The sequence below is a fragment of the Henckelia pumila genome, chromosome 2, assembly GCF_033568475.1.
Source record: "Henckelia pumila isolate YLH828 chromosome 2, ASM3356847v2, whole genome shotgun sequence".
Taxonomy (NCBI): Eukaryota; Viridiplantae; Streptophyta; class Magnoliopsida; order Lamiales; family Gesneriaceae; genus Henckelia; species Henckelia pumila.
The window spans coordinates 102,661,213-102,733,301 of record NC_133121.1 but is presented as its reverse complement, the minus strand read 5'-3'; the positions used below and the strand labels follow the sequence as shown (position 1 = coordinate 102,733,301).

The following is a 72,089-nucleotide window of genomic DNA, read 5'->3' as shown; positions in this document are numbered from 1 at the left end:
TTTGAATTTTACACACACAATAATTTAATCGTTGAATGGTTGATACCCACACCATGGAATTGTTCCATGATAAAATTTTTAAACTTCCGCTGCACCGGGTGTCAATCGTGATTGATCTGAACGCCAGTTATCCAACAAATATCTAGTAGCTGTACGAGATATGTTATTCCTTGTTATTAAAGATCACCAAAGGAGTTGGATTCTGGAATTGATATGACTCGATGATATGATAGAGAGGTTGCGATTTATTGTGTCAGGTTACTATTTTGAGTTTTATTTTACTGTTGTGACACTGATCGTTTTGAGTTTGTGATTTGCTTGAAGTAGATTTTACCAAATGCAAGAATATGCTGTGTTGGTTATGCTATAGATAGGACAAGATAACTGTAAAAGAAGTTAATGACATGATGAGATGACAGGAATTACTAAAATCTATTGTCGAGTTTAAGACTTTAGATTTATTTGATAGATTGTGGCATCGATTGTCAGATATTTTTGAGTAATTGGTTGTATATGATTCCATTCTACCATCCTCTTATCGATGGATTGTATGAATTGACTATCCAAAAATTGAGGAGATGCTCAGAATTATAATACCTGATTCGGTATTAGCTGACTTATATGGCCACTTGAATATTGTATGTTCGGTTAGCTATCTGACGAACATAGTGCTACTATTCTGAAATTTGAAATGATAAGAAAATCAGAAATTCTCTGAATTGAGATAGTATTTCAAAAGTATCAGATATTAGATCGTAGAGGTTTTTAAATGATGACAAAGAAAGAGAAGCTTATTCAGAATAGAATAAAGATAGTGAATGATCGAGAAGCAAAACATACACAGATCAGACACCGACCTTTGTGTTGTGAACAGGGAGACCGAGTATGTTTGCAGATTCTTTTATTTCAGAAGCATTGTTTGATTTTGCAAGCGAAGAAATTACCTCCGTGAAGAGTTGAATTTTATGAAACTTCTGAAGAATAGGCAACCTTGCCTCAATTGTATTGTCTCCATTTCTTTCTGATATTGACAAGTATTCAAATGAGACTTCTTATGTACTTTAGTCAGATGAGATTAAGTTTGATGAGACATTGATCTATGTCGAACAGCTGAGGCAGATATTTGATGAGGAAAGCAGATGATACGAATATTTGATGAGGAAGAAAAGCAACGCAGAATTGAATCAGTGGAGTCGTCGTAGAACTGAAGAAATTATTGAAAAGATGAATCGGATATGAGACAGTGTTATTCTGAGTTATTCTACTGATATGAGTTTTTATTCAGTAATTCTCTTATTCTTATCTTCTGTGCGTACAGATTGTATGAGATTTCGAGGACGAAATCCGATCTTAGTGGGGGAGAATTGTAACACTCGGAATTATTTAATTTTAATCCGAGTATATTTAATTTGAGAATTTTGGAATTTTGATTTAAATTCTAATGTTCTTAAATTATTTAGGATTGAAATTGAGTTAAAAATATTTGCCGAGGACCGATTTGCAAATAATGAAGAGTTGAGGGGCCAAAGTGAAAATATGGGAAAATTGACATGGGACACTTGTCTTGTTTTGTCTTAAACGTGTATTCACCATATTTTCTTCAGAATTTGAGCTGCAACTTCAGAAAAGAATCGAGAACCCTTGTCCCAAGTTCAAATCTTGATCTTCAAAAATTCAATATCTTTTGCGCCGTTTGTCCGAATTCAATTTCAAAAAGAGTTTCGGAATCCTTGCGAGAAGGGCTATCTATTGATGTAAGTATTGATGAGATTTATTGGATTTCAAAATTTTCATAGACTCATATGGGGCAGCAAGCAGATTTGAGTATGCATTGATGTTGTAGAGATTCTATGCATTGATATATTGACGTTAGATCGAAGAACGGAGGTCGTATCAATTTCTTATGAATTTCCAGAAAGTATTTCGAAATTTCTAACTTATGTTTATGCTTGTATTGATGATATATTGCTGATATGGTATGGTGATGAAGTTGATATGAATATTAGATTTGATAGAAGTTAATTTCGGTTACCGATTTTGTACTGTTACTCCGTCGGTTTTGGATTTGAAACTGTTTTGATCTCGTATACTTGAGCTGCCATTGACATGAGTAAATTTGATGTTTCCTTGATAAATATGCTGTGATTTCAGTTTACAATCAAGAGACGTCAAATCGAGAATCCCGACTTTGAAACCGGTAGAAGAAAGAACAAGATTTGGGAGCAGATTTTGATAGCCTTGAAGAGCTTGATACCACGACGAGAAAGGTTTAAACAATATCAAACCACGGGATACACAACTCGAGTTAGATTGGACTTGATTTTTTTCCCTAAACCACATACTTATTTGTTCCTTGTTGGAAGTGATTTATTCTCCAGTCCATAGATATATGTTCTTGATTGTTTATCGGATAGATGAATTTGTATGAGATAGATGATGACATAGATAGATAATTCTATTGCCTTTCCTTGCTAGATTAGTTTGTCTCTTGTAGGTGGCTTAGATTAATGCTTCTAGAATTGGTTGCATCTTGATAAGCCACTAGATCTTAAAGAGTTGAAGGTGGATGTGACATGTCTTAGAAAGGCTGATGTGCCAAATTACCGAATGTTTGGACTTGTATCGATGTGCTTAGGAGTAGATCGACTCCTATTGCCGAAGCTCGATATAGTGGACTGAAGTTCGGGAATAAGAACGTACCGCCACCTCGAATGGGAGAGTAGGTGGGAGATTTGTTGCGTTCTTATTCAAACCGGGATCCCTAGATGAGAGTTGAGAAAAGAGTCAAGTCTTGGTCTAGATTTAAGACTAGGAGTCAAGATCAAGATGTCAATACAAAGAAGGTAGAGTCAAGACTAAGACACTACTTAGATTTGATAGATGACTTTGTGTTGATGCATGTGTTATGCTTTGATTATAGCCATGCTTTTGTGCTATGCTTTGATATATAACATGCTTTTGTTTTATGTTTTGAATTATAGCATGTAATGTTGTTCATGTTGTTCATGAATACTTTTATGAACTAATTATGATAGTAATTACACTTGAACTTGATAGCATGCTATATGTTGCTTATACTGGGAAATGTATTTCTCACCGGAGTTATCCGGCTGTTGTCGTGTTTGTATGTGTGAATGACAACAGGTGGTGCGGGAACAGGGCAAAGGCGGGCTTGACGAATCGAGATTGAGAGAAATAGCGTGATGATCCGGGGTAGATGTGTAGTTTGCTGTCAACTTATGATAGTTTCAAGAACAATGTTTGTATAGAACTTAGACTTGAACTTTGGTCTAGAGTGTTGCTACTTGAACATGTAAATCCACTTGATCTTGTTGTATTTTCTTTTGCAATAACATGTTGTATATTATGTTGTTGCCTTGCTAATGCTTCTTGGAACTTGCATGATGCTTGTTGCACTTGTTAGAGCTGATAAGATGGATCAAGGACAGCTTTTGACAGCAGCTGGGCATTCTTTTTAAATTTTCTGGCCACTTGGCCTGCGCACGGGCGAGCTCCTGCCCGCGCGCGCGCAGGCCAAGCCAAGGGCTACTGGCCCTTTGAACTGCGCACGCGCGAGGGGTGATCCCCGCGCGCGCGCAGGTCAACTTTATAAAAAAAAAAAATTGTGGCTTTTGTTCTTAGCCTTAATCCATGAACCTTGGATTATTCGTATGATTTGAGAGATTACGAACCGGGTCGTCACACTCTGCATCACAATAACTCTAACTAGTAAAAGAAAAATCACCTTCACCGAAAACAAGCCTAATAAACTGACTTGTGATTTGCTCATTCAACCTAGGCCCGCTTGTGACTTCTTCCTTCTTCTGATTAGCCTTAAATACATAACCAGGAAACGAACATACAAACATTAATGTGTGATCGTTCAGTGACACAGCCATAAATATGAGCGAGGTGAAAGATTACCTAAGCAGGCGCCGCAAAGAATCTGACACTATAGAAAAGCTCCAATTGACTATTCCAGAAAATGAAATCGGGGCTATTCAACCCCGGAATTAAGGTTCTCCGAGAAATGCGTTGGTTGACGACGCCTGATGGAGCTTGATTTAAGGTATAACATCTCTTTAACTCTTTCTAGAGAAATATGAAATTTTTGTTTTGATTGCTTCGCGGTTGTCCAAAACGCCATGCTCATCCGTAAGAATGAAGCAGTAGAACCCTAATTATAGAAATTAGGAATGGGATTGGGATTTAGGGAAGATGGTGAGCAGAGACTGACTCCATTGATCTTGGTATGTCCTATATTTCAAAGTTACTTTCACCCAATTTTCCCAATAGCAAAGCCCACCCAGTGGTGTTGCTTTTTTTAGTTGTATAAATTGAAGAGCAAAAAAAGTAATCATTCTTAATATATATCAGTACTCGGGAGCACGCTTTGTATGCTTATGCAATACGTTTTTTTTTTAAAATAAAAACAAAAAAAATAGAGAACAATTTTGAAAAGTGTTTTTTCGTAAATAAATAAATAAAGATTATAAACGTGGTATTTTCATAAATAAGTAGTTATCAATGGACAAAATAAAATGACATTTTGGTAATTTTGTTAGAATCATAATTTTGGTAATTAAATATATACTAAAGGATAAAATAAAAGAAGTTGGTCATACCGACATACCACCTCAACTTTAATAAAATAAGAATAGATAGAATATATATATATTTGATATGTTGTCCACCTTCGTATCTATCATTGAGGTATCACACACCTATTGGATGTACAATTTATCACATCCAATTAAAGTATTTCGTTTTAAAATAATATGAATATTTGATAACTTGCACTCAATAATTTAAAGTTTGAAAGGCATTACATCTTAAAATTGTTTTTTTAGCATGATGTACCCTCAAAAATCAAATTAAACTCATAAATTATTTTTTGCATTTTTTAAAATTATTTTCAATTAAAATATTTCCCCAAGTATTAAAACTAAAGGGCAATTTTGTCAACGGGAAAAAACGATTTATTTAACATAAATAATTAATTTTTGTATATATCAACTTTAGATTTCTACAATTGAATATTTATCACTTGCAACTTGTTTGAAAGCTTATTTTTAGGAGGAGAAACTGAGATTGAAAGAAGATATTTGGTACCACTTGGATAATTTTAAAATGGAACTAAAAACATATTGATTGTTGTAAAATGTAATTTATTTGTGATTTTTTTTCGAGAAAAACTAAATATATTAAACCAAATCACTTAGAATTACATCATAAACAACAAAGGCAGAGGAACCACTCTGTCCTAAGGGTGTGCAATCGGTTAAAACCGAACCGATCGAACCAAAATTATGAAAACCAAACCGGCCGATTTATTTTTCGAACAAACCGAACCGACCGAAATTTTATAAACCAACAGATAAAAAAATATGGGTCGGTAGTACTTAATAGTACTTGGAATGAAATTCAAAAAATACCAAATATTTGATACAATTAATTAAACAATTAAATTTCAAGATGAACCCATAAAAGAAAACAAAAAAATCATAATCGTTCTTAAAGCACTTATGATTTATGAAATTTAATTTACCACAATCGTTCTTCAATGGCCTCTTTTTAAGAAATCAAGGAACTGGTATAAGAAAGACTTACCAATGTGTGTGTGTTCCTTCAGAGTTCAGACTTGTTTTACTACGAATCTTTAAATATTTGGTCACGAAAATCGATCAGGAATTGAATAGGATGTGAAGTGAAGAGGAATGAGACGTTGGGAATTAGGGCGCGGCCGACGCAAAATTGAAAGTGAAAAATGAAATGAGATAAATGAATCCCGCAGTCAGTAGATAACTTTTCTTGTTGGGCTAGGCTTAAATAAAATTAGGTACATAAGAGTTTAAAGCCCAACAGAAATTTGGAAATCAAATATAAGGCCTATAATGTATTTTTTAAATATATAAATACATAATCGGTTTCCTCGGTTTAACCGAGTTATTTTTCAAAAAACTAGCACCGAACCGATTAAACCGAGATAACCGATATTTTTTAAAAAAATAACCGAGTTACCAAATAAACCGAGCGAATTTTTGATTTTTTTCGGTTTGGTCGGTTTTCTCGGTTTGACCGATATTTTGATCACCCCTACAGTCTGCCCTCTAGAACAAACAAAGAACCAGCTTTTTTTAATTATATTTATGATTAATTATGTTAAAGAAATTTAAAAAATAAATATTTAATTTGGATAAAATATAAAACAATGTATATATATATTTTATTTAAAAATAGAAAAAGGTTCAAACTGATGATTTTAATTTCATATTCTCTTCTAATATATATCCAAGTGGTTCATAATATCATCTCTCAATTTCAAATTCTGTTTTAAAAGACAAAATCATTTAAAAAAATGTTATGTAAAAAATTTAATTAGGTTAAATAAATATTTTTTTTTTCATTTCACAAAATTGTCCCTTTAGTTTTAATATTTAGAGAAATATTTTAATTAATTAAAAAAGAATACAAAATGATGGTTTTAATTTAATTTGACAGTGCATTATACCAAAAATACATTTTAATTGTGAAGTGTGCTTAGAAGCCATGCAAGTTTCCAAATAACCCAAATATATTTTAATGAATAGATTTAAAATGACTTACTAATTGAGAACTGGTTTGGTTAAAAGAATACCTTACATTGGGACCATAAAATTTTAAATACATGGATATAAAAATTACGTAAATGAGTGGCGTATTCAAAAGTTTTTTGTTTGTGCATTTAGTCTTTTATAGATCATTGTTTTTGGAGATTAGTCGATTTTCATGTAAAAATATGATCGATCATATTGAAAATCTAATTTGCACGTCTCATCATCATCAAATTTTGACCTTGAATCTTGATAAAAGAACACAACATAAATATTTAAATTTTACACGTATTAAACATTCTCAACCAAGAGAAAAAAAATCATTTACCACCTTTTCACTCCTACTTTTGACCAATCTGCATCATCCTGTGTTGCTGAAAAGACGATCAAACAACATTACGACTCAAATTTAGAAACATCTAAGGGTAAAAATTTATCAATATATGTGAAGTACACTAAAAATATATATGTATTGATAAATATCCACCTTTAGATTTTTTTTGGATAGTGCCCATACATGTATGATCTAATTTACCACAAAAATAACTTTACCATAATTATCACCAACTCAAGTTTAACTTCCTTATTCACAAAAAAGAGGGGGAAAAATCAATCAATATTTCCGCACCATGGCCAGTAAAGAAATTAAAGTAGGGATAAGAAGACGATAGCATACATTTTCTCCTCGAACTACTTACTCACACTCAAACTAGAAAAAAATGCTTAAGTAGAAGAGTTTCAAAGAATCACGTCTCAACTGCCGATGACAAAATCGAATAGAGAGACAGAAGAACATAAATCCGGGAAAATTTCGCATGAATATACATTTGAAAAACCCACGAATAAAACAATGAAGAGAAATTTCTTACCTATATATTTGAGGTTTGGCGACAAGAAGCGAGGAGGACTCCACGAGGGTTTAACCAAGAACTGCCGATGGTTTCAGCAAACTATGCTTGAGTGAGACCGTCTCTCAGTGGGCTTAAAAAATAGAATTTGGATTTGGAATTGGAATTGAAATTGGAATTGGAATTGAATTGGATTTGGATTTTAAAATCATGGAATTCAAATTCCATTTTGGTATTTGGAAAAAAGTTAAAATACATATTGTAATTTAATAGCATAAATTTTAGGAAAGTTATATTTTGAAAAAAAAATTAAGAAAACTTAAAGTTATAACTAAAATTTATAAATTTATTATTAGAAATAATTATTTATTTTTATAAACTCAAATCCCGTGAAATCACATGAAATCCGACCAATTTTGTAAGGATTTCATTTAGTTAAATGAAATCCCACGAAATGCCATCAAATACCAATCCTATTTTAGATTTCCATTTTGTCAAACACTAAAACAGTATTTGCAAATCCAAATCCCACCAAATCCTATCCAAATCCCGTGCACCAAACACAGTGTTACTGGCCGTGGTGCGGAAATTTTGATTGATTCCCCTCCCCCCCCCCCCCCCCCCCCCCCCCCCCCCCCTCTTCTTTTTTGTGAATAAGGAAGTTAAACTTGAGTTGGTGATAATTATGGTAAAGTCATTTTTGTGGTAAATTAGATCTTACATGTATGGGCACTATCCAAGAAAAATCTAAAGGTAGATATTTATCAATACATGTATTTTTTAGTGGACTTCACATATATTGATAAATTTTCACCCTTAGATGTTTCTAAATTTGAGTCGTAATGTTGTTTGATCGTCTTTTCAGCAACACGGGATGATGCAGATTGGTCAAAAGTAGGAGTTAAAAGGTGGTAAATGATTTTTTTTTTCTCTTGGTTGAGAAAGTTTAATACGTGTAGAATTTAAATATTTATTTTGTGTTCTTTTATCAAGATTCAAGGTCAAAATTTGATGATGATGTGAAGTGCAAATTAGATTTTCAATATGATCGATCATATTTTTACATGAAAATCGACTAATCTCCAAAAACAATGATCTATAAAAGACTAATTGCACAAACAAACAACTTTTGAGTACGCCACTCATTTGCGTAATTTTTATATCCATGTATTTAAAATTTTATGGTCCTCAATGTAAGGTATTCTTTTAACCAAATCAGTTTTCAATTAGTAAGTCATTTTAAATCTATTCATTAAAATATATTTGGGTTATTTGGCAACTTGCATGGCTTCTAAGCACACTTCACAATTAAAATGTATTTTTGGTATAATGTACTGTCAAATTAAATTAAATCCAGTATTTTGTATTATTTTTTAATTAATTAAAATATTTCTCTAAATATTAAAACTAAAGGGACAATTTTGTGAAATGAAAAAAAATATTTATTTAACCTAATTAAATTTTTTACATAACATTTTTTTAAATGATTTGGTCTTTTAAAACAGAATTTGAAATTGAGAGATGATATTATGAACCACTTGGATATATATTAGAAGAGAATATGAAATTAAAATCATCAGTTTGAACCTTTTTATATTTTTAAATAAAATATATATATATATATACATTTTTTTATATTTTATCCAAATTAAATATTTATTTTTTAAATTTCTTTAACATAATTATTCACAAATATAATTAAAAAAAAGCTTGTTTTTTGTTTGTTCTAGAGGGCAGACTGTAGGAGTGAGCAAAATATCGGTCAAACCGAGAAAACCGATCAAACCGAAAAAAATCGGAAATTCGCTTGGTTTATTCGGTAAATCGGTTATTTTTTTAAAAAAATATCGGTTATTTCGGTTTAGTCGGTTTGGTGCCGATTTTTTGAAAAATAACTCGCTTAAACCGGGGAAACTGATTATGTATTTATATATTTAAAAAATACATTATAGGCCTTATATTTGATTTTCAAATTTCTGTTGGGCTTTAAACTCTTATGTACCTAATTTTATTTAAGCCTAGCCCAACAAGAAAAGTTATCTGAAAAGTTATCTACTGACTGCTAGGACTGCTAGGGGTGTGCAATCGGTTAAAACCAAATCGACCGAACCGAAATTATGAAAACCGAACCGACCGAAATTTTATAAATAAACCGATTAAACCGAACCGATTAAAAATGGGTACCCATTTTTTATGAGAAAAAAAAACCTTTTAAAAGGCATTTTTTATTTGTTCCTTAAATATTACATTAGGCCGTATATTCCAATTTTCATTCCTTCTTCATGTAAATCTTGCTTCGAGAGTGTTGCATCATTCAACCACTATTTGAACTAATTTTCACAAGCTGTTCCCACTTAATAATATAACCCAACTTTTAACAATAATTAAGAAAAACCAACAGATAAAAAAAATATGGGTCGGTAGTACTTAATAGTACTTAGAATGAAATTCAAAAAATACCAAATATTTGATAAAATTAATTAAAAAATTAAATTTCAAGATGAACCCATAAAAGAAAACAAAAAAATCATAATCGTTCTTAAAGCACTTATGATTTATGAAATCTAATTTACCAAAATCGTTCTTCAATGGCCTCTTTTTAAGAAATCAAGGAACTGGTATAAGAAAGACCTACCAATGTGTGTGCGTTCCTTCAAAGTTCAGACTTCATGTTTTACTACGAATCTTTAAAGATTTGGCCAAACATTTCTACGAAAATCGATCAGGAATTGATGAGGATGTGAAGTGAAGAGGACTGAGACGTTGGGAATTAGGGCGCGGCCGACGCAAAAATGGAAGTGAAAAATGAAATGAGATAAATGAATCGCACAGCCAGTAGATAACTTTTCTTGTTGGGCTAGGCTTAAATAAAATTAGGTACATAAGAGTTTAAAGCCCAACAGAAATTTGGAAATCAAATATAAGGCCTATAATGTATTTTTTAAATATATAAATACATAATCGGTTTCCTCGATTTAACCGAGTTACTTTTCAAAAAACCGGCACCGAACCGATTAAACCGAGATAACCGATATTTTTTTAAAAAATAACCGAGTTACCAAATAAACCGAGCGAATTTTCGATTTTTTTTGGTTTGGTCGGTTTTCTCGGTTTGACCGATATTTTGATCACCCCTACAGTCTGCCGTCTAGAACAAACAAAGAACCAGTTTTTTTAATTATATTTGTGATTAATTATGTTAAAGAAATTTAAAAAATAAATATTTAATTTGGATAAAATATAAAACAATGTATATATATATTTTATTTAAAAATAGAAAAAGGTTCAAACTGATGATTTTAATTTCATATTCTCTTCTAATATATATCCAAGTGGTTCATAATATCATCTCTCAATTTCAAATTCTGTTTTAAAAGACCAAATCATTTAAAAAAAATTTATGTAAAAAATTTAATTAGGTTAAATAAATATTTTTTTTTCATTTCACAAAATTGTCCCTTTAGTTTTAATATTTAGAGAAATATTTTAATTAATTAAAAAAGAATACAAAATGATGGTTTTAATTTAATTTGACAGTGCATTATACCAAAAATACATTTTAATTGTGAAGTGTGCTTAGAAGCCATGCAAGTTGCCAAATAACCCAAATATATTTTAATGAATAGATTTAAAATGACTTACTAATTGAGAACTGGTTTGGTTAAAATAATACCTTACATTGGGACCATAAAATTTTAAATACATGGATATAAAAATTACGCAAATGAGTGGCATATTCAAAAGTTGTTTGTTTGTGCATTTAGTCTGTAACGCCCGGAATTATTTCATTTTAATCCGAAAATATTTAATTTGGGAATATTTAGAGTTTTGATTTAAATTTTAATATTCTTAAATTATTTAGGATTAAAATTGAATGAAATGAAAGGATGAGGACCAAATTGCAATTATTGAAGACTTGAGGGGCCAAAGTGCAAATACTTGAAATTTGGTTGGACACTTATTATTATTATTGGTATTCACGTGTAAGCAACCATTTTCATCAGAAAAATTGGAACAGAGGACCGAGTTCTTCCTTTTCCTTCCTTGTAATTAATTTTCAAAATCCCGTATCTTTTCATCCGGTTATCCGATTTCGATTTCGAAAAGTGTTTTGGAATCCTCGTGAAGAGGCCTTAGATTTGATGTAAGCTTTATTTTGATTCATCATGTTTTGAGAATTCGAAAATGGCAGAGATCAGTATGTTTGATTTTGTATGAAGTTTTGAAGTGTTGTATCTTGTATTTTCAAAACCGAATCGACGAACGGCTATCGATGGTGTTTTTATGCATTCCAGTGGATAATTCAAGATATATGTTTGCTGATATGCTGAGTTTTGATTGAGATATAGCTGATAGAAGATGTATATGATTGTTAGAATTGTTGTAGTTGAGTTTCGGATTATCGAAGTTATGTCGTTACGCCGCCAAACTTGTGATTTAAAGATGTTTTTTTATCTGATATTGAGCTGTGATATTGGTGAGTCCTAGCTGATGTTTTCTTGGTAAATCTGCTGTGATTTCAGTTCATAAACAGGGGACGTAAACTCGAGAATCCCGATTTCGAAACCGGTAGAAGAAAGAACAAGGTTTGTAGCCTTTTGCCTTGAAGTTGGGCTGAAACTTGAGCAGATTTTGATACAAATCTTGTGGTTGTGTTGTCCAGATTGTGTTGTTCAGATTTGGATAGCTTGGAATCACCTTAAACATCACATTTGAAAGGTAAAAGTGGATTTTTACTTGAATGGGATTATAACTCGAGATGGTTTGTATCGAGTTCCCTAAATCACATACATATTTGATTATTTGCTTTTATGTGTATTTTTGAATGAATATATGATGTTAATGAATGCTATATTGATGTTATATATTGCATTCATCTTGTGAGACCTATCCTTTGATTTTGAAATGAACGGAATCGTTCGATTAGACGATTTGAGGAACTATATATATATGGCCTGGGTGGTTGAGTTAGCCTAGCATCTAATTTGCATGTATGGTGGCTTCAAAGTCTAAGGAAGCAAGATAAGTAACCCCACCTCGATCGGGAGTGTCGGTGGTTTAGTTACGATATCTTCTTCTCGGGATCCCAACCAATGAAATGAGAGAGTTCTTAAGAGAAGCCTGTTTTAAGACATGCATTGTAATTTATTTTATATCATGAGTTTGATGTTTATAATTTGATTTGCATGTTAGTTGCTTTTACTGGGAAATGTGTTTCTCACCGCAGTTATCCGGCTGTTGTCGTGTTTGTATGTATGCATGGCAACAGGTGGTTCAGGAACAGGTCAAAGACGGGCTTGATGAATCGAGACTTGAGAGTTTAGAGTGATGATCCGGTGTAGATGTATAGTTGCTGTCAACTTTTGTTAGTTCAAGAACATTGATCTTGTAGTTGATAGACTTGAACTTTGGTCTAGAGTGTTTGCTACTTGAACATGTAATCACACTTGATATTGTTGTGTTTTCTTTTACAATAACATGTTGGAGTTTATGTTATTGTTTTGTTGTTGGCTCTTATACCTTGTATGATGATTGTTGGACTTGGTAGAGCTGGTAAGATGGAACAAAGTAGCCTGGACAGCAGCTGAACATATCTTATTTCTTTTCTGCCCATTTGAGCGCACCCGCGCTGGCCCGGGCGCACCCGCGCTGGCCCGGGCGCACCCGCGCCCTGGCAGAACAAAAGTTCTGTCAGTTTGAGCGCGGGGGCGCCGGTCCAGGACGCACCCGCGCCCTGGCAGAACAAAAGTTCTGCCAGGTTGGGCGCGGGGGCGCTTGGTTATGGGCGCACCCGCGCTCATAATTAAAAAAAAATAAAATTTTGTGCTTTGGATGTTTAGCTTTAATTCATGAATCTTGGATTAATATTATGATTTGAGAGGTTAAGAACCGGGTCGTCACAACAGGTGGTATCAGAGCAAGAAAATTCTGGACTAAGATAGATAGTGAGTGGGGTAGATCGAGTCTTCTTCCTTGCTTACTTATTTTATCATGCTATGATTTAACTACATGATTGAATTACATGTTATAAATGCTAGCATGTTTTACTTTCACATATTTGATTACATGATTCTATAATTTTATTTGAAAGTATGTTTTACGATTGTTTAAGACGCATGCTTATTGGAATATCTGACATGATTAAAAGCATGTGATCTGTTGATTTATGACATGCTTACCCGAATATCTGAATTGATTGGAAGCATGTTTTGTATTTGTATCTTGATTATTTATTTAAGATTGAATCAGAACCGAGTCTTGATCAGAGGTAAGATGATCAGAGGAGGACTAAGATAGATTTTATGATTATGGTATCCTAACCATTTTGATAATCAGATATGTCTCGACGTCCCGGACGACCACCTCTTAGACCACAAGTTCCTACTCCTCTTCCAGAACAGACAGTTGTAGCACCGACAATGCCACCAGTTACAGAAATTCCGAGCAATGAACAAGAGAGTACCTCTTTAGATATGACAGATATGACCGCCACTCCGATGGAAACATTGCTGAAAAGATTCCAATCCTACAAGCCGCCAACACTAAAAGGTACTGAGAATGCGGTTGAATGTGAAGGATGGCTTGATGATATGGAAATGTTATTTGATTCCCTTGATTATGGTGATGAGCGGAGAGTCAGACTGATAGGGCACCAGTTGCATGAGGTTGCAAAGAGTTGGTGGTTCACAACCAAGAAAGCTTTGGAGCGTAGAGGGACTGTACTCACCTGGAACGTCTTCAAAACTGAGTTTTACCAATGCTTCTTTCCGGTGTCTTATCGCAAAGATAAGGGTGCTGAATTTGCTAATCTGAAGCAAGGGAACTTAAACATTGAAGATTATGCTGTAAAATTTTCTACCTTGCTACGTTTTGCTCCACATGTTGCTGATAGTGACGAGGCTATGGCTGATCAGTTCATTAATGGACTGAATCCAGAAGTATTTACTTTGGTGAACACAAAGCGACCGAATACTTTTGTTGATGCTCTGAACAGTGCCAAAGGAGCGGAAGATGGTTTGATTAAACAGCGAGGAGCTTCGTATGCCACTCAGCCTCAGAGACAGCCACAACCTCCAACTCATGTTCCACAAGAAGCACCTCGATTTGAAAGTGATGGTAGTAGAAGTGGTAAGAATGGATATTTGCAAGCACGAGGGAAACAATTTAAAAAGTCAGGGAGCAGTTCTTCGAGTTCCAGTGGCTCGAAACCGAATTCAGGAGTGTATTGTAGCAGTTGTGGTGGAAGTCATCCGACCGATCAGTGCCGAGGTGTATCTGGGATTTGCCACATATGCCATCAGCCTGGACATTTTGCGAGGGTGTGTCCTCAGAGAGGTTCTGGACGATTATGAGGTACAGAGTCATCACGATCAGTGACTCAGCCTGAGAGGTAAACCTCTTCTGTTCATTCCTTCCAACCATCACATCCACAGCAACAGACAAGGCCAGAAGGAAGTCAGACAGGTAGTCAACCCCAGAGACAACAGGCTCATGTCTTTGCACTGACAGAGGAACAGGCACAGGGAGCACCAGATGATGTGATTGTAGGTAACTGTTCTCTTTGTGGTTATCCTGCATATGTATTCATAGATACATGTGCATCTCATACGTTTATCTCTGAACGATTTGCATTATTACATGCTTTGCCTGTTGAATCATTACCTGTTGTAGTATCTGTCTCTTCACCTTTGGGGAGAGGTCTTATATCCATACAGATAGTTAAGAATTGTTTGCTACAGTATGAGGTAATGGGATAGAGATAGATTGTATTATGCTTGGTTTGTCTGATTTTGACTGCATTATCGGAATTGATATGCTAACCAAGTACAGAGCTACCGTAGATTGTTTTCAGAAGGTAGTGAGGTTCAGACCCAAGATGGCTAGAGAATGGAAATTATATGGTAAGGGTTATTGTGCTAAGATTCCTCTGATTTCAGTATTATCTATGACTCGAATTTTGCAGAAAGGAGCAGAGGGATATATTGTATATACAGTTGATGTTCTGAAAACTAGCCCGAACCTGGCTGATTTTCCAGTGGTTAGTGAATTTGCGGACGTTTTTCCTGATGAAATTCCTGGATTACCTCCGTATCGTGAGATTGATTTCAGCATAGAACTGATGTCAGGTACTGTACCGATTTCTAAAGCATCTTATTGAATGGCACCAGTGGAATTGAAAGAATTGAAAGAACAATTGGAAGATTTACTGGCCAAGGGATACATTCGACCCAGTGTTTCTCCTTGGGGTGCTCCAGTATTATTTGTTAGAAAGAAAGACGGTTCAATGAGATTGTGTATTGACTAACGGCAACTGAACAAGGCAACGGTAAAGAACAAATATCATTTGCCTCGCATTGATGATTTATTTGATCAGTTTCAGGGTTCTTCTGTGTATTCCAAGATCGATCTGAGATTTGGATACCATCAGCTGAGAGTTAGGGATTCTGATATTCCGAAAACTGCTTTCAGAACCAGGTATGGCCACTATGAGTTTATAGTTATGCCGTTTGGTCTGACAAATGCTCCAGCTGTGTTTATGGCTTTGATGAACCGTATTTTTCAAAAATATCTTGATGAATTCGTTATAATTTTTATTGATGATATTCTGATATACTCGAAGAATTTGATTGATCATTCAGAGCATTTGAGAACTGTGTTAAAGACTCTGAGAGCTGAGAAACTGTATGCTAAATTATCGAAATGTGAGTTTTGGTTAAAATAGGTAGTCTTTCTTGGACATATTATATCCGGAGATGGTATATCTATTGATCCAAGTAAAGTCGAGGCTGTGATTAACTGGTCTAGACCGGCATCTATTCCTGAGATACGTAGTTTTATGGGTTTGGCTAGGTATTATCGCCATTTCATTAAAGATTTTTCTAGTATTGCGAAGCCAATTACTCAGTAAATCAAAAGAATGCTCCATTTATCTGGTCTGAAGCTTGTGAATCCAGTTTTCTTGAATTGAAGAAACGATTGACCAGTGCACCAGTCTTGACGATTCCTTCAAGTACTGGTGGTTTCACTATTTATTGTGATGTATCTCATCGAGGCTTGGGATGTGTATTGATGCAGTGAGGGAATGTGATTGCTTATGCCTCGAGACAGCTGAAGCCTCACGAGACCAGATATCCGATTCATGATCTTGAATTGGCCGCCATTGTATTTTCTTTGAAGATTTGGCGACACTATTTGTATGGGGAACAGTTTGAGATTTATTCTGATCATAAGAGTCTGAAATATTTGTTTCATAGTCAAAACTGAATATGAGACAGCGTAGATGGCTTGATTTGCTTAAAGATTTCGATTGTGAGATTAAATACTATCCGGGAAAATCTAATGCAGCTGCTGATGCATTGAGTCGAAAGGTATGTTCTCTATATTTATTGAAGATTGGTGTATCTCATTTGATTGAAGAATGTTGTCTTTCTGGATTAGTATTTGACAATAATTGTCAGCCTCTTCGACTTTATCAAATTCAAGTTGAACCAGAATTATTGTTGCGAATTAAAGATGCTCAAAAACTTGATCAGAATGTGCAGACTTCGATTGAGAAAGTCCGGTCAGGTCATGTATCCGAATACCAGGTTCGAGATGATCTTTTATATGTAAACAATCACCTTGTAGTGCCTGATATTTCTGATGTGCGACAACAACTACTGAAAGAGGCGCATTGTAGTCGTTATAGCATTCATCCTGGTGGTAGGAAGATGTATAACGATTTGAAGACGCAATACTGGTGGAAACAAATGAAGTCAGATATTATTGATTTTGTTTCTCGATGTCTTAATTGCCAACAGGTGAAGGCTGAAAGAAAGAAACCGCCTGGTTTGTTGCATAGTTTATCCGTGCCTGAATGGAAATGGGATCATATTTCCATGGACTTTGTGACGAAGTTGCCTCGATCTTCCAGAGGTTGCGATGCTATCTGGGTGATTATCGACAGATTGACGAAATCAGCGTGTTTTATTCCTTATCGCATGACATATAGACACGACCAAATGGCAGAGATTTATATCTGAGAATTTGTCAGATTGCATGGAGTACCGAAGTCTATCGTATCAGATCGTGATCCTCGATTTACATCACACTTCTGGCATAGCCTACAGAGTGCTTTAGGTACTCAGCTACACTTGAGCACAACCTATCATCCATAGACAGACGGACAGTCTGAGCATACCATACAGACTTTGGAGGATATGTTGAGAGCTGTAGTGCTTGATTTTGGCACTAGTTGGCAAGATTCACTGGCACTTTGTGAATTCTCATACAACAATAGCTATCAATCGAGTATTGAAATGGCTTCGTTTGAAGCTTTATACGGTAAAAAGTGTCGATCTCCTCTGTACTGGGATGATATTTCAGAGGTACCTGACATTGGGCCTGATATGATTCGAGATATGACTGAAAAGGTGAAGATTATTCAGAAAAGGATGAAAACAGCTCAGGACAGACAAGCCAAGTATGCCAATGTTCGACGACGATCTTTGTCTTTTGAACAGGGGGATAGGGTGTTTCTGAAGATTTCTCCATTTAGAGGCACTGTATGATTTGGCAAGCGAGGGAAGTTGTCTCCACGCTATATTGGTCCGTATGAAGTTCTTGAGAAAATAGGCAATCTTGTCTATCGATTAGCTCTTCCTCCGTCTTTATCTGGAATACATGATGTCTTTCATGTATCGATGCTTCGAAAATATCTTGCTGATGAATCTCATGTGCTTCAATCTGATGAGGCTGAACTCGATGAAACCTAGAGTTATTTGAAAAGCCAATTCAGATTCTTGATCGTAAGGAGAAGCGACTTCGAACGAAGACTATTCCGCTTGTGAAAGTTCAGTGGAGTCGTCATGGTATTGAAGAAGCAACCTGGGAGACGGAATCGGACATGCGACAACGATTTCCAGAGATGTTTCAATGATGTGAGTATCTTCTTCAGTCTTTCTGTTATTCGTTTTATATTATGTGCTGATAGTACTTGAGATTTCGAGGACGAAATCGTGTCTTAGTGGGGGAGAATTGTAACGCCCGGAATTATTTTATTTTAATCCAAAAATATTTAATTTGGGAATATTTAGAGTTTTGATTTAAATTCTAATATTCTTAAATTATTTAGGATTAAAATTGAATGAAATGAAAGGCTGAGGACCAAATTGCAATTATTGAAGACTTGAGGGGCCAAAGTGCAAATACTTGAAATTTGGTTGGACACTTGTTATTATTATTGGTATTCACGTGTATGCAACCATTTTCATCAGAAAAATTGGAACAGATGACCGAGTTCTTCCTTTTCCTTCCTTGTAATTAATTTTCAAAATCCCGTATCTTTTGATCCGGTTATCCGATTTCGATTCCGAAAAGTGTTTTGAAATCCTCGTGACGAGGCCTTCGATTTGATGTAAGTTTTATTTTGATTCATCATGTTTTGAGAATTCAAAAATGGCAGAGATCAGTAAGTTTGATTTTGTATGAAGTTTTGAAGTGTTGTATCTTGTATTTTCAAAACCGAATCGACGAGCGGCTATTGATGGTGTTCTTATGCATTCCAGTGGATAATTCGAGATATATGTTTGCCGATATGCTGAGTTTTGATTGAGATATAGCTGATAGAAGATGTATATGATTGTTAGAATTGTTGTAGTTGAGTTTCGGATTATCGAAGTTATGCCGTTACGCCGCCAAACTTGTGATTTAAAGCAGTTTTGTTATCTGATATTGAGCTGTGATATTGGTGAGTCCTAGCTGATGTTTCCTTGGTAAATCTGTTGTGATTTCAGTTCATAAACAAGGGACGTCAACTCGAGAATCCCGATTTCGAAACCGGTAGAAGAAAGAACAAGGTTTGTAGCCTTTTGCCTTGAAGTTGGGCTGAAACTTGAGCAGATTTTGATACAAATCTTGTGGTTGTGTTGTCCAGATTGTGTTGTTCAGATTTGGATAGCTTGGAATCACCTTAAACATCACATTTGAAAGGTAAAAGTGGATTTTTACTTGAATGGGATTATAACTCGAGATGGTTTGTATCGAGTTCCCTAAATCACATACATATTTGATTATTTGCTTTTATGTGAATTGTTGAATGAATGTATGATGTTAATGAATGTCATATTGATGTTATATATTGCATTCATCTTGTGAGACCTATCCTTTGATTTTGAAATGAACGGAATCGTTCGATTAGACGATTTGAGGAACTATATATGTATGGCCTGGGTGGTTGAGTTGTCCTAGCGTCTGATTTGCATGTATGGTGGCTTCAAAGTCTAGGGAAGCAAGATAAGTAACCCCACCTCGATCGGGAGTGTCGGTGGTTTAGTTACGATATCTTCTTCTCGGGATCCCAACCGATGAAATGAGAGAGTTTTTAAGAGAAGCCTGTTTTAAGACATGCATTGTAATTTATTTTATATCATGAGTTTGATATTTATAATTTGATTTGCATGTTAGTTGCTTTTACTGGGAAATGTGTTTCTCACCGGAGTTATCCGGCTGTTGTCATGTTTGTATGTGTGCATGACAATAGGTGGTTCAGGAACAGGGCAAAGACGGGCTTGATGAATCGAGACTTGAGAGTTTAGAGTGATGATCCGGTGTAGATGTATAGTTGCTGTCAACTTTTGTTAGTTCAAGAACATTGATCTTGTAGTTGATAGACTTGAACTTTGGTCTAGAGTGTTTGCTACTTGAACATGTAATCACACTTGATATTGTTGTGTTTTCTTTTACAATAACATGTTGGAGTTTATGTTATTGTTTTGTTGTTGGCTCTTATACCTTGTATGATGATTGTTGGACTTGGTAGAGCTGGTAAGATGGAACAAAGTAGCCTGGACAGCAACTGAACATATCTTATTTCTTTTCTGCCCGTTTGAGCGCACCCGCGCTGGCCCGGGCGCACCCGCACCCTGGCAGAACAAAAGTTCTGCCAGTTTGAGCGCGGGGGCGCTTGGTTATGGGCGCACCCGCGCTCATAATTTAAAATAAAAAAAAAATTGTGCTTTGGATGTTTAGCTTTAATTCATGAATCTTGGATTAATATTATGATTTGAGAGATTAAGAATCGGGTCGTCACATAGTCTTTTATAGATCATTGTTTTTGGAGATTAGTCGATTTTCATGTAAAAATATGATCGATCATATTGAAAATCTAATTTGCACGTCTCATCATCATCAAATTTTGATCTTGAATCTTGATAAAAGAACACAACATAAATATTTAAATTCTACACGTATTAAACATTCTCAACCAAGAGAAAAAAAATCATTTACCACCTTTTAACTCCTACTTTTGACCAATCTGCATCATCCTGTGTTGCTGAAAAGACGATCAAACAACATTACGACTCAAATTTAGAAACATCTAAGGGTAAAAATTTATCAATATATGTGAAGTCCACTAAAAAAATATATGCATTGATAAATATCCACCTTTAGATTTTTCTTGGATAGTGCCCATACATGTAAGATCTAATTTACCACAAAAATGACTTTACCATAATTATCACCAACTCAAGTTTAACTTCCTTATTCACAAAAAAGAGGGGGGAAAATCAATCAATATTTTCGCACCATGGCCAGTAAAGAAATTAAAGTAGGGATAAGAAGACGATAGCATACATTTTCTCCTCGAACTACTTGCTCACACTCAAACTAGAAAAAATGCTTAAGTAGAAGAGTTTCAAAGAATCACGTCTCAACTGCCGATGACAAAATCGAATAGAGAGACAGAAGAACATAAATCCGGGAAAATTTCGCATGAATATACATTTGAAAAACCCACGAATAAAACAATGAATGGAAATTTTCTTACCTATATATTTGAGGTTTGGCGACAAGAAGCGAGGAGGACTCCACGAGGGTTTAACCAAGAACTGCCGATGGCTTCAGCAAACTATGCTTGAGTGAGACCGTCTCTCAGTGGGCTTAAAAAATAGAATTTGAATTTGGAATTGGAATTGGAATTGGAATTGGAATTGGAATTGAATTGGATTTGGATTTTAAAATCATGGAATTCAAATTCCATTTTGGTATTTGGAAAAAAGTTAAAATACATATTGTAATTTAATAGCATAAATTTTAGGAAAGTTATATTTTGAAAAAAAAATTAAGAAAACTTAAATTTATAACTAAAATTTATAAATTTATTATTAGAAATAATTATTTTATTTTTATAAACTCAAATCCCGTGAAATCACATGAAATCCGACCAATTTTGTAAGGATTTCATTTATTTAAATGAAATTCCATGAAATGCCATCAAATACCAATCCTATTTTAGATTTTTATTTTGCCAAACACTAAAATAGTTGCAAATCCAAATCCCACCAAATCCTATCCAAATCCCGTGCACCAAACACAGTGTTACTGGCCATTGTGCGGAAATTTTTTTTTTTTCCCCCCTCCCCCCCCCCCCCCCCTCCTCTTTTTTGTGAATAAGGAAGTTAAATTTGAGTTGGTGATAATTATGGTAAAGTCATTTTTGTGGTAAATTAGATCTTACATGTATGGGCACTATCCAAGAAAAATCTAAAGGTGGATATTTATTAATACATGTATTTTTTAGTGGACTTCATATATATTGATAAATTTTTACCCTTAGATGTTTCTAAATTTGAGTCGTAATGTTGTTTATTCGTCTTTTCAGCAACATAGGATGATGCAGATTGGTCAAAAGTAGGAGTTAAAAGGTGGTAAATGATTTTTTTTTCTCTTGGTTGAGAATGTTTAATACGTGTAGAATTTAAATATTTATTCTGTGTTCTTTTATCAAGATTCAAGGTCAAAATTTGATGATGATGGGAAGTGCAAATTAGATTTTCAATATGATCGATCATATTTTTACATGGAAATCGACTAATCTCCAAAAACAATGATCTATAAAAGACTAATTGCACAAACAAACAACTTTTGAATACGCCACTCATTTGCGTAATTTTTATATCCATGTATTTAAAATTTTATGGTCCTCAATGTAAGGTATTCTTTTAACCAAACCAGTTCTCAATTAGTAAGTCATTTTAAATCTATTCATTAAAATATATTTGGGTTATTTGGCAACTTGCATGGCTTCTAAGCACACTTAACAATTAAAATGTATTTTTGGTATAATCTACTGTCAAATTAAATTAAAACCAGCATTTTATATTCTTTTTTAATTAATTAAAATATTTCTCTAAATATTAAAACTAAAGGGACAATTTTGTGAAATGAAAAAAAAGATTTATTTAACCTAATTAAATTTTTTACATAACATTTTTTTAAATTATTTGGTCTTTTAAAACAGAATTTGAAATTGAGAGATGATATTATGAACCACTTGGATATATATTAGAAGAGAATATGAAATTAAAATCATCAGTTTGAACCTTTTTATATTTTTAAATAAAATATATATATATATACATTGTTTTATATTTTATCCAAATTAAATATTTATTTTTTAAATTTCTTTAACATAATTAATCACAAATATAATTAAAAAAAACTGATTTTTTGTTTGTTCTAGAGGGCAGACTGTAGGGGTGAGCAAAATATCGGTCAAACCGAGAAAACCGACCAAACCGAAATAAATCAGAAATTCGCACGGTTTATTCGGTAAATCGGTTATTTTTTAAAAAATATCGGTTATCTCGGTTTAGTCGGTTTGGTGCCGGTTTCTTGAAAAATAACTTGCTTAAACCGAGGAAACCGATTATGTATTTATATATTTAAAAAATACATTATAGGCCTTATATTTGATTTCCAAATTTCTGTTGGGCTTTAAACTCTTATGTACCTAATTTTATTTAAGCCTAGCCCAACAAGAAAAGTTATCTACTGACTGCTAGGACTGCTAGGGGTGTGCAATCGGTTAAAACCAAATCGACCGAACCGAAATTATGAAAACCGAACCGACCGAAATTTTATAAATAAACCGATTAAACCGAACCGATTAAAAATCGGTAACGATTTTTTATGAGAAAAAAAAACCTTTTAAAAGGCACTTTTTATTTGTTCCTTAAATATTACATTAGGCCGTATATTCCAATTTCCATTCCTTCATCATGTAAATCTTGCCTCGAGAGTGTTGCATCATTCAACCACTATTTGAACTAATTTTCACATGCTGTTCCCACTTAATAATATAACCCAACTTTTAACAATAATTAAGAAAAAGCAACAGATAAAAAAAATATGGGTCGGTAGTACTTAATAGTACTTAGAATGAAATTCAAAAAATACCAAATATTTGATACAATTAATTAAACAATTAAATTTCAAGATGAACCCATAAAAGAAAACAAAAAAATCATAATCGTTCTTAAAGCACTTATGATTTATGAAATCTAATTTACCAAAATCGTTCTTCAATGGCCTCTTTTTAAGAAATCAAGGAACTGGTATAAGAAAGACCTACCAATGTGTGTGCGTTCCTTCAAAGTTCAGACTTCATGTTTTACTACGAATCTTTAAAGATTTGGCCAAACATTTCTACGAAAATCGATCACGAATTGAAGAGGATGTGAAGTGAAGAGGAATGAGACGTTGGGAATTAGGGCGCGGCCGACGCAAAAATCGATCGGGAAGTGAAAAATGAAATGAGATAAATGAATCGCGCAGTCAGTAGATAACTTTTATTGTTGGGCTAGGCTTAAATAAAATTAGGTACATAATGAGTTTAAAGCCCAACAGAAATTTGGAAATCAAATATAAGGCCTATAATGTATTTTTTAAATATATAAATACATAATCGGTTTCCTCGGTTTAACCGAGTTATTTTTCAAAAAACCGGCACCGAACCGACTAAACCGAAATAACCGATATTTTAAAAAAAAAATAACCGAGCTACCGAATAAACCGAACCGAATTTTTGATTTTTTTCGGTTTGGTCGGTTTTCTCTGTTTGACAGATGTTTTGCTCCCCCTACTGACTGCGCAATTCTTTTATCTCATTTCATTTTTCACTTCTCGATCGACTTTTGCGTCGGCCGCGCCCTAATTCCCAACGTCTCATTCATCTTCACTTCACATCCTCTTCAATTTCTGATCGATTTTCGTGAAAATTTTTGGCAAAATCTTTAAAGATTCGTACTAAAACAAGTCTGAACTCTGAAGGAACGCATACTCATTGGTAGGTCTTTCTTATACCAGTTCCTTGATTTCTTAAAAAGTGGCCATTGAAGAACGATTGTGGTAAATTAGATTTCATAAATCATAAGTGCTTTAAGAACGATTATGATTTTTTTGTTTTCTTTTATGGGTTCATCTTGAAATTTAATTGTTTAATTAATTGTATCAAATATTTGGTATTTTTTGAATTTCATTCCAAGTACTATTAAGTACTACCGACCCATATTTTTTTATCTGTTGGTTTTTCTTAATTATTGTTAAAAGTTGGGTTATATTATTAAGTGGGAACATCATGTGAAAATTAGTTCAAATAGTGGTTGAATGATGCAACACTCTCGAAGCAAGATTTACATGATGAAGGAATGTAAATTGGAATATACGGCCTAATGTAATATTTAAGGAACAAATAAAAAATGCCTTTTAAAAGGTTTTGCCGAAATAACCGATTTTTTATTAGAAAAAAAACCTTTTAAAAGGCATTTTTTATTTGTTCCTTAAATAACCGAAATAATAGATTTTTAATCGGTTCGGTTTAATCGGTTTATTTATAAAATTTTGGTCGATTCGGTTTGTTCGAAAAATAAATCGGTTGGTGCGGTTTTCATAATTTCGATTCGGTCGGTTCGATTTTAACCGATTGCACGCCCCTAGAGCAGAGTGGTTCCTCTGCCTTTGTTGTTTATGATGTAATTCTAAGTGATTTGGTTTAATATATTTAGTTTTTCTCGTAAAAAAAATCACAAATAAATTACATTTTACAAAAATCAATATGTTTTTAGTTCCATTTTAAAATTATCCAAGTGGTACCAAATATCTTCTTTCAATTTCAGTTTCTCCTCTAAAAAATAACCTTTCAAACAAGTTGCAAGTGATAAATATTCAATTGTAGACATCTAAAGTTGATATATACAAAAATTAATTTATGTTAAATAAATCGTTTTTTCCCGTTGACAAAATTGCCCTTTAGTTTTAATACCTGGGGAAATATTTTAATTGAAAATTATTTTAAAAAATGCAAAAAATAATTTATGAGTTTAATTTGATTTTAGAGGGTACATCATGCTAAAAAAACAATTTTAAAATGTAATGCGTTTCAAACTTTAATTTATTGAGTGCAAGTTATCAAATATTCATATAATGCGTTTCAAACTTTAGTATATATTTAATTACCAAAATTATGATTCTAACAAAATTACCAAAAATGTCATTTTATTTTATCATTGATAACTACTTATTTACGAAAATACAACATTTATAATCTTAATTTATTTATTTACGTAAAAACATTTTTCAAAATTGTTCTCTATTTTTTTTGTTTTTATTTAAAAAAAACTTATTGCATAAGAGCATGCAACGCGTGCTCCCGAGTACTGATATATATTAAGAATGATTACTTTTGTTGCTCTACAATTTATACAACTAAAAATAGAAACACCACCGGGTGGGCTTTGCTATTGGGAAAATTGGGCTGAAAGTAACTTTGAAATATAGGACATACCAAGATCAATGGACTCAGTCTCTGCTCACCATCTTCCCTAAATCCATAGTTATTTGGCGCGCAAGGCGCACAAAAGCGCTAGGTGCCCTAGAGCCTGAGGCGCAAGGCGCAAAGCGAAGCGCACGCCTTCTCGAAGTAAAGCGCATTTGGCAAAAATTTAAAATTTCATAAAGTGAAAAACTTGAGTAGTTCAAACTTCAAACTCAATAATCTAAAATGTAATGGTAAACTAAGGAAACAAAGTTGTGGACTGGAGGATATAAAGTTGAAGGATAAAGGTAGTGAGATGATGTGAATTGAAAAAAAAAAATGGAAGCAGAGCACTACCACTGCCAAATCAAGAGTTCTTGAAATTGAAAAAACAGCCTACAAGGGCTGTTGATGGTTACCTGATTGGCTGACCGCTGATTTGAATAGTTAGTCACTTTCACAGTTTCACTTAGGGGTGGGCACGGGTCGGGTAATACGGGTTTCGGGTTATTCGGGTCGGGTACCTGATTTTTCGGGTAGCAATTTACACTACCCGAAACCGAACCGAAGTCCTCGGGTACCCGCCTATCGGTTACCCAATTAAATTGGGTTCGGATCTGGTCGGGTTCGGTTTTTGACTTGTGGACAGATTATGGAGAATTCGGTTTCTGACTTGTGGACAGATTATGGAGAATCCGGGAGGCAACAACCAGGTCTTGAGACGTTAAAAGAAGAACCATCCACTGAAGTGTTTAGCATCAAGAAAACGCAGGAACAGAATAAATTGAAATCTTCTTCCTCGCCAAAGTCTCGTTTATCTCGTTCTTCGAGAACATCGAGAGCAGCAAAATCAAAATCCAAACTCGTGGGAGAACGTTGCACGTAACCAATTAACATGGAATTGGCGTGTGTACTTCCTTGAAGCTGCAAGAAATTAAATCGAAACAAGTAGCAGATGGAAGCCATGCCTAATGCAGATTGCGGCTCTGCTCTTCACTCCCCAGCCTCTGTAATCTAGGTTAATAGCCCATTCAAACTAGTGGGCCTCTCTAATCTAGGTTAATAGCCAATTCAAACTAATGGGCCTTATGGATTTATTCAATCTATAGTCCAACCCAATAGTTATATATTTTATTATAAAAAATATATTAATAGTAATCGGGTACCCGATCGGGTATTTCGGGTAGCATTTTACTACCCGAACCCCAACCGATTAAATATATATCACCCGAACCCGACTTGAAAACCGAACTACCCGATCGGGTTCGGGTCGGGTCGGGACCCGAACTACCCGAACCGATTGCCCACCCCTAGTTTCACTTAGTCTTCTGCTTCTCTGATGATGGCGTGAGTAGAGAAAGTTTTGAGAGGGGAGGATTAGAAGAGATAAAGAACGACTGAACGAGAGTTTTGAGAGGAGAGGATTAGAGGAGATGAAGAGTCTGCACTCTGCCGCCAGCCGTGAGGTTTAGATCAATTACATGCATGCAGACTTTTGATTATTAAATTAAATTAAAGTGGGCTTAAATAGGCACTAGGGCTTAAAACTTGGTTGGGCTATGGGCATTTGAGTTAAGGGTTTTAATTAAAATTATTCAACCTGCAGAGAAGCGCTCGCTTCTCTGCTTATCGCCTCATCTGTGCCTCAGGAGAGGCGCGCGCAACAGTGCCCAGGCGCAATTGGTGCGCCTAGCGCAGCCAGGCGCACGCCTTTAATAACTATGCCTAAATCCCAATCCCATTCCCAATTTCTATAATTAGGGTTCTACTGCTTCATTCTTACGGATGAGCATGGCGTTTTGGACAACCGCGAAGCAATCAAAACAAAAATTTTATCTTCTCGAGAAAGAGTTAAAGAGATGTTATACCTTAAATCAAGCTCCATCAGGCGTCGTCAACCAACGTATTTCTTGGAGAACCTTAATTCCGGGGTTGAATAGCCCCAATTTCATCTTCCGGAATAGTCAATTGGAGCTTTTCTATAGTGTCAGATTCTTTGTGGCGCCTGCTCAGGTAATCTTTCACCTCGCTCATATTTATGGCTGTGTCACTGAACGATCACGCATTAATGTTTGTATGTTCGTTTCCTGGTTATGTATTTCAGGCTAATCAGAAGACGGAAGAAGTCACAAGCGGCCTAGGTTGAATGAGCAAATCACAAGTCAGTTTATTAAGATTGTTTCGGGTGAAGGTGATTTTTCTTTTACTAGTTAGAGTTATTGTGATGCAGAGTTTATACTACATTTGAGTGCATTGATACTGAAAAGTATTGTAGTGGAGGACTCAGGGTTATGGGGTTGTGGAATCTAGGACTGTTGGACTAGGGACAGAGCTTTTATGTTCCTTATCCCACTTTAGTCTGGGATATGAGGGTTTTACCTTGTTTTTTTTAATTCTTTTTCAAGACCTTGCAATTCTGCTGTTTGTTGTTACAGCATCACTTAATCATGCAAGAGTTTTGAGACTATATTTGTACTTATGTGAAATTTTGGGAATCAGGTCCGGAATTCCGAGACCTCATACAACATTCATCGCCCAAATATTTCTTTGTTCGCACTGTTATTTGCATGAATGTAATATTTTACCGGGTAATCTTGAAAACTCTCTTTTATTAGATGATCGCGTTGAACCCCCTTTAGGGTGAATTTTGCAATGGGCATGTGATACTTGATCTTGTCTAAACTCTTGATGTTATGAAATTCAGGGGCCTGATGGGCCTGATGATGGGCCATATATTGCTAGAAATTTGAATATGACTTTTCTTTAGTCAAACTTAACATATAAAATATACTCGAACGAGGGGAATTATTGAATTTAAAAGATTTCTTGTGGAGAAAGTTCTATTATTGTGTGGTTTATGAACAAAATATGTCACACCGATGAGAAAAGGTGAACTTTTTGTTTTATGTTTGGTGACAATTAGTGTTCTAAATGGCAGTCGAGGCGGCCGCCTAGGCGGTAGTTATCCCTCGACCGCCCGTTTTTGTCTAAGGCGGTCCGAGGCCATTCGGCGGGCAAGCATACTGCCGAGACGGTGAATGATTTTAAAATCCTTGTCTACCAGTCAGAGTCAATCAATTTTAAAAACCAGTCAAAGTCAGTCAATTTAAAAAACCCTAGATATAATAAAAATATTTCACACTCTCTTTTGTATTTACTTTTGGTTTCAAGTGTCCACCACCTGCCTCAAATCGCCTCCAGCCGCCCGTCGTCGCTGTCTCCATGATCCACCACCTTAATTATCTTGTTAGTTTGCATTTACATATTTATTTGCACTTTGTTTATATTTTCATGTTGCTTCTTTATGAATAAACATTATTTAATTACTTATATTACATATAAATTATGACTATTTGTAATTGCATTGCATGATTATATATTATTACATAAAAAATTGCTAAAAAATTCAACCGCTTAGGAGGCCGAGGCAGGAGGCCGAGGCAGTAGGCCGCCACCGCCTCCCGCCATTTACAACATTGAGTCAAATTAAGAAAATACCTAAAACACTTGGATGAATATCATTCAGTACGTTGTGGAATTGTTTTTGAATTGGAAATGCTTGCTTTTATGAGTTTACAAAGAAATTTCAAGGTTCGACGCACTTGGACTAGCTAAAAACCTGAAGCTGGATTTAGTTGAGGTAATGCTTTTATTTTATTTAGAAAAATACCTTTGATATAAAATCAAGATTTCAAGATCCAAGACATTTTCATAAATTTTTCAAAGATTATTTTTCCACCACATTCTTCCACCTGAAGGTGAACTTGTCAGACTGTTTAATACATACAGTCGAACTAAGAATAGAATTCTGCAACAGACAGTAAAGTGGATGAGAGGTAGGCCTAAAAAGGAAAGAATCTTGTAGTAGTTGAAATATCATATCGGTAAAGTTTGCTAAGAACATTTGTTGTTAGATTCTCTCTCCCCCTCTCACTCTTTGGGTGGTTGTTTGGATCTGAACTTGCTGTAGGTCAGACATGTCAAAGAACAAAATAGGGATCTTCTAAGGCACATGGTGAGAAAGCTTGTGTGTTTGAAATTGATGGCCCTGTCTATTAATGCTCTAATAGACGGATTTCTGCCTCAAATCGTCATTCCCTCTCCTAATAGTATGTCTACCATGTTCTCAAATAAGAATCATAATTAACGAAATTCATCAATTCTACCAGTTTGAGTATAACAAATACCACCTAAAATATTAGCTTTTTTAATAAAAGAATATAGAAATCATAAAACCTTTGCAATATTTGTTTGATCCTTCTACAAACCATAAAAGTTTTCCTTTTCATCTTCCTTGACCTGTTTGTGAAAATAGAGGAGATGAATGAGCATTGTCACTTAGAAGTCAGCTATTTATGAATTCGTATGAATTTCATTCCTTCACTATAAATTGGGTTCCAAGCTCGTAATACCTAAAAATAAAGCAGTCACAAATTTAATTCCTTTGATTTTAAGATTTATGATATAATAACTAAACCCAAAGACTTAAATAAAGTATTAAATACCTCGTTTCAAATTTTAGCCTCTATTTTGGGATTCAATTCTTCAAAGCTAAAATTTTCTAGATTCATTCCTGGCTTTGTGATGGAAGATTGAAAGGGAAATAAATTAACTCTTTTGCATATTGATTGAATAAGGAAAAAACATGTTTATCTGTGTGTTTGAGATTCTGTGGAGTTTTGTGCAGGGCATCTGATGGATAAAATAAAATAAAATCAAATCCATTTTGATGGGAAAGAAAGGAAAACAGGGATGTTGGATGATTGTCTTGAGATGGTAGAGTTGAGACTTGGGAGAGTGTAACGACCCATGTCCTTCCACCGCATCCCTCCCCGGCCTATAGCATGGGCTCGGACCGCATGGTTCGACGGGCATCGCACTCATGATGTGGGGACCTCGGGTGCTAATCTCATCTTATAGGGCGATTAATAACAAGAAATATTCAATCAGAATATTAATCTGCTTAAAAATCAAATAAATAATACAGGACATTTGGCGACGCAAAACCATACATTTGGCGACGCAAAAACACGTCGCAAAAGATCAACAATTCTGCGGCCTGTGGTACATCTGCCTGTTCTGGCGGAGGAACGACCAATGTCTGTCTAGTAACCGGCGCTTGACGAGGAGGCATATCTGATATTCAAAAGGATTAGCACACAAAAGTATCAATATATCAGACTCACCCATTCTGTTTCAGTCCCCCTCTGATTAGCATTTTCATGCCTTCTCTAGAGATCAAGTTCTGATCCAAAACCGGTTCAAATTCATTCTCAAATAATACATACTTGATAAAGCAATAAATCATGCTTATAAAATCAATACACATAATCATGTGATCAATTTAATCTAAAACATTAAATCATGCAAGCAAAATCAATCAATCAAGAGGACTCGATCTACCCCGCTCGCTTATCTCTAATCAGTCCAGAACTTACGCTCTGATACCACCTGTTGTGGGGACCTCGGGTGCTAATCTCATCTTATAGGGCGATTAATAACAAGAAATATTCAATCAGAATATTAATCTGCTTAAAAATCAAATAAATAATACAGGACATTTGGCGACGCAAAACCATACATTTGGCGACGCAAAAACACGTCGCAAAAGATCAACAATTTTTTTTTTTTTTTTTTTTTTAGTAGACCTTGACGCGCGGGCGCGCCTCATGTGGCGCGGGCGCGCATAGAGCTCGGTCCAAGGCACCCAAGGTGCCTTGGTTAGGCGCGGCCGCGCCTCTGGGCTGGGCGGGCGCGCCTGGCCCTCTGATTTGCCTTTCAAACAGCTGAAAAATGATGTCTTTGTCCCTGTTTTGATTCTCAAACATTGACAAACACATATAACATGAATTTAACATCAAAATCTAGATGAAAACATGCAAATCCATGAACTAATCAAGTAACTAAACATGGAACTTGACATACAACCATAAGATCTTACATACTCTTGTTCTTGACAACATACATATCTATATGCTCAAATGTTCTTATTCTTGTCATTCATACAAGTCTTTATATGCAAGTGTTTATAACAAAACATAGACAAGATCTAAATACAAAGGTTGACATCAACTCTACTGCATAAACCCGAGTTCACCACATGCTACTCTTGCTCTCGTTCTTCTTACAACCTTCTTTGTCCTGTGCTCGCCCCATCTATTCCCATGCACACATACAAACATAGAAATAGCCGGATATCTCCGGTGAGAATTGAATCCCAGTATAAAACAACTATATCATGCATATCTTAAAGTTTAAGGAAACACTCATATAAACATCTCAACAAGCATTAAACCAATCTATAGCAATGCATGACTTAAAAATCTGCTATCAAATTCTATATCGGTTCTTGGGATCCCGGGGAATAAGAACACAACAAATCTCCCACCTACTCTCCCTTTCGGGGTGGCGTTGAGCTCTTTTCCCGGACTTTGGCATACTATATCAAGTTTCTAACCATAGGAGTTGATCTATCTCCTAGGTTCCTTTATATATATCCAAACATCCATATTCTTTTGGCGAATCTGCCATTTCAAATCTCAAAGGGTTGTTGGCTCAAGATGAATGCATCAAAATCTAGAAGCATAAGAGTAAAAGCCAACTAATAACAAGCTAAGTCAAACAAGCAAGTAAATGTGCAAATACAACACATATAAGCACATAGTATGTGGTTTTGGAAAGGGCATTCAAGCAAAATCTCTTGAATGTACAAGCCCTTATTCAAAGGTTGTCTTATACCTTTCAAACTTGGTTTCAAAGCTCTTCCAATCTGATATAGCTGCACAACAAGAACACAATCAAAATCTGCTCATTTTCTTCTCAATCTTCAAGGCTAACAAGTCACAAACCTTGTTCTTCCGTCGATTGGTTTCGAAGTCGTGATTCTTAACTTGAAGTCCCCTGTTTTCAATCTGAAAATACATCAAACATGTCTAAGAACATCAGCAAGAACTCACATCATACTCAGCTCAAACAATCTAGACTCAAACTTGATCATTTTTCAAACCGACGGCGTAACGGTATGGAATCGGTAACCGAAACTGAAATCCAACCAATCTATCATTCATATCTACTTCAATACATGATATACCAGCCAAAATACATCAATAAACCAGCATATCAGCAGCTACCATTTCGAAATATATGCTGAAAAATTCATAAAAAATAGAAACGACATCCAATCTTCGACCCGATTGCGATAATACAACACATAGAATCTCAAGAACACATATTCATACTCAAATTCTGAGTTCCTTATCATCTCAATTTCGAAATATGCTGAATCATAAAGATACTTACACCAAATCGAAGCTCGTCTTTCAAGGATCGCAGAACTATGCCCGGAATTGAAATCGACCGGACGAATCTTGAGATATCTTGGTTTGAAGATGAAATCTCAACAACAAAAAATGAAGTCTCGGTTTTCTCAATTGAAGAAGATGAAAATCTGATGATTTCATACACAATACACGTGAATATGCATATGTAGACAAGTGTCCCACTCAAAATGTCAAAATTGCACTTTGGCCCCTCATCTCTTCACTATTTGCAAATTGACCCTTGAAACTTCTTTTTAATTCAATTTCAATCCTAAATAATTTAAGAATATTAGAATTTAAATCTAAACTCCAAAAATTCTCAAATTAAATATTCTCGGATTAAAATTAAATAATCTCGGGCCTTACAATTCTCCCCCTCTAAGATATGATTTCGTCCTCGAAATCTCATGCAATCTGTACGCATATAAGAAAAAGAAATAACAGAAATACTGAAGAAGACTCACATCAGTGAAATAGGTCTGGAAAGCGTTGTTTCATATCTGATTCGACTTCCCAAGTTGCTTCTTCAACTCCATGTCTACTCCACTGAACTTTCACGAGAGGAATAGTCTTGTTTCTGAGTTGTTTCTCTTTCTGATCAAGTATTCGTATCGGCTTCTCAAAGTAACTCAGAGTCTCATCTAATTCTGCTTCATCTGGCTGGAGAACATGAGAAATATCAGGCTGATATTTCCGCAGCATAGAAACATGAAAAACATCATGTATTCCAGAAAGAGCTGAAGGAAGAGCAAGTCTATAGGAAAGATTGCCTAGCTTCTCAAGAATTTCGTAAGGACCGATAAATCGTGGAGATAACTTCCCTCTCTTGCCGAATCTGACAGTGCCTCTGAAAGGTGAAATCTTCAAGAATACTCTGTCCCCCTGTTCAAAACACAAAGGCCTGCGTCTGACATTTGCATATTTGGCTTGTCGATCTTGTGCTGTTTTCATTCTTTTCTGAATCAGTCTTACTTTTTCGGTCATCTCTCGGATCATATCTGGCCCAATATCAGGTGTCTCTGAAATATCATCCCAATAAAGAGGAGATCTGCATTTCTTTCCGTACAATGCTTCAAATGGAGCCATCTCAATACTAGTCTGGTAGCTGTTATTGTATGAGAACTCCACAAGTGGTAATGAATCTTGCCAACTAGTGCCAAAATCTAGCACTACAGCTCTAAGCATATCCTCGAGTGTCTGGATAGTCCGCTCTGACTGTCCGTCAGTCTGAGGATGATATGCAGTACTCAAATGCAATCGAGTACCAAGAGCTTGTTGCAAGCTGTGCCAAAAGTGCGATGTAAATCTAGGGTCTTGATCTGAAACGATAGATTTAGGCACACCATGTAATCTTACCACTTCTCTGACATAAATCTCTGCCATCTGATTGTGTCTTTATGTCATTCTGTACGGAATAAAACATGCTGATTTCGTCAATCTGTCGATAACTACCCAAACAGCATCACAACCTCTGGATGAACGTGGTAGCTTTGTTACGAAATCCATAGAAATATGATCCCACTTCCATTCTGGAATAGGTAAGCTATGCAATAAACCACCTGGTTTCTTTCTTTCAGCCTTTACCTGCTGGCAATTCAGACAACAAGATACAAACTCTGTAACATCAGATTTCATCTGTTTCCACCAATACTGAGTTTTCAAATCATTGTACATTTTTCTGCCACCAGGATGAACACTGTATCTGCTACAATGAGCTTCTTTCAAAATTTGCTGTCTCAAATCTGAAATATCTGGAACAACAAGCCTGTTATTCACATATAAAACGCCATCTACACTAACCTTGTATTCAGACTGATGCCCTGATCTGACCATGTCAACAGACTTCTGAATACTCTGATCATTCTTTTGTGCTTCTTTGATTCTGACTAACAATTCTGGCTCAGCTTGAAGTGCACAAATTCTGATAGACTTCATATCTGTTTCAAATATCAATCCAGAAACGCAGCAATCTTCTACCAATTTAGTGATACCTATCGTAGATAAGGATAAGGCACATACCTTTCTACTCAAGGCATCTGCAGCTGCATTGGACTTTCCCGGATAATATTTAATCTCACAATCAAAATCTTTCAGTAAATCTAGCCATCTTCGTTGCCTCATATTCAGCTCAGACTGTGAAAATAGATATTTCAAACTTTTATGGTCAGAATAAATCTCAAATTTCTCACCGTATAGATAATGTCGCCATATCTTCAATGCAAATACGATGGCTGCAAGTTCCAGGTCATGGATAGGATATCTGGTCTCGTGTGGTTTCAGCTGTCTCGAGGCATAAGAAATAACATGTCCTCGCTGCATAAGTACACAACCTAATCCCCTGTGAGAAGCATCACAATATACAGTAAAATCACCAGTACCTGAAGGAATAGTCAAGACTGGTGCACTCGTCAATCTCTTCTTCAACTCAAGGAAACTGGCTTCACATGCTTCAGTCCAGACATACGGTGCATTTTTCTGAGTCGACTGAGTAATAGGCTTGGCAATACTGGAGAAATCTTTAATAAATCTGCGATAATAACCTGCTAAGCCCATAAAACTCCGTATCTCTGGTACAGATGTCGGTCTAGGCCAACTGATCACCGCTTCAACTTTGCTAGGATCAACAGAAATCCCATCTCCGGATATAATATGCCCAAGGAAGACCACTTTCTTCAACCAGAATTCACACTTTGACAGTTTGGCATACAACTTTTCTGTTCTCAAAGTCTTTAAAATAATTCTGAGATGCTCGGCATGATCACACAGATTCTTAGAATAAATCAGAATATCGTCAATAAAAATAATAACAAATTCATCGAGATATTTCTGAAATACTCTATTCATAAGACCCATAAATACTGCTGGAGCATTCGTCAGCCCAAACGGCATAACGATAAACTCAAAATGACCATACCTCGTTCTAAATGCGGTCTTCGGTATATCTTCATCCCGAACTCTCAACTGATGATATCCAGATCGTAAATCAATCTTGGAATACACTGAGGAACCCTGCAACTGGTCAAACAAATCATCTATTCTAGGCAATGGATATTTATTCTTTACCGTCGCCTTGTTCAATTGTCGGTAGTCAATTCAAAGTCTCATTGAACCGTCTTTCTTTCGTACAAATAGAACCGGAGCGCCCCAGGGTGAAACACTTGGTCTAATGTACCCTTTTGCTAAAAGATCTTCAAGCTGTTCTTTTAATTCTTTCAACTCTATTGGTGCCATTCTGTAAGGTGCTTTAGAAATCGGTAATGTACCTGGCATCAATTCAATACTGAAGTCTATCTCCCGAGCTGGAGGTAATCCTGGAATTTCATCTGGAAAGACATCAGCAAACTCACTAACCACTGGCAGATCTGCCAATTCTGGGCTAGTTTTCAACACATCTACTGCATAAACAAGGAATCCCTCTGCCCCTTTCTGCAATAAACTAGTCATAGATAGAACTGATATCAAAGGTATTCGAGATCTCGAACCTTTACCATAGAATTTCCATTACCCTGCCATTTCTGGTCTGAATCTCACAAATTTCTGAAAACAGTCTACGGTAGCCCTGTACTTGGTTAACATATCGATTCCGATAATGCAATCAAAGTCTGACAACCCAAGCACAATACAGTCTATCTCTATCACATTATCTTCAAACTGTAGTATACAATTTCTGACAGATTTCACTGATACTATACCGCTCCCCAAAGGTGAAGATATAGATACTACAGCAGATAATGACTCAACAGGCAATGCATGTAATATAGCAAATTGTTCAGATATAAACGTATGGGATGCACCTGTATCTATGAGCACATAAGCAGGATAACCACAGAGAGTACAGTTACCTGCTATAACGTCGTCAGGTGCTGCCTGAGCCTGCTCTTCAGTCAAGGCAAAGACTCGAGCTTGTTGTCTTGGAGGTTGATTCGTTGCTTGACTACCTCCTGCTCTATTCTGTTGCTGAGGCTGTGGCTGGAAGGAGTGTACAGTAGATGCTTGCCTTTCAGGCTGAGCCACTGATCGTGATGACCCCGCACCTTGAGACCTCACAAGACCACGCTGTGGACACACCTTGGCAAAATGTCCTGGCTGATGGCATATGTTGCAATTCCCAGACACACCTCTGCACTGATCACTAGGATGTCTTCCTCCACATTTGTTGCAATACATTCCTGTGTAGCCTGAACCTTGTCCAGCACTGCTCTGTCTTAGCCCACTAGAGCTGGATGAACCACTGCCTGACTTCTTAAACTGCTTTCCTTTTGCTTTCAGATAATCTTTCTTACCACCGCTGCTGCTACCTCCCTCGAATCTAGGAAATGATTGTTGAAATTGAGCTTGGGGTTGTGATTGTCGTTGAGACTGTGCAACATACGATGCTCCTCATTGTTTAATCAAACCAGCCTCCGCTCCCTTTGCTCTATCAAGTGCATCAGCAAAGTTATTCGGCCTCCCATAGTTCACAAGGGTAAAGACATCTGGATTCAGTCCATTGATGAACTGATCAGCTTTGGCCTCCTCACTTCCAGCTACATGTGGAGCAAACTTTAGTAATGTAGAGAACTTGGCAACGTACTCTTCTATATTCAGATTCCCCTATTTCAGATTTGCAAACTCTGCACCCTTGTCCTTTCTGTATGACACTGGAAAGAAACGTTGATAAAATTCTTTTGTAAATACTTTCCAAGTGATAGCTGTACCTCGATTTTCAAGAGCTCTCTTGGTTGTTATCCACCAACTCTTGGCAACCTCGTGTAGTTGGTGCCCAATCAGTCTGACTCTTCTGTCATCTGCATAATCTAGGGAATCAAACAATATTTCCATATCCTCTAACCATCCTTCACATTCAACTGAGTTCTCGGTTCCTTTCAAGGTAGGCGGCTTGAAGGATTGAAATCTTTTCAATAAAGTCTCCATAGGTGTTGCTGTAACATCCATTGGATCATTGGATGTACTACCCTGTTCTGGTCTAGGAGCTTCTGCGGCCTGTGGTACATCTGCCTGTTCTGGCGGAGGAACGACCAATGTCTGTCTAGTAACCGGCGCTTGACGAGGAGGCATATCTGATATTCAAAAGGATTAGCACACAAAAGTATCAATATATCAGACTCACCCATTCTGTTTCAGTTCCCCTCTGATTAGCATTTTCATGCCTTCTCTAGAGATCAAGTTCTGATCCAAAACCGGTTCAAATTCATTCTCAAATAATACATACTTGATAAAGCAATAAATCATGCTTATAAAATCAATACACATAATCATGTGATCAATTTAATCTAAAACATTAAATCATGCAAGCAAAATCAATCAATCAAGAGGACTCAATCTACCCCGCTCGCTTATCTCTAATCAGTCCAGAACTTACGCTCTGGTACCACCTGTTGTGGGGACCTCGGGTGCTAATCTCATCTTATAGGGCGATTAATAACAAGAAATATTCAATCAGAATATTAATCTGCTTAAAAATCAAATAAATAATACAGGACATTTGGCGACGCAAAACCATACATTTGACGCAAAAACACGTCGCAAAAGATCAACAAATTTTTTTTTTTTTTTTTAGTAGACCTTGACGCGCGGGCGCGCCTCATGTGGCGCGGGCGCGCATAGAGCTCGGTCCAAGGCACCCAAGGTGCCTTGGTTAGGCGCGGCCGCGCCTCTGGGCTGGGCGGGCGCGCCTGGCCCTCTGATTTGCCTTTCAAACAGCTGAAAAATGATGTCTTTGTCCCTGTTTTGATTCTCAAACATTGACAAACACATATAACATGAATTTAACATCAAAATCTAGATGAAAACATGCAAATCCATGAACTAATCAAGTAACTAAACATGGAACTTGACATACAACCATAAGATCTTACATACTCTTGTTCTTGACAACATACATATCTATATGCTCAAATGTTCTTATTCTTGTCATTCATACAAGTCTTTATATGCAAGTGTTTATAACAAAACATAGACAAGATCTAAATACAAAGGTTGACATCAACTCTACTGCATAAACCCGAGTTCACCACATGCTACTCTTGCTCTCGTTCTTCTTACAACCTTCTTTGTCCTGTGCTCGCCCCATCTATTCCCATGCACACATACAAACATAGAAATAGCCGGATATCTCCGGTGAGAATTGAATCCCAGTATAAAACAAATATATCATGCATATCTTAAAGTTTAAGGAAACACTCATATAAACATCTCAACAAGCATTAAACCAATCTATAGCAATGCATGACTTAAAAATCTGCTATCAAATTCTATATCGGTTCTTGGGATCTCGGGGAATAAGAACACAACAAATCTCCCACCTACTCTCCCTTTCGGGGTGGCGTTGAGCTCTTTTCCCGGACTTTGGCATACTATATCAAGTTTCTAACCATAGGAGTTGATCTATCTCCTAGGTTCCTTTATATATATCCAAACATCCATATTCTTTTGGCGAATCTGCCATTTCAAATCTCAAAGGGTTGTTGGCTCAAGATGAATGCATCAAAATCTAGAAGCATAAGAGTAAAAGCCAACTAATAACAAGCTAAGTCAAACAAGCAAGTAAATGTGCAAATACAACACATATAAGCACATAGTATGTGGTTTTGGAAAGGGCATTCAAGCAAAATCTCTTGAATGTACAAGCCCTTATTCAAAGGTTGTCTTATACCTTTCAAACTTGGTTTCAAAGCTCTTCCAATCTGATATAGCTGCACAACAAGAACACAATCAAAATCTGCTCATTCTCTTCTCAATCTTCAAGGCTAACAAGTCACAAACCTTGTTCTTCCGTCGATTGGTTTCGAAGTCGTGATTCTTAACTTGAAGTCCCCTGTTTTCAATCTGAAAATACATCAAACATGTCTAAGAACATCAGCAAGAACTCACATCATACTCAGCTCAAACAATCTAGACTCAAACTTGATCATTTTTCAAACCGACGGTGTAACGGTATGGAATCGGTAACCGAAACTGAAATCCAACCAATCTATCATTCATATCTACTTCAATACATGATATACCAGCCAAAATACATCAATAAACCAGCATATCAGCAGCTACCATTTCGAAATATATGCTGAAAAATTCATAAGAAATAGAAACGACATCCAATCTTCGACCCGATTGCGATAATACAACACATAGAATCTCAAGAACACATATTCATACTCAAATTCTGAGTTCCTTATCATCTCAATTTCGAAATATGCTGAATCATAAAGATACTTACACCAAATCGAAGCTCGTCTTTCAAGGATCGCAGAACTATGCCCGGAATTGAAATCGACCGGACGAATCTTGAGATATCTTGGTTTGAAGATGAAATCTCAACAAAAAAAATGAAGTCTCGGTTTTCTCAATTGAAGAAGATGAAAATCTGATGATTTCATACACAATACACGTGAATATGCATATGTAGACAAGTGTCCCACTCAAAATGTCAAAATTGCACTTTGGCCCCTCATCTCTTCACTATTTGCAAATTGACCCTTGAAACTTCTTTTTAATTCAATTTCAATCCTAAATAATTTAAGAATATTAGAATTTAAATCTAAACTCCAAAAATTCTCAAATTAAATATTCTCGAATTAAAATTAAATAATCTCGGGCCTTACACATGATCTCCCCACTCCTGGCAGTGGGTTTTTTGCCCTCCTCAGGGATTAAACCTTGCACCTCCAGGAATAAGAACTTATTTCTTTGAAAAAAGATTAGTGGTGGTGGTAGTGTGTAAATTTAGGAATAATGTAAGGAAAATAGGTAGTAGTATTTGTAGTAAATATAGGACATAAGAATTTAAATAAAGTAGTATATTTTAAAACGTACTTATAAATAGAAATAGAAGTGTGTATTTATTAGAAATTATTTTTGTAGTGGTACTGTTTATATTTAATAAAATTTAAAATAATAGTAAATGGGGATGGTTTTTAATTAAAAAATATTTTTTAATGTTAAAATAGTAATCGGCACCCACTGTTTAATTTTTTAAAGAAACTGCTACCTTCCGCTGACCGCTTTTCTTGGTCTCCCGCTCATCAGGACCGGCTGACCAAATATTTTTTTTAAAATAGAAAGTGGCCCTAATCCGCCTAGTCTGATACCTCAAATTATTGCAATTTCTATATTTCTTATCGATTATTTTGTTTCCTATACTGTTTATGGATCTGAATTAGATTATTGCCTTACATGATGAAGGTTAATAGATTAGCCAAACCACCAGTTTGCAAAAACTTTGACTTCAACAAAGAAAAGTAACTTCCACAAATGAAGGACAAAAAACGTGCCAAGAGCAAGGTAAGAGACATTTATTTATTTTTCTTTTTTTCTTTTTTTTTTTTAGAAAAACATTTATTTCTTTTCTACAATTAACACTTATTTATTTTTCGCAACTAACATTTACATTCTGTAAATAACATTTTTTAATTGTTGCACTAGCGTTCGTTGAAATCTATAGGCAAGTTTGTGCCGTTAGTATTTTTTTTAGTATTACGTACTTTTTTTTTCCTTATAATTATCTTACTAAATTTAAAATCTACTTGTAGTTTTTTTTATTATAATTACAATTATTTAAGAATAATATAAGTAAAATGATTTGGGGAAAAAATTAGTGGTGGTGGTAGTGTGTAAATTTAGGAATAATGTAAGGAAAATAGGTAGTAGTATTTGTAGTAAATATAGGACATAAGAATTTAAATAAAGTAGTATATTTAAAACGTATTTATAAATAGAAATAGAAGTGTGTATTTATTAGAAATTCTTTTTGTAGTTGTACTGTTTATATTTAATAAAATTTAAAATAATAGTAAATGGGGATGATTTTTAATTAAAAAATATTTTTTAATGTTAAAATAGTGGTCGGCACCCACTGTTTAATTTTTTAAAGAAACTGCTACTGTGACGCCTAAAATCCAATATACTAAATCGCATGCATTAATTTAATAAATATTAGGATTTATATTTTTTTAAGTTTATGTGATTTAAATTTCTTATTTGAATTGCGTGCTAATAGAATATTTTATTATTTATTCAAATGATTTTATTTTACTAACTATTTAATTAATATTTTTAATTGTTTAAGTTTATTTGCGAAAATGATGTTTATTATTCAATTTAATTGTTTTAATATTTTAAAGGTTTAAGCTTGCATATTTAAATGATTTTAATTGTTTAATTTATTATTTTAAATGATTTTAACTATTTAGTTTATTTGTTTAAATATTTTCTGAGTGTTCAACTTTTTTATTTTAAATAACCTAAGTTTAGCGGTTAGTTATTTTAAACTATTTTAAATGTCTAGCTTATTTATTTAAATCATTTTTAATTGTCCAAATCATTTTAAAGGTTTTTATTTTCGCTTGTGTATTTATTTAAATTACTTTTAAATGTTAGTATAGTTTGTTTAAATTATTTTAAATCACTCTGCTTGATATTTAAATATTTTACTTGTTGTTCTGACATCGAAATATTTAAAGTGTTTAAATTCTTGGATTTTTAAGCTTGTATTTTAATTAGTGCAATTTAAATTTCCTAAATTCTAATTTCTAAGTTTAAATAGCATTTTTGGATCCTAAATTCTAATTTCTAAGCTTGTATTCTACTCCCCAAAACTCACACTCTCTCCCCTCACACGCACACCCCCTCACGTATCACTCCCCTGTATCGCCCCCAACGAAGAAAGGCATCTTCTTCAATCCAGCTCCAATCTTCATCTTCTTCTCCGGTGTTTCGCTCCAAGCAAGCTGGCGGGCTGGTGCATCCTTTAAGCTCGATTAGCTTCAGCCCAGCTCCACCCTCCTTCCTCGGCCGCAGCATCTGTTAGCTTGGGCCCATCGATTTTCTTCCATTTTGTAGCTAGGCAAGAATGTGGTCTTCTTTCTCACTTTGTAGATTATTATGTAGTGCATTCTATGGTGTCTTGCATTTTAAGCATTTTCGAAACATACATTTTGCCCTGTTCGTAGAAGTGCCCTGCTCGATTATATATATTTTTTCTGTCCTTAGCTCAAGTTTTGTTGCATTTCTTGCTTGTTATTATGTTGTTAATTGAGGTTTTTGAATGATTATGAACTTGGATTGGGTATGCATTGAAGCTATGTTACTTTAAAAAAATAAAAATAAAAATTTCCAGATTTCTTTTCTACGCTTCGTGTTCTTCAAAAAAAAAAAGAAATTCAGAAATGTGCTTGGCATTGGTTCGATCATTTCTCCAGATTTATGTACAGTTTCAATGATTCCATTTATATATCCGAAGATTTCAGATTTGTTTTGCCTTGTGATGTTCGAATTTTTCAGAAATGGGATATATTATGTGAGTCGAATAATTGTTGCTTTCATTGTGTTGATTTGGATGGTGAAGTAGGAGCTGCCATGGGTGAAATGTAGTTCACATGGTATGCTTAGGACGTGTTGGAAGTAGCTAAGTAATTGGAGTTGAAATGCCATTGGTAATGGAACTGTTTTGGGTCGAGTTCGAAAGGGGCTGTCATGAGCTGGGAAATGGGCTCGGGGCAGGGGCTGTTTCGAGCTAGAGGATTTAGTTTGGGAGCAAGGGGTTGGTCTCAAGGTTTGGATGAGCCTAAGGGTTGGACTTGGTCCTAGCCTAATAGCTTGGAACTTGGGAGGCATTGGGCTAAGTTCATGGAGTGGGTTTTGAAACAAGGTTGAGCAGAATTTTGGGAAGTGTTTGGGCTGTCAAGAGGCTGGTTTAAAACAGGGTTTAAACTCGGGTTTTGGTTAAGGGCTCGGGTTTAGAATCGGTGTAGGATGTTAGGAATACGTCATTTCAAGAGGGAAGTAAGTCGGTTAAGTTTTGGTCGAGTTCTAGGCGCTTGTATGGCTAGGTGCTGATTTTTGGAAATCTTTGGAGGTTGCTGTCCGGAATCGAATTTTTAGAGAATGATTGGATAGGGATAATACCTCGAGGATAACTTTCTTACTTAGTTCTAAGTGTAAGGGAGTTGTGGTTCCAAGCGAAAATCTTTTTGAGTGAAAATTGAGTAAGTTATTGGTTTTACGGACGGATTGCTCGGTTTGTCCTAAGTGCAAATTTATGGTTTAGATCCCCATCTTCGGTTGTTCCCTAAATCACCATCCCGATCATCCATGTGTGAGTCATATGCATGATTCATATTTACATATGCATGCTAAGTCTCAAATTTCAATAAAGGAAAGAAATACTTTTGAACGAAGTGAGATGGTTGTGACTACATATTCATGTGTTCATGTGGGGCCGAAAGACGTTTTGGCCTCCCTTACCAATTCATTATGGGTTTCCTTACCTTAGCATGTGTTCGTGTGGGGCCGGAGCTATTCTGGTCTCCCTTACCAATAGAGGGCAAGTACGGGTGGGTTTCATCTCGACCTCCTTGCGGCATTGTGCACTATAGCCATGATCATGATCGCAATCACAGAGTCACAATCAAGGATCTAAGTTCACAGTTACAGTTACAGTTACAGATTCAGATACAGTTTATGCAGTTTCATTGATTATACATGACTTAGCCATGCATATGTATCATTCATGTTTTCTCATTCATTTTGAAGTTTATTTACTTGTTTAAAGTAAGGGCACAAAACAAAGGTATTTTTAGTATCAACTATTTTTAATCTGTGTGTGCTTGTATTTACGTAGTACTCGTTATCCCCCCATATTTTTGCTGAGTCTTTTAGACTCACTACACTTATTGTTTTCAGGTGAGGAGTATATCTTTTAGATCAAGGGGTAAGACTATCGAGTGGACTGCGATGCGGGCCCGGCACATCCCTCCGACCTATGCTCGCCTTCCGCATAGTTACTAGAATCTTTATGTTATGGAGCATTTATTTTGCTTAGTTGTCAAATGTATATGTAATGTTTTGATAGCATTGTTCTTGGGCAGGTAAACATTAGATTTCTAATCTTGTGGTTATTTGATATGTCGAACCTGTCTCTTGGGCCTCGTTCTCGTCTCGGTCTAGTTTCTTGAGTCGTCTATTTCTTTTATTTTAATTTGGTTGCTGTTTGAGACAGATTGGTTGTAAACAGAGAGGTCATGCCGAAATTTTTAATAAAATTTTCTTAAATCCGCATTTTATTTAATTATTAGTTAAAGTTGAGTCAGGGTCGTTTCAGCTACCTTCCGCTGACCGCTTTTCCTGGTCTGCCGTTCGTCAGGACCGGGTGACCAAAGATTTTTTTTTTTCAAAAAATAGAAAGTGGCCCTAATCCTCCTAGTCCGATGCCTCAAATTAATGCAATTTCTCTTTTCTTATCGATTATTTTGTTTCCTATGCTGTTTATGGATCTGAATTAGATTATTGCTTTACATGATGAAGGTTGATAGACTTGGCAAACCACCAGTTTGCAAAATTTTGACTTCAACAAAGAAAAGTACCTTCGACAAATGAAGGACAAAGAACGTGCCAAGAGCAAGGTAAGAAAGACACATCTTGTTTACATAGTATCTCTTTATTCATATATATTCTTAGACAATAAAAGCATGAGGGATTGAATTACCTAAAATGTCTTCAAAAGATTTAGAACTTTTTCTTGGTGTTTCAATTTAACCCTAGGGTGTGCTCTTTTGTGGAACTTAGAGTAATTGGCTTCTACAGAATTCTTATATTTTACCCGTAGGACTTCATTTTTCATATTCAAGTGAAAAAAGTTTTCCTGTATCAACGTTGTAAAACTCAAATTTTCTCTCATCAACCACAGTTCATGTTTAATCATGACCTGGTGAGACAAACTCTAGTCTGTGGTTGAAGTCATCCCAACTCATTTTGTGGATGTTTGAAAAGATTGCCATCATTAGGAATTTTGAATTCAACTTGTTTCTTGACTTTCACTGTCTTTTGTAGACTGAGCTTAAGAGGGGAGCATTTAAAGAAGTTCGATTTGCTGCTAAAATTGTAAGTTTTTAGATTTTTCCTCTTAACATTCCACTTTACACATCTCCAGCATGGTTCGGGGAGTTGCACAAGAATTCTTTCTGTTAACGATGGTGTGTATACGTCTGATGGTGTCTTGTTTAGTCCTTGGTTAATCTTCTTCGCGGCTATTTATTCTGTTGCCGAAGAATATAGAATGTATTTTCTCTTTCATGGGGAGAATATATGACATTGAGCGTGGATAGGGATTTAATGAAAGCAGGAATGCTTATGATTAACCATAACATGTTAGTAACTTATCTCACCGTCTAATACCATGTTTACCTTTTTGGACCGATTGCTTTGCTGGTTCAAGAAACAAAAAGACCTGCATGCAGATGAAAGCAGATATGGTCACGAGACTCATGGACAGTGGTCATCGAGTCAAGGTATTCTCTTTCTTCATTTTTTCTCCTGGTGGATATCTAGGTATACTTAAATTTTCTGATAGGGACCATTCACCATTGATTAGAATTTCAGATAACAGAACAAAATTAGAACCTATCAAACTTTACAAAACCATTTAGTTTAAAATCTTGTTTTGTTTAAGTTTCTTAGATTGATGAAAATTTTGAGTTGAGTTTCATATTGTTTTCTCATTTGTCTAAGCAAGGGCAAGTACTTGAGAGATGCTATCATATGGTCCTCGGAAGCCAATTATGAACTCCGGGTTTTAGAATTGCTGAATAAAAATTCAAAACAGATAGACAGAAGTAATTTATTTAATTTTCTGGTTGTTTGATAGTGCACTGCAATTGAGCCTACCGGGGATGTTGACTTGGAAACATTACTATCTCGTTTTTATGCTTTGGTAAGATTTCATTTCTAATCTTCTCATGGATCTCCATGCAGAGCTCTTATTATGTCATATCGTGTTTCCTCACTGATCACTGCATGAAGTCATAGTTGTTATTTTGCACAGATAAAAGACGTCGCTGTTGAGGAATGTGAACCAAAAGTTGAAAAGAAGCAGCATCAAATTTGGTCCTAAAAAAGGCTCTCTACTCAGGCTTCTGAATCAACAAGAAACTCTTCATCAAAGGATAGTGGCTCTGCGCCGACTGCAAGATCTCCTTTGGAAGAAAATGGGGATATGGAGGAAGCTTGCTTGGAAACTGGGGAGGTACTAGATTCTGAAGAATTGTTGGATAAAAATGCTCAGACCAACAAATCTGAATGGACTGTTTTTCATGATGCTGAAGATCTCGACACAGTTTTTGATATTGAGGATGAATCTCATGACCTGCCCAGAAACGATCAGTCAGAAATTGCAACATCAGCTTCTTCTTCAGGTGCTAACTCTAGACCTATACCTGAGCCTGCACGAGCCCATGCAACCTCATCCACGACCACGGAGGTTCCAAAGCAAGGCATGGTTAACAGATACTCAAGAGATCCAAGATCTAGGATGTCTACGAGTGAGTGTGATACAAGGAGCTCCGCAAATAATGTTCCTCGGATTCCAACTCAAGCAAAGTGATTTATACTTGTGCTTTTTGCGATTTGTATTACATGAATCATAGTTATTTAAGGATGAACCTGCTAGTCCAATAAGAATTGAATGTCAGTCTCAAAGCTGGTTGTTTTGTTTCTTCATTAATTTTGGTACTTTGAGGTGTATAACTGACCTTGTGCCAAGAAAGCTACAATTGAGCCGAATAGTGCTTGAGAAACTAATTTCTACGTATTCATGCAATCTAATTAAAATTTAAAATTCCTCAAAAGTAAAATAAGATTTAACCCTTTTACTTTGCCATTGCACCAATATTATAAGGCTCAATTTGGAACGAAGGGAGATGGAAGGATTTCTTGGATTTGGATTTCAAATCTTTACCACAAATTAATTCAAATTATTTGGATGACTTTCACGTTTCAAATCTATTGATAAAATTACATTGCAATTCTCGAAATTACTCGTAATACATTTGAACGAAAAAAAACTTTCGTCGGGTTAATTTTGTAAGATAATTTACTATCTAACTTATGAAAAAAATTTATTTTATGTTTAAACTATTATTTTTCCACTGTAAATATGAATTGAGTTTATTAGTTTCACATATTCAAGATAATCTCACAAAAAACCTACTCTACATTTGAAATCTTAATAATATATCGATCCAAATACAATCTAAGTCTAATAGAGACTATAGAGTCACACATACAATATTGAAATGTAATATTTGTTTAATAAAACTATCTTTATTGCTGGAAGTTTAATTATAAAAAAGTTTTAAATTTTTTTTTATGGAGATTATATATTAAAATGATGATATATTTATTTTTTCAAATAATTAGTAAGTACAATTAAATTGAAAGGAAATGATTTGAAAATTTAAATTAAATTAAAATTTACTAAATATAAATATAATTAATTTTCTGAAGGGCCCAATAAAATGATGAAGACTGAGAGACGATCTCACTCAACATAGTTTGCTGAAGCCATTCGCAGTTCTTGGTTAAACCCTCGTCGAGTCCTCCTTGCTTCTTGTCGCCAAACTTCAAATATATATATAGGTGAAGAAATTTCGCTTGATTGTATTATTCGTGGGTTTTTCAAATGTATATTCATGCGAAATTTTCCCGGATTTGTGTTCTTCTGTCTCTCTATTCGATTTTGTCATTGTGGGAGAAGGTTCCCTTTTCTGAGTTCTTTTTCGTTTTGTCTGGTATTCCCACGTTGATAAGTATGTTTTTTTTATAAATCTTTTATATCCAACTTTTCCATACTTGTAAGAAACTTGGGAACTTTGCTGTTTATTTATTTATTTGTTTGGTGGTGATGTCTTCTGTCAATCTGCAGCATATTGAAATTTTTTCGTTTTTAGCTGTGCATACTGGCAGCGTTATAATTACATTCATGTTATCAATGTTTTGAATCTTGGAACCAAATTCTGAAAGAAAGCACGTCATAGTTGACATGAATGATGGTATAATTCTACTTATTTCTATACAACAACAGGAATTAAGCTTTTATTGGGGTAAGCTATTTGATTCCTCCTATGTTATGGTGCTAGTCCCCTATCATATCCTCATTTATATTTAAATGAATTTTATCTTGTTTTAGACCTCGAATAATTTGTTATTTGCCATGTTATCAAATGGCCTAACTGGGCCATTTATTGGTCGTCATCTTAATCGCATATTTCCAAGTTTTTCCTCGATAGACAACCCTTACTTTGTCTCTAATGTTTTCATTTCTTATCTTGTCTATCCCCGTCCACACATCCACCTTAACATCATCATCTCAGCGTCTCTCGTCTTCTGCTCGTGAATTCAATTCATAGCTTAACATTTAGCACCATAAAACATAGCATGTATAACCTTTGTTTCGTAAAACTTCCCTTAAGTTTAAGAGATACCTTACAATCACAAAGAACACCTGACACACTCTTCCATCTCAACCATCATGCTTGTATTATTTATATGTAATAGTAATACTTCTCATGACCCCTCCATCCTTTTGCAAAAGGTTCCTAAATAATTAAGGTTCTCACTTACAAATAACTCGTCATCTCCTGTCTTAACCATTGTATAATAATTACTACGTCTAATAGTGTTAAACTTAAGTTCCATATATTATGTTCTTATTCCACTGAGCTTAAAGCCTTTTGCTTCTAATGTTTTTCACCAAATTCGAGATTGGTGTTTACTCCTTTTACTTCGATATACTATGTTCTTATTCCACTGAGCTTAAAACCTTTTACTTCTAATGTTTTCCACCAAATTCGATATTGGTGTTTACTCCTTCACGTGTCTCATCTACCAAGTCCAAGACAATGCCGTGTGTAAGCAATATGTACCATGGTAATGTGTCTTGGATGTGTCAAGTGAGTTCATCCAAGCCCAGTATAAAACATAGTGATTTAGAGCTGATCTATCTTTATAGGAATTAGGAAACTCTTCTCTCCTTGGAGTCTTCACTCTTATCATTTCATCCTCGTATATATCTTTAATTGCTTCAATACACGCTACCATAACACCTTTCTTTTCCAAAATTCTCAGCATTGTTTCCCTTGGGACTCTATCATAATCTTTTCCTAGGGTGATGAATATCATGTGTAAGTTTTGCTTCTTTTCTCGATACTTTTCAGTTAGTTGTCTGTTGCCTGAGAAGATGTATATCTTTTATCATCAACCTTTCAGGCATGATCCAAATCGATTTTCGGTTAACTTGGTTCCTTCCTTAGTTTTCTTTCTGTCACTCTTTCCCAAAGTCTCATGGGATGGCTTATTAGTTTAATGCCCCTATGAGTTGCACAATTTTGTTTGTCTCCTTTGTTTTTTGTAGAGGAATTAGAATAGCTACTTTCCACTGATAAGACATTTTCTTCGTTTTCAATATCACGTTTAATGACTTTGTAACCTGTAAGCCATAAAACACCCTGTTTCCTTAGGCACTTCCATACCTTCATGGGAATATCATCCTATTCCTGTCCTTTTCTTTCTTCTTTTTTTTTTTTTTCATTTTTCATCCTTCTTAAAGCATGTTCTACTTCAGAAGTTTTAATTCTCCGATAATAGTTTAATTTCTATACTCCTATGACCTATTTAAATTAGCTAAGCAAAGTTGGTAGCTAAACCTTTATTAGAAAGTTGATGAAAATACTTGTTTGTGTGTTAGATTTTAATATTTTTTTGGTTCGCACTGCAGATAATTAGTTGTGTGAAGTGTTGTTACTCTATTTATTGGTTGATCTAGAATGGATTTTGATGAATACGAGTATTTGGAAAGTACTGTTGAAAATCCAGAGAAGGAACGGTTGGATCTTAAGGTAAATGGCAGTGATGATATGGTCGATTTTGAAGAGGAAGATCTGAGTCGGAAGCTGAAGCAAAGAAATGATGACTATGATCGTGATGATTATAGGCACTCATCTAAGCGTCCTAGGGCAGGGAAAGATGATGCTTCTAATCGTGAGAAAAATAGGGTCTCACATCATGGTTCATCTTCAAGAGATGAAGAGGGTGAGAAAGACAAGAATAATCTGAATCTCAGAAATAGAGACAAGGAGGAAGGGAGTGGGAAAGAGAGAAGCAGGAACAGGCACCATGAAAGAGAAAAAGAGAGGGAGAGAGACAAAGAAAATGATCGGAACATGAACAAAAGAGAAAATGTCCGAGGCTATGAAGGGGGAACTAAAAGGGAAGGGGAGCGAGATAGGTTGAGGCAGAGCAACAGATTTTTAGAGAGGCATCAAGATGAACAGGAAAGGGAGGGTAGAGATAGGCGACATAGTGTGGATAAGGATAATAACGGAAGACGTGTCAATAGGGAATTTGCAGATCGAGATGGTGACAGCAGGTAAACTTATGTTCCTAGTTCTTTGGTATAAAATTATAATATGAACTGTTTAACTTGATATGCATTATGAACCTATAGATTTTTTACATGTATCTTTGTTTTGTGCATTAAGCTGCTTTATATGGAATATATTGCTAGATTGGCCTTGCTGATTTGCATGTATAACGGATGCCAGATTATAAAATGGATATCATACAGTAAATAAAAAGAATTAGCAAATGGGTTTCTAATTTAATATTGTCGTATTTAAAATGATTTAACAAATTAATGTGAAAGGAGGGGCCTTACCTTATTAAGGTAAACACCTGTACTAAATGGCTAAATCAGTTTTGTCATTTAGAACTGCAGAATTCAATGCACCCGTTGACAATGGCGAAATTACTGCAGCTAAGTGAAAAACTTTACGTTGTGCTCTGTCTGTTGAATAGCCTATTGCGAATTGCATGAACAGGCTTTGTCGTTCTTTTTCTTAAAATTTGTATGTGTGTGTGTGTAAGATTTTATCAGCAGATTTATGAGGTTCTATTTTTTTTTTTTTTTAAATGTCAATTAGCGTGTGCTAATTCTAATATTCGGTTAATTTAAAGCACCTGTATGTAACATTTTTTACTACCTGTTTTATCCTAAAGTGAAACGTGTTTTCCCTAGTTTTTTTTATTTTATTTTAAAATAAACAGATGAAGCCTGGCTTCAAGCCGGAGTATATGGGACCGGGTTGCCAGTAAATATAGTATTTTGAGGTCCATGAGATCGGTGTTTGATGTCATCCTAAGCTCAATAACAGATAAATAACTAGTAGTCATAAGTCAAAAAATAAACACGTAGAAATAATAAATTTAGGTGAAAATAGTGATCTTTTATACATCAAGGGTATGGCTATAGTTTAATTTCGATGAACAAACTGGAAATTGATATCATGCTAGAAACGAATGCATTGATTAATTTATATTTGATACTCTAAATATTGTTATTTTTTTGTCCACATTTACATCTACTAACAAATATACATTACGAATAAAAGTTACAACAACAGTCCACTTTTTCTAGTAGAAAAAGATTATCGAAAATGAAAAATAATGGATACCTGATGAAGAGTTAGAAGTAAATTTTTTTAAAGATTCCCATTTATTGCCAGCTGCTTTAAATTAAATGAAAATACGAATTAGGTACATCATTCAACAATTTAAAAAGAATTTAAAACTCATAAATGTGCATTTTACATGGTAAGATGAGGTTAAATTCCTAAAGAGAGTTACTTGTGTCTTTAATTTGTATTCTTAGTGACAAATTTTCAGAAAGTTTATATAAAATTTGAATAAAAAGATCCAAGAAATGTATGTTGAAATCTCGAATAAAATATTGAGAGAATAATTGTCAATATGTCTTTTAAAAGCCTCTTGAAAAAATGTTTTGACTATCAAAGGTGCTTCGGTGAATTCCAGATAAAGTTGTCCGGACCTTTAGAATACGGCTGCCTCATGCCAATGCCTGTGCACGGGCAACCTTTGAAGTGTATGTAGGTTAATTATTGATTTTTTTAATAAAAAATATAAAGCCTACAGCAGGCAGCACACGACTTCTTTTTATTTTTTTAATTTAGCTATTGTGATTTAGCCATTGTGAATGACGGAATAACTGTTATGGGTGTTCATATTTCGGATAAAACCAAAAAAACCGAAAATCCAAACTGGAAAAATCAAAGACCGAATCGAACCAAAAATCGTATTTTGTAATTCAGATATAAATATTAAAACCGAAGTTTATTTGGTTCGGTTTTGGATTATATATGTCAAAACCGAACCGACTGAAAAAATCGAAATTGAATTAAATTCATAATTTTATTTATATTTTTTTATTTATACTATATATGTTATGAGATGATATTTAGTGAATAAATAATGATTTTGAATAATTTTTTGTTGATTGTTGTTTATTTAATCATTGCTGTTGTTTATGTAATTTATAGTTGATTGTTCTTTATGTAATTTTTAGTTGATTATTGTTTTTATAAGTTATTTAAACTTTATTTTTGAAGTTTTTACTAAGAAATCATGTAAAAAAACATATTATATTTTACAATGTATTTATATTATTAATTTTAATAATTGTATCAAAATCGGAATAACCGTATCAAAATTTGTGTTGTTTTTTGAAATTATTATAAAAATGTGGTTCGATGTTTCTCCTTGTTCTTAAAATATATTGCTCGAGAGAAAAAAATGTAAATCTGCTTCCATAAGGTTTGACCAAAAATGTTTACAACTTACTGAGTTGGAAATGAACTAGCACCTATTTATATGTACACACTACTTATTTACAAACACGATATTAGAAACACGACTCTTAACACTTGTATTATTTGTTATTTTTTGTTTTTCACTATATGACTATAACTTTATTGAGTTATGTATTATTAATGATCAAACCGACCAAATCGAACCGTATAAACCGATCCATTATAGTACAAAAACCAAACAAAACCGAAGTAGAACGGTTTGATTTCGGATTAATTTTTTTTTAAACCGAAAACCGGAAAACCGAATCGAAATTATACAAATTAAAACCGAACCGACCGATGAACACCCCTAATAACTGTGCATTGAATTCTGCCATTCTTGATGGACGAACTGATTCTACATTTTAGAATGAAGGTTTGCCTTATTTTGGTGAAACCCGTCGATATTTTGTTAAATCATTTTAAATTTTATGATATTGGATTAAAAAAAGCCCTTAACAATGGCCTAGATCATTTTTCAAACCTATAAAGTGCTCAACATACTGCCACCAACAGGGCCACACCCGAAGTCCCATTGCAACAAACTTGAGGTTTATTGAAGTTGACGCCCCAAGCCTGTCGAACGAAAAAACTAAAAATGATACTCCAACACATTTGATCGACATGGTCCAAATGCCTGCAGCTTTGATCCACAGCAATGTCAAACACCAAGGCAATATTTTTTTGCAGAAGATCTTAAATTATGAGCATTCTTAACTGATGGTGTGGTGACAAAGAGTGGGGGAATCTTATGGCAGCAGCGTTTAGCTGAAAATCGGCACCAACAATGGTGAAGCAGTATGGTGCAACAGTGAGGAGTCCGACACTTGGAGAACAATTGCCTGCATTGTTGACAGAAACAGTATGAAAGCATGTAGTTGGTCATTGTTTGTTGAGAATAGATGTCATGTACTCATGTACTTGGTTGGGCTTGACACACCAAAATACTGACATGGATGGAAATGGGGGACACTTGATGGGCTATAGATATGTTACTTCGGTCTCTTCGGATGAAAATGATTAACTTATTTCCTGCTTTTGTATTGGTCACTAGATGCGCTCATTGACTTGAAAAGTTAAGTACTCAAGTCTTTTCAACAGAAAACCATATGGTTTCTGTTGGTTTCATATTGGTCACCAGAGCACTCTTTACTCGAAAAGTCGAGTTTCTGTTCTTATCTATACTCTTCTGTGGTTTGAGATCCTACATGTTAACCAAACTTACCTTGGAACTGTCCATTTAGTAGTAGTTTTACTCTCTTCTCGTCTTTCATGGAGATCTTGTTTTTGCACTAAAAAATTTGATAGAGTTAGCATATTGTGACATCTATACCATACAAATGCATTCCTTATGTAATGCACTAGTTTTGTTGCCTTGGATACGTGTTGTTTTGCCTTTATGAAGTACATAACTTTTCCATTTAAGTTTTTAGCTATAAATTGAAACCGCTGCATCTTCCTACTAATCAATGTTTCATTAGGAAGTTTCTCTTTCTCTTCCTCTTTCCTCTTTTTCCTCTCCCTCCCCTTCGAAGACTTGTCACGCATGATATTTATCATGATGATTGATGCTTGACTTTTATGTCTGTGTGCGCTTAGTCTTGTGTACCTAAAAATGTCACTGCTTTTCAGTGCTGCTGTACCCTTTATTTTTCTAATTTAGCTATGCATATGATTTACATATTTTGCACTTTCAAATAAAATATTGTTCTTTAATATGGTGGTGCCAAATGTAACATTAGGTTTGCCATAGAGGGACAGGCCCGTTGTTAGTTCAATGCCTGAAGTTATTCCATGTTCACATTTCTCTTAATTGGCACTTTAATCCCAGGTTGGTGTTATTGCTTAATCATCCAGAAGTTTCTTGTTTGACCCAATGTACAATAGCTGTACAGCATATTGACTCTCTGGAGTTGCCTGCAGGATTATGATCTTGGCTTTGGCCTCTTTTAAGCATACTGGAGAAAATTTTACTCACATTTTGGAATTACTCTCTTTAATAAATGTGGAACCTTCCACTTGATTGATTACTTTGTAAGGAGGAAAGCATTAACTCATACTTGGCTATGCCGTTTGTCCTGGGTGCTGATTATGGGTTAACTACAAGATCTTTTTTATTAATGTGGAAGTGTATATCTTAACTTTCATGTTTTTCTTGTTCTAAAGAAGATACAAAGAGAAAAAAGAGGAAGTGGCAGTAGCTGATCCTGAACGAGATCAAAGGACAGTTTTTGCTTATCAGGTAGTTAAACCACAAAATAAGCATTTTTCTGTTGTTTGCTTATATCTGAATGCTCTCTAACTCAGCCTGTTACAATTTCCGTAGAAGGCAAGTGAAAGAGACGTCTATGATTTCTTCTCTAGGGCTGGCAAGGTTGTCCTTCTTATTTGATGAGTCATTTTATGTGATCTTTCTAGTTAAAAGGTTGACTTACAATTTCTTTTTGGTCTTGTAATGCATTATACTGTTGCATCATTACCGCCTAAGTAGCAAAATAGTTACGTGGAACTAATCTTGGGTTAACATCTCGTTGCTCTCTCTAAGGTATCTGTCTATAGAAACGCTATATATCAAAGCAAATGAAGCTTACCATGCGAGCTAGATTTTTATTTTGTTTGTCCTTGAAGTATGAATTATTGAGCCCTTGTTGGGCTAAGGAAATGCACGTGACTGGTTCCTTGGAGAGTTTATCTTGTTTTGTTTATTTTTCATTTGTAGATTTTAATTTTGTTTTTACTTCTTCATACTCTCTACTTTTTACTATTTAGAAGTAACTTATTTCCACACGAGGTTGTGAGATGTACAGCTAAGCAACAGTTTTTTTTAAAAAAAAAAAAATTTGCTAAAACAACAGTTTTGATTTGATGTTTCTAGGTCAGAGATGTACAGCTAATAATGGATCGCAATTCCAGACGCTCCAAAAGGATTTGGGTAATCATCGCCTTTTAGTTATGAAGCCTGGAAAAGTTAACATCATGTCCTATTGCATTTGATTAAGATAGTAGAATTATTTCTCATGTTTATGGCTGATTGTTTGGCAGTTTACTTTAAATTAGTCTAATGTATGTTGCTTGGGTTTGAGGTTTCACTTTGTAATTTAGAACTACAGGTACAACTGAGAATGTCTAATTTCTACTATAAGTATGGTAAAGTCCCTCTGGACTGACTACTGAGATTAAACTGGTTAACAGGAGAATGTGCATCATTTTTTCCAATATTTCTGAAACTCCATAAACATCCAGTATACATTTCAAGCCAATTGATTTTGCTGTAGATGATTATCACAACTGTCATTTTAAATGTGATAAATTTTATGTATTTTCATCTAGACGTTGCAGAAAATGTGCCGAGTCATAGTTAACTGTACTCTAATGTTCTACCATTTATTATGTATATTTTGCAGATATATTGAATTTTATGATGCCATGTCAGTTCCCATGGCTATAGCTCTTCTTGGCCAGCCAGTGATGGTTAAACCATCAGAGGCTGAAAAGAATCTTGTTCAATCTACTCCTGTTGCTTCTGGTGAAGGTGGTCTTGGTCCATATTCAGGGGGAGCTAGAAGGCTGTATGTTGGCAATCTGCCAGTCACTATCAAAGAAGATCAGCTTCGCTAGGTATGTATTTTTTGGTTGTGATTTAAATTGTTGAACTTAGGCTATTCTATTTTATGAATTTAATTTAAAACTATGGTTCACGATTTGGGCATGAATTTTAGGTGTTTGAACCTTTTGGAGCTGTCGAACTGTTGCAGATGCCAACTGACTTAGGGACTGGGAAATGCAAGGGTTATGCATTTATACAGGTGATTATCAAAATCGCAAAGTGACAAATATACAGGACTAAAAAAATAATTTTACGGAAATTATATCCTTACATAACCAGGTGAACTTTAATCATGTTTTACCCACAATTAATTATCAAAATATTCCTAATTTACACACACAGACACACATGATCTTGTATTATTAAATCATCCTCTCTTCATCTTATTCTATAAATTGATTAAATTCTAATATTTTTTACTACAGTGAAGGCCGAGGTTAAATTAATAATAATAAAAAATAAAATAATAATGTTATCCACTTTGTCTGGACGTGAATGGCAAAAATGAGTGGCAGACTAAGAAGCTGAACTTAAAAAGCTACAATTTAAATGATATTTTTTACATTAATAATGAAACACATTTGACAACAAAATGAAGTGTATTAGATTGATTGTCCAGGCCATGTTGTTGCATGTGATGCCTCCAGCCGACAAATTAATTCATTCAATGTTTTGCTAACGTGCTGCTTCAATTAATTAATACCTGTCATAATTAATTATTGTTATTTATATTTTATGGTCATTAGAAGCATAACTAACTCTTTATTCCCAAAAGGGACGTTAAATACTCAAATTTCTTTAAAAATATTAAAGTTTTCTATTTTATAATATAATTAATTAATGCTAGTGGAATTAATATATACTAATATTGTGATTTTTACCCATCTTAAAATTATTTAAAATAAAATCTATGCAATGAAACAGGATCTTGAATTGTAGCTAGATATCACAGATACACCCAAAACAATCCACTTTTTAATATTGTAAGATACAATGAATTTAGCAGCTTGAAACCTAAAATTCTCTAATATTGACAAGAATTGACAGTGTGAAAGACAAGAGGCCATCCTCTTAGCTTTCTCCAGATTTTTAATTTTTTGGCCCTTTAAAGTCTTCCTCAGTTAATGCTCTATGACTTTCGTGTACTCAATAATATATAGAATACGAGTAGAAATTATAAATATGAACTGAATTTTTCCAAGCCAAAGTAGTTGAAAATAATGAACATGAAGTTGTCAAAAGTTAGCGCACATAAAGGGATATGAAAGGGTTGCTTTACTTGAATCCAAAAAATCATTTAGTGGGGTTAATTTAATTTATTTGAAATACATTATTGTTAGTAATTTAACAAGAAACGGTCTTCCAATGATGGAGAACCTAAGACTTTTTTTTTTTCTTAAAAAATAAAAATAAAAATTCATTGACAAAAAAATTCAAAAAAAGCAAGCGTGCAAACACGACATATACAAAAGCATAGCACGTTGGTGTTGGCCCACCCCATAATTTTCTACTCGACATATAATATAACAAACCTTATTACCATTTCAAACTACTTCTCCAAACTCTATAATCAAAAGCCAAAGAAGCTAGCTAGCAGCAAACAATTGAGAGTAAGTTCCCATTCCATATCTCCATTTTCATGAGGACATTATGCCCCAATCTAGACAAAGAAGACGGACTCGAGACGGTGCTCGAGGTCCCAATACCCGAAGAGATGTTCGGGTCTAGCAAGCACAAGAATTGGCAATGCATGAAATCTTGGGTCATGAGACCACATGTAGAGAGGACCGGTTCGGTTTTCGGAGGCCGCGACACCGAGGTTCAGTTCTTGCTAGGGGTGATTGGTGCACCTTTGGTACCACTTCCTATACGTTGCGATCGTACGCTCAATAGTAACATCAAAGGACATCCCATTGTAAGTCATATTTATATATATGAAGGCACGATTTTGAGTCTAGTTTGTATATATAAATTTCTAAAAAAAATGATCATCACTTACAGGAGACTTCAATGGCTAAATACATAGTGCAACAGTACATAGCCGCATCAGGAGGTGAACATGCCTTGAACTCTATCGACAGCATGTACGCGATGGGGAAAGTGAAGATGGTGGCATCCGAAGTGGTGTCCGGGGAAGATGCTGCAAAGATCACGAAGCTTAAGAACATGAAACAGGGCGGGGGCGGACCCGGGGAAGTCGGGGGATTCGTGTTGTGGCAGAAGAGGCCTGATTTGTGGAGCCTTGAGTTGATGGTTTCCGGTTGTAAAATCAGTGCTGGTAGTGATGGTAAGGTGGCATGGAGACAAACTCCATGGCAACACTCGCATGCATCCCGTGGCCCCCCAAGACCGCTACGCCGATTGTTGCAGGTGAATATTTTTTGTATCAATCTTTTGCTGTTTTTTGCAATGGGAATTAAGATCCATGGTTTCTGGTATTGTGTGTTTTATGCAAATCACCCCACCGATTCAAATCCCCTGGAGATCAGGTTTCCTCTATGACATTTCTTGAAATATTTTGTGGGGTTCTTTTTCACTCTGGCTAGTGTAAACTCTCCTTGAAGTTCATACTGGGACAAGTCACTTTTTTTTCAAATTGTTGGCTGTGTTTGAAAGATTTGCCATTAACACCCAAAAAGTCAAAATTTGAGCCACATGTTATGGACCACAGCCAACATCAACTCCTCTGCCATTGGGGCATTTGTATACCTGTCTAAATTGATATATAACACACTAAAAATTTGATTGTAAAGATTACTTACTCTTTAAATACTATATACACAACTTTTTTTTGTGACGTGGGAACCCGCAGCCGCTACCTTTAGGTGCTCTCTGGGTAAACCACAGACTAACGCAATAGCCTGCAAATTATGCTAGTCAGATAAACCACACTGAGCAAACCATGTGTCACAGACTAGTCCAAAAAAAAGTGTTGGCAGGGGTCCACCTACTTGGACACCCTCTTGGGGCTACTATATACACAACTTAGTATATAGATATGTATCATTTGATATAGACTTTGATGAGATCATGTTACTGATGAATCATATCAACAGGGGCTGGATCCAAGATCAACTGCGAATATGTTCTCCAACTCGATCTGCATCGGCGAAAGAAGCGCGAACAACGAGGATTGCTTTGTGTTAAAGTTGGAAGCAGATTCATCCACTCTTAAAGCGAGAAGCAGCAACAATGTTGAAATAATCAGACACACGGTTTGGGGGTGTTTCAGCCAGAAAACAGGACTCTTGACACAGCTACAAGACACGCATTTGCTACGGATAAATGACCCGAGGAACGACGTCTTCTGGGAGACAACGATGGAGTCATCTGTCCAAGATTATAGAACCATAGATGGGGTGAACATAGCACATGGTGGGAGGACTAGTGTCTCTTTGTTCAGGTTCGGGGAAAACTCGGGAAGCCATACCAGGACAAGAATGGAAGAGGTTTGGAGTGTGGAAGAGGTGGATTTCAACATAATGGGGCTTTCCATGGATTGCTTCTTGCCTCCTGCTGACTTGAAGAAGGAGGACGAAGGATGCGGGGTGATCGGTAAGGGCGATTTGACGAAAAACAAGTCGTTGCAACGTGTGATCTTGGCCAATTCTTCTAGGATGAATGTTGCAAAAGGAGGCACAAAAGTGGTGGCTATTGATGAAGAGAGTCTAGAGATTTTTCAAAGAGATGATGAGTTCTGATATATGAGGTTGAATCAAATAAGCTAAGGTTCATTTTTCAGCCGAAAGAAATGTGTCCAAACCAATTGATTGGGATTTGGTTTTGGGGATTTATAGAGGTCTGAATTCGAGTCATATATGTGTTAATTTGCCTCATACAATATATATATATATATATATATGTAGAATAATATTCAGTTTTGTATATATAAATCCATGAACGGCAGTAGCTAGTGAAGCTTTTTGAGCTCCCTTGAATTGAAGTTTGTGTTTGCTATTTATTATTTATTATTTATTACTAAATATAAAGAGTGAATTGTGAATAAATCCTTAAACCCAAATCTAACTTTTTTATAAATCCTACAATAAAAATTCTTTCTTAAAACTCCCTAGGACCACCAAACTTGGTCAAATCCAATGTTTAATTCTTGTACCCAATTTATGCATTTATGTACTTCATTTATGCTATTTTTGTGTTCAATTATGGTACTTGAATCATCCGCAAAATTGGTATCAGAGCTGTAGGTTAATTATTCAGACTTTATATTATTCGTTAATTCATACTTTTCTTTGTTGAGGAGAAGATTTTCTACAAAAGATGACTTCAAACGAAGGTTTGAATCAATAGGATTTTATTAATATAAAATCCTATAAACAAGTTAATCTACTCATAATAGATTACTTACAATAGGTTGTGATTAATGCTCTTAATTTTGAAGGGAGTAAGAAAGATGATCTCTAACTCTAAAATTTTAGAGATTACCTCATATTCCTCTAAACTCTTCGGAGATCTTAGAGAAATTCAAAAGACGGTACAATATTACAGCAATCAGCTGTATGAAATACCTCGGCAAATTGAAGAAATCCTTAAGAAACAAGAAGAAATTCTTGAAACTCTAAAGGATCTTCAAAATAAAATCATAAATCTAGAACACACTTCTAGTTCTAGAAAAGAAAATACAAGAGGAAGGTTACCACTCTCGTTTGGTACTGAACCTTTGTTACATCAGAAATGTAAAACCAAAATGGTTCAAAAACCTTTAACTGATGATGAAAGGATGATTAATCTTATAAAAGCAGTATCAGAGAAAAACACTATCTGATGACTACTTTAGAAAGATTAAATCTCGAGGATCTACAAGATCTTGCGGATTCTTTTGCGAATCTCAAAGTAGTAGATCTAAAAATGAATTCCCCTGAGGGTGAACAACCCATAGGGAATCCCCCAAGATATGTGGTTAAAACAGAAGAACCACATAGTGAATTTCAGGTTGGAGAAAATTCACATCCAGCAGGAACCAGATCAAGGAGTAAAATCCCACTCCATCAAACTCCTTACGGAAAAACTGTTTTAGATCCAATACATTCTTACGGGGTTATGTTAAACCTTGATGTTTTGGACTTCAAAAAAAGAGAAGATCTTATAGATGATTGGACGTCAACTATGAGAATTGCAGCAGGGACATTAGATCTCAATAAAGAAGAATTCATTAAACTTCTAGAAATGAGTCTAATGGGATCTGTCAAGATTGCATGGGAGATGACTATGCCAGATACGAAGGAATCAATCTTAGCAGGAGAATCCCTCAGCGAGATTGGAGAAAGAATGGCCACCCTATCTAAAGCACAATTCATAGGGGTAAACTATTTCAATAATCAAGATACAGAAAAAAAGAGAAGATATACTCAAGCTCCGTATAGCCTCGAGTTACATGATATCTGTTTAGTTGATGAATACATTATGTTATTCACCAAATACAGATGGAATTCAGGAGTCGAGGAAAATGTAGCTATTCAGCTATTTTTCGCAAAAATGCCAAGTCCCTGGAGAGAAATGCTGATTAAAGAATACGTTCCAGGTCATCTTGATACATTGGCAAGACGCGCGTCCTTTTTGAAAGGAAAATTGGCAGAATGGTGTCATATGGCAGCATTACAGAAGAACTATAAGAAAATAAGGAGTATAGATAAACGTACACCTTTATGTTGTAGAGAAAATGATCTTCCAACGATCATTGGAAGCAGATCACAGGGATTTAAAAAGAAAAAATTCAGAAATAATTCCTATAATAAAAGAATGAGAAGTTCTTGGAAACCAAGAACATTTTGGTCCAAACAAAAGGCCAAATCTTATAGATCAGGAAGAAGAAGTGGACCTACAAGAACATCCCCAGTAACAAGCTCATCACAAAGCAGGGGAAGAACACCATCAAGAAGAACTTTCAGAAGAACTCATACAAGAGCAAGTGAAAGTTTCAAGGATTGCAACTGCTGGACATGTGGAGCAAGAGGACATATATCTACAAATTGTCCAGAAAACGAGAAAAAAGGAGTTAAACTCTTTGAAGCAACACCAGATATGGATGATGCGGTCTTCTTTCAAGATCTAGTCCAAGTATATCAATTTGAGGATATCCCCTCAGATGAAAGCACATACGAAGAAGAGATATTGTTTAGTCAAGAAGATTCTGAGGATGAATCAGAATCAGAATCAGAATAAAGAAGAAGTGTTTCGGCAGGAAACACATGAAAGTTTGGCTGGATTCTTTAGCCAAACCACGATATCTCATAATATGGTCCAAAGGATTATGAGAGAAAATCCAACGTTACAAAAGTACCAGGGATTTTCGGCAGGACAAGTAGAAAGAGTTTTAGGCAACCTAGGGCTGAGACAAAGAAGACATTTTGATTTACAAAGTATCCAGAAGGGAAATGGCAATCCCGATGGAGTTAACAAGTAATCAAATAGAGATGCAGTTAATTCCTTTTGAAAAAATAAGAGAGGAATTGCAAAAGTTGAAAAATGGGGTAGCAAGAACGATGTCTTGGATTCATATTGGAGCAATCCAAATAATGATTAAGGCAATTTTTAAAGAATGAATAGATTCACCTATAGATATCGTAGTATGCGATAAAAGAATGGGAAATATTCAAGATGCTGTCCTGGGTACTATCTCAGGAAATCTTTGTGCAGAAAAAATTGTAGGAGTTATTTATCCAAGAATAGCCTACAATTTAGCTGACAGGGACTTTAGTCGAGCATTGACGTTGCATCAAAACTTCAAGAAAAAAAGACTAATGAAGGAAGGTAATAGGCCATATTCTATTATATATCAAATTTCATATGCTCTTTCTAATACTCACCATTCTGAATTATTTATTAGAAATGAGTTCATTGAAATTCCAGAGATCTCTGGGAAAGTTGCTCATGCGATATACCCAGAAAGAATCGAGTTTTCTTTAATTCAGGAAACAGACATTCAAATTCAAGACAGGCCGATTCTATACAGAGACCTTAAAATAGAACCTCGAAGGTTATCTTTCCAAGGAAACCGAATGACAAGTAGAAGATGGGACAAATCTCCTATTCAAGAAATTCCATCAGAAGAAAAAGAGTTTTCTATAATAGGAAAACTTAGATCTCCAGAATGATGGAAAGAAATAAAAATAGTATTCGAAATTACAAGTCATCGGAACCAGTTCCCTTGTAACTCGATTTAATATTTGGAGCAACAGGAAAAAGAAACTTACCAAGGATTGATAAATATTGGAGAATTGAAAGTTCAAATCTATGGAATTTCAGAAAAAAAAAGTGGATCAGCTCATTCTTGGCCTAGAGTTTCTGGAGGACCATAAACCATGGAAACGCCTTGAAAAAAGAATAGAGTTCATGGCAAAAGAAAAGACTTGGAGGATTCAATAAGAATTCTACGAAATGGAAAACCAAGAGAATTGGATAAGGGACAATCCCTTAATCAGATTCGAAAATTTTATTTACAAACAGAGGAAGAAGCAATTGTTGAAATTAGTAAGTCATGAACATGATTTACTAGAATGCATTGAAGAGGTAGAAAGGAGTAACCATACTCTACCTTCTGAAGCCTTAGGAAGACTAAAGGCTAATAGTCTTAATCGGCTTACTGAGTTACAACACATGCTGTTAAAAATGGCAGGGTCATTTAGTAATCCCTTTAAAAAATGACAACAAGTCCATTCTCCATATACATTCCAATAGGGATATTGTATGAACAATATAAGGCTGAATACTTTGCAGCTTATATTGATTCGGGAGCAGGAATTTGTACAGCAAAAAGAGGAGTCTTTTCTGAAGAATGTGAAGAAGAATTATCAAAAATTGTTGGACGAGATTTCTCTAGAAGAATTTTAATTCTTTGTAAAGGAATAAAACCAGCAGAGATCCTTATGGGAGGAGCAGGTCAGACACCTTGGTACAAGGTAAAGACACCACCAATCTATTTCCATGATACAGGAGCTGATATCATGTTGGAAAATAACTTCTTACAAATGTTTAAGAAGTACACACAAGACAATGAGTCAAGAAGGCTTATGTTCACTACAATTTGTGATCATAAAATTATCGTTCAAAGACTCAAGGTTGCTTTTTATCGACAATTGCCGATAATATTTCGCAGCCAGCGTGATGATAAAGGACACCTTTTTCACCCAAAAATGTAAGATCCAAGAAGGTTTGGAGAAACCATGTTGAAATAACAACAGAACAAGAACTCCAAACAGAGGATATGGAGCTTCTCAAGGTAACTCTACATCACAGAGATATAGAGTTAGAAAATAAGGTATCCCTTGAAGATGTCAAAAAGAGGCTCAAAGAAAGTTATAACGAACATCCTTTGGCATAGTGGGATAGAAATCAACTCAAAGCCAGTCTTACTCTAAAGGAAGGCAAAGAGTATGAATTCGTCAGATATAAGCCTATCCCGATGAACTTAACAGATCAAAGGGATATGAGAATGATTATCAAGGAACATTTGGACCTTGGTCTAATCAAAAAAAGAGTTTCACCATATAGCAACCCAGGATTTCTTGTCAGAAATCATGGTGAAATAAAAAGAGGAAAACTCAGGTTAGTTATTAATTACCAAGGTATTAATAAAATCCTGGAGTTTGATGGGTACTTCATACCCAGTAGAGAACATCTAATTAGCTGTGTACGAAATGCTAGAGTGTTCTCAAAATTTGATTGTAAGTCTGGATTCTACCAGATAAGAATGAAAGAAGACAGTAAGAAATTCACAGCCTTCTCTACTCCACAAGGACACTATATTTTGGAAGTTATGCCAATGGGATTGGCTAATGCACCCCAGATATTTCAAAGAAAGATGGATAACCTTTTTAAGGATTATTTCAACTTTATATTTGTTTATATTGATGATATTCTTATAGCATCAAAAAACATCGACGAACACGTTAAACATTTAGAGATTTTCTCTAAAATTTGCAAACAAGAGGGATTGGTCTTATCTGAAAAGAAAGCAGTCATATCAACAAGAAAAATTGAATTCTTTGGTATTGAGATTGATGAATCCGAAATAATTCTACAACCCCATATTGTGGAAAAGTTAAAGAATTTTCCAGATAAACTCAAAGACGTAAAACAACTCTAGAGTTTTCTTGGAGTAGTTAATTTTTCAGGGATGTTCATTAACAACCTAGCAATGTACAGAAAGGTGTTCAGTCCTTTGTTAAAAAAGGATGCTAAGTTTATATGGACCGATGACCATACTAAAGGGGTAAACCAATTAAAGGAGATATGTAAGAATCTTCCAAAAATGGCTATACCCGTAGATGAAGATGATCTGGTGTTATTCACGGATGCCAGTGACGAATGGTGAGCAGCAGTCCTTACCAAGATCACCCCAGATGGAAAAATACCATGCAGATACTGTAGCGGTCTTTTTTCAGAATCAGAGGCCATCAGATGGCATATCAACGAGAAGGAATTTTATGCAGTTAAAAGGGCTTTCGAAAAATGGCCATTATTTTTACTTGCTAAAAAATTCACACTCAAGGTTGATAACACCCAGGTAAAAGCTTTCCTAAGAAATAAGATTGAATCTAAACCTGAGAAAGCTAGGTTATTAAGATGGCAAGCATTATGTCAAAATTATATTTTTGATATTGTTATTATTAAATCTCATGAAAATATTCTTGTAGATTTCTTAACAAGAGATGGAAGGCAGTGACGTGGATTCCATCATGAAAATGCAGAGGCATCTCAGGGAACACCTTGGGTTGTTTCAAACCGAGTTCAACCAGTTAGCCATTAATGCTGAAATGACCGGCAGGTTACAACAAGCTGATCGGATCAAAGTATCTAATCGAATTACAGGATGTATGCAGGCTCAAACACAACTTTGGGCTACTATTCAAGGGCCAATTGTGAAGGCTATAGAGAAACCATTGGTTTCTCATAAACAAGATATGCTAAAACCACTGGTTTTACAAAAACAAGAAATACAACCACCGGTTGTGAAACAAGATGTTGAGGGATCTAAAACTCAAGAAACAAGTGTGAATCTATCATCAGCCTTTGATGATTTGGATGAAGCAACAATTGATTAGGATAACTCATCAATTCAACCCTCCGCCTCTGGGGTAAAAGAGGAAGAGATCAATCTTAGGCCCAACACAGACAAGAGCAAATCTAAGATCGATACTAACCCAACTATTATTTCTCCATTTCATGTTTATCAACAGAGGTGGGAGAAATTAAGTACAAGAAGTGAAATTAACCCTAACCCTTGCAGGGTTGATGTAGCAGGGATATATCCAAGGGTTTGGCTAAAAAACAATGTCAATCCTAAGGATGTAAAGCTCTGGTATGAATTTGGGGCTTTGGCCTCAGTTTATACAACGCCACCAATCTTTTCGGATATATCACAGTTACCAAAATGGATTCAGGAAGCAGTTCAAGAAACATGGGCAAATAACGACCATTTGTCCAGAGGAGATGTGCTTGAATTATATTTCTTTAGTGCAGCTCCAGAACCAACCGGGAAAGGATCACACGAGCCCTTTCATTTCATCAAGCTGAGGAGACCTGACATGAATAATAAAAAATTCATCAAGGATCCCCTATCTGAAGAAATACCATTAGTGTCCACTTTTGGAGAAGATGAAATTTCAACCAGAAGGGCATGGGGTATTTGGGTTTGTCTCACCGAGATGGACAAGGTCAAGTTTTCGTTCAAATTTTATCAGAATTCTGTGAACGGATCATTCCTGTTAAACACAATGACAGGAAAAACTACGGCTTTTGCGAAAGAACTCTTCGAAAAGAAGAGAAACTTTTTGTGGAACAACAAGCTGCCGGGGAGTAAAGAGACTCGCCGAAAATTTTGTAACATGGCTCATATCAGAAGATGGTCAGAAAACATCTGCCCAGAGTGTCCAAACCAGAAGGAGCCAGAATTCGGAAAAAACTTCAGACCCCGAACGGATCGAAAAGAATTTTCCGAGACAAGCAAAGGTGGACAGGGACCACCAAAGATGCGTTTTTTCAAGGGACCACTGCAAAAGCAAAAGATGCCCCGACAACAATAAAAAAGGCATGTGAGGAAGATAGAGCCAAAATAAAAAGGACAGCATGTGACTCCTCCACCAAAAGATGTCATCAATAATGGCATAACAGGACAAGGTGGATAATGGGTGACTCATCCACTAGCTAAAGATGCCATTAATAATGGCATAAAAGGACAAGACAAAATAGCTGTAAGATTCCCTGAAGTTTTTCGGTGAAACGAGTGGAACCTCAGCTATAAATATAAGCGTTCAAGGAAGCTGAAGACATCGAGCATTCCCTTCAATTTTCTTACAAATAAATTGTTGTAATATTTCTCTTTCTATTGTAATAAGTTTTCTGTTTATGTATTTCAAGAACAAAGCTACTATGAGTAGCTAAACAAGTTGTCTTCTCCTCTTCAAAGGAGTTGATTTATGTAATAATATTATGTCTGAATAATTTTTCTAAAGTCTCTTGTTCTTTCATGCTCATATTTTATAATTAAATTCATATACCATACGTCTTAAGGTTGAAAACGAATTAAGGCTGTGCTGGGTGTCGTTGAAAGAGCTTGTGCATAAACCATCTGTTGCGACTGCGTGGTTGGAGTGTGAGGAGCACTTCGTAAAACTTGGGAGGTATGACCCGACGACACTATGGTCAAAGAGGTATTTGAATTTAATTCATCTTACGGAAGCATGTTGGACCCTAATCCAGAGTATATCGGCTGGAAACCTTGCGTAACCGATAGTTCTGCTTGGCCTGAACGGGTTCGATAGGTAAAACAATGCCATGTACAAAGGATTAAATGCTAAACACTTTGTTAAGACAAATTTGGGGACCACTAAGGAGTTGAAACAAAGAAATTTGAGTATAGGAGTTAAGAGAAAGAAATGTTTGAGTTTGGGGATTTTAAAATAATTTGCCCAAATATATATGCGAATGATGCACATATCCAAATTTTTTTAAAATAAAAAATAACGGTATGAAAACATTATATTGCACATTGTGTTGCTGATTATAGGCGTGTCAAAATTCAACTCAACATGTCAACCCGACACGAGTCGACTCGAAAAATATCGGATTAGGGTTGGGGGTTCTTGGGTTCGGGTTGAATCGAGTTGACTCAAAAGCTAACTCGAAAAAATTAATCGAGTTCATGACCCAAAACTTTTAATTATTATTATTTTTATATAAAATTACGAAAAATTCTCTACATTTTTATACTTTGTATGCTTGAAAAAAAATATTATATATTCATAATTTTTATACTTTCTATGCTTGGAAAAAATATATTGTATATTGATATGATAGATTTAAGTTATTTGATGTTTATTTTGTACAATTTTTATTTTTTAAAATATTTTTATTTTTTGTAATAAATATACTGTAAATTTTTTACAACTAAATTTTCAAATTTAAATTATACACAAGCTTATATTTTATTATTATGTGATTAAATTAAATATTAATCAATTATTATGTGTTTGAATTTTTATTTAATTATTTTGTTAAAAAAATAAAAAATAATTAATAAAACCGGGTTGATTCATGTTAGTTGGGTGAGTCAGGTTAGTCGCGTTCGGTTTCGGGTTGGACATTTTCGGGTTGGCTCGTGTTTGGGTCGAAATTTTTTTAAAGCTAATTTCGTCAACCCGACCTTATTGAAAATATAATTTAACATTTCTCAATTAACTATTTTGATGTGTGAGGATCAATTATTCAATGGGTCAAAGTTATATTTTAGGCCAGACACAATTAATTAACAAAGCCCAAAAATTCTATGGACCCGTGAAGTTTCCTAAGCCCATAACTTGGTTTCGTGACATAGAAAACGATCCACTAAAGATTATTATATTATTATTGGTGATACCCCGGAAAGTCAGGGATATTAAGGCTACGGAGAGACAAAGGCAACAAGGATGCTAGTCAGGACAGCGAGCAGGGCTGTAGCCCAACTATTTTAGGGAAGAGTGGTGATACCCCGGAAAGTCAGGGGTATCAGGGCTACGGAGAGGCAGAGGCAACAGGGATGCTATTTAGGACAGCGAGCAGGGCTCTAACCCGACTATTTTAGGGACGAGTGGTGATACCCCGAAAAGTCAGGGGTATCAGGGCTACAGAGAGGCAAGAATAACAGGTTTAGATAAGGTCGGACTAATAGCTCAGATACGTACGGAGGCGTGAGTCCGAGAAGACCAAGTCTTCATGACTTAGGCAAAACCCATTTCTCAAGGACATGATCCCCACGATGGCCATAATCTCGAGCCTTCCGGTTTCACCGTGTGTGACAGGTAAACGTGGGCAACTCCTGCACCCACGACCCAGATCGTGGCCACTAACCTGGAAATGCGGAGGCATTTCCTCACTCTAAGGCTTATAAATACCTTGCATCAGGTATCAGGAAAGGTATGTTCATCTAAACCTCCAAAAGAGTATGTTCATCTAAACCTCCAAAAGACTATACTCATTTTTCCTAAAAGCTTACTCTATTTCTAAGTCTGACTTAACGTGCTTTCATTTCATTTTCTTGTGTGCAGATCATCTCAATCAAAAAAGAGCAGATCATATATCATCTTTTCTAGTCCGGTCATCTGAGCACCAGGTTTAGCAAACCATCATCAATTATCAAGATCGTTTGAATGACTACCGGATACTCCACAATCCACAAAACCACTCCTTTCTCATAAATTATTTTTATGCAACATATAATATGTAAATATCAATATGCGTAGAGATATAATATTAAACCATTAACTCTCCTTTATTTCACATAATAATAGTAAACGTAAAATATAAATAACACATACTTGAGCATAAGTACATATATAAACAACACCAGCGCAAATCATACAAATCCAAACGCAAAAATAAGGAGAGCTAGCTCTGCATTAATATTATTATGATTTAGCCAGAGATGTCGATGGCTTTGGCCTCAGGCTTCTTCACTTCCTCCTTGGGCACCGTCACCGTCAGCACCCCATCCTCAATCGCCGCCTTGATCTCACCCAGCTTGGCATTCTCCGGCAGCCTGAACCGCCGCAGGAATTTCCCGCCGCTCCTCTCCACGCGGTGCCACTTGTCGTTCTTCTCCTCTTTCTCGCCGCTCCTCTCTCCGCTGATCTGGAGCACCCTCCCCTCTTCCACCTCCACCTTCACCTCCTCCTTGTTCAGCCCGGGGACATCCGCCTTGAACACGTGGGCCTCCGGCGTCTCTTTCCAGTCCACGCGAGCGTTCACGAACCCGGAGATGTCTCGGTTCGCGGCCGACCTGTGAAAGGGGAAGCCCTCGAATGGGTCCCAGATATCCATGGACAAAGGGTCGAAAAAGCTTGGGATCAGAGACATTATTCTTATGAAACTTTGAAATCTATCTGTAAGTTGTTTAAATTCTTGATGTGTTTTGTAGGGAAAATGTACACGAGGAGTATTTATAGGAGTAACAGACAGCAGTGGAACGAGAATTCTGGCGTCTTCGGGTTACCTTTTCGGCCTTTAATTTTACTCGGCTTTTCCACGAGCTTCTATATCTTTCTACATTTCTTTGTTGGGCTCGTTTACACGGCCCTACATTGTTGGGCCATGCTTTTACAACACCCTCGAAGCTAGTCGAAAGCCCACGCTGTGCCCAATTCATATGTATCCACACTTTTACATTTTTTAAAAAAAAATAATC

At 35.4% G+C, this 72,089-nt stretch overlaps 4 protein-coding genes and 1 pseudogene across 20 annotated transcripts; 3 read left to right on the top strand and 2 right to left on the bottom strand.

Annotated features, from left to right (window-relative positions):
- The first annotated feature begins 41,234 nt into the window (after nt 1–41,234).
- On the top strand, nt 41,235–47,879 carry LOC140878039 (translation initiation factor IF3-1, mitochondrial-like; annotated as a pseudogene).
- A 756-nt stretch (nt 47,880–48,635) lies between these two features.
- LOC140885455 (uncharacterized) lies at nt 48,636–56,740 on the top strand. Of its 17 annotated transcripts, none has more exons than XM_073292418.1 (7): nt 48,636–48,742; nt 50,880–51,530; nt 54,322–54,478; nt 54,567–54,667; nt 55,548–56,047; nt 56,132–56,179; nt 56,681–56,705. In XM_073292418.1, the coding sequence occupies exons 2-3, from the start codon at nt 50,929–50,931 to the stop codon at nt 54,353–54,355; spliced, it is 636 nt and encodes a 211-aa protein (XP_073148519.1). In that variant the 5' UTR covers nt 48,636–48,742; nt 50,880–50,928; the 3' UTR covers nt 54,356–54,478; nt 54,567–54,667; nt 55,548–56,047; nt 56,132–56,179; nt 56,681–56,705. The 17 variants fall into 17 exon arrangements, with proteins under 17 accessions (XP_073148519.1, XP_073148520.1, XP_073148529.1 ...); XM_073292419.1 differs by having other exon boundaries at nt 54,322–54,880; nt 55,548–55,636; nt 55,729–56,047; XM_073292428.1 differs by lacking the exons at nt 54,322–54,478; nt 54,567–54,667 and having other exon boundaries at nt 55,548–55,636; nt 55,729–56,047.
- Nucleotides 49,988–50,640, bottom strand: LOC140878038 (uncharacterized). The gene is made up of 2 exons (XM_073281639.1): nt 50,400–50,640; nt 49,988–50,334 (listed from the first exon to the last, which is right to left on the bottom strand). The coding sequence occupies exons 1-2, from the start codon at nt 50,638–50,640 to the stop codon at nt 49,988–49,990; spliced, it is 588 nt and encodes a 195-aa protein (XP_073137740.1).
- A 474-nt stretch (nt 56,741–57,214) lies between the features above and the next one.
- LOC140885454 (uncharacterized) lies at nt 57,215–61,330 on the top strand. Its single transcript, XM_073292411.1, has 4 exons — nt 57,215–57,423; nt 57,525–59,327; nt 59,414–59,782; nt 60,469–61,330. Exons 2-4 carry the CDS (start codon nt 59,052–59,054, stop codon nt 61,111–61,113), a joined length of 1,290 nt encoding a protein of 429 aa, XP_073148512.1. The 5' UTR covers nt 57,215–57,423; nt 57,525–59,051; the 3' UTR covers nt 61,114–61,330.
- Nucleotides 61,331–71,151: 9,821 nt separating this feature from the next.
- LOC140881006 (18.2 kDa class I heat shock protein-like) lies at nt 71,152–71,836 on the bottom strand. Its single transcript, XM_073285954.1, has one exon. The coding sequence runs from the start codon at nt 71,759–71,761 to the stop codon at nt 71,321–71,323; it is 441 nt and encodes a 146-aa protein (XP_073142055.1). The 5' UTR covers nt 71,762–71,836; the 3' UTR covers nt 71,152–71,320.
- Nucleotides 71,837–72,089: the final 253 nt, after the last annotated feature.

Excerpts from the sequence above, each read along its gene's own strand:
- LOC140878038 (XM_073281639.1), bottom strand. The coding sequence starts at position 50,640 with ATGAAGGTATGGAAGTGCCTAAGGAAACAGGGTGTTTTATGGCTTACA. Across the intron at positions 50,335-50,399 it reads AAAACTAAGGAAGGAACCAA|GCAACAGACAACTAACTGAA; the intron begins GTTAACCGAAAA and ends ACATCTTCTCAG.
- LOC140885455 (XM_073292413.1), top strand. The coding sequence starts at position 50,929 with ATGGATTTTGATGAATACGAGTATTTGGAAAGTACTGTTGAAAATCCA. Across the intron at positions 51,531-54,321 it reads GATCGAGATGGTGACAGCAG|GGCCACACCCGAAGTCCCAT; the intron begins GTAAACTTATGT and ends TGCCACCAACAG.
- LOC140885454 (XM_073292411.1), top strand. The coding sequence starts at position 59,052 with ATGAGGACATTATGCCCCAATCTAGACAAAGAAGACGGACTCGAGACG. Across the intron at positions 59,328-59,413 it reads ACATCAAAGGACATCCCATT|GAGACTTCAATGGCTAAATA; the intron begins GTAAGTCATATT and ends CATCACTTACAG. Across the intron at positions 59,783-60,468 it reads CGCTACGCCGATTGTTGCAG|GGGCTGGATCCAAGATCAAC; the intron begins GTGAATATTTTT and ends TCATATCAACAG.
- LOC140881006 (XM_073285954.1), bottom strand. The coding sequence starts at position 71,761 with ATGTCTCTGATCCCAAGCTTTTTCGACCCTTTGTCCATGGATATCTGG.